This window comes from Microcaecilia unicolor, chromosome 2, assembly GCF_901765095.1.
Source record: "Microcaecilia unicolor chromosome 2, aMicUni1.1, whole genome shotgun sequence".
NCBI lineage: Eukaryota > Metazoa > Chordata > Amphibia > Gymnophiona > Siphonopidae > Microcaecilia > Microcaecilia unicolor.
In genome coordinates, this window is record NC_044032.1 from 648,778,143 (window position 1) to 648,850,231 (window position 72,089).

Below are 72,089 nucleotides of genomic sequence, written 5' to 3' on the forward strand. Positions count from 1 at the left end.
ATTTTGCAGAAACCAGCTGGAACTTGTGCTGCTTATCAGTATATTGCCTTATATGGTATATGCAATGCCAAATAACTGTGACTAGACTAGAGACCAGTGTTGGAAATAGAGGGGTGTGTGCAAAGCCAAAGATAAGTTTCGTTTCCTGGGTTCTGTGTAAGATCCTCTGTCTGTAACTGCGCATGACTACTGATAAGAGTGTATAAGAACGAGTGTCAGGTGACGCTCAGGGAGCAGTATCCTGAGATTACTTAGTACTGTTCAATTGCTAGCAATAAAGCTGTCATGCCTTTGGAACCAAATTGGCCTTTCGTCTCCTGATTTCCGAGCCTGTTTCATTGGCGAGCCCAGCCAGGAGTACAAAAGGGAAATGGATTATATTCTTTCCCCTCCCCCACTGCACGGTTGTGCCAGGGAGGTCAGCTCCCCCGAACCGGCTGGTAAGTGGCCACCACTGAGTTCAGTGTCCAACCGGACGGAGGACTGACCGACACTGGCTGGCTGGCAGTGGGGCTGTGAGGTTCCGGCAAGACACCTTTTTCTTTTTTCCTCTCTGGAGAGGCGCGCACGACGGCGCGGCCTGCAACGACGACGACAGACAGGCGAGTATACTCAGCGTAGTGACCGGCCCAGTAAGGACCGAAGAAGAGGCGTGATCACCCTCTTTTAGCCAGTGACTAATACGGACTATTGGTATACGACTAGGTCCCGAAACTCACTAGGCTCCGACGACGAAACCGAGCGGCGAACGGGAGGGTTTCTTGTGGCTCCACCACCCCACACGAGCTGCATGAGCTGTAGAATGGAATGTGTTTACATAACGTGCTTGAGAACCAGATAAACTGTTCAGCAGCTGAGGAGTGCAGGTTTTTTGTTGTCTTAGGCTGCTATAGAGTAAAAGCAGTCCGGGGTTTGGGACCCACTCATAAGACCACAGCCGGTGGTGGGAGTGGGCTCGAGGAAATAATTACTCCGGGTGCATGTTAACAGAGTGATATGAGCCTTTGAACTTAACTGTTGCCTCATGTTAGAAGTTATTATAAGATACTAGAAGAAAAAAAAAAAATGCCCGTTTCTGAGTGCAATGAAACGGACGCTAGCAAGGGGCCCCCCCCCTCCGTCCCTCGGAGCTACTTGCGTTACTTGTTCGGGGCTCGCGTTTGCCTCGTATTTCGGCCCTCGAGTGTTATAGCTCCGCCCTCGACGTCATGACGTTTTGACGTGTTGTTTTTTTACATAGAGAGATAAGATTTTGTTTCTCTGAAACAGGAGAACTATGTATTCTACAGCAGACGGTGCAAGCTTTGTTTATGCAGCACCAGGATTTCGTTGCTGGGGATAATGTTGTTTATCTTTCTTGAATCTAGTTGTTAAAAAGGGTATGACAATTCATGCTTTTCTTTAAGTCTTATGGGTATAGTATTACGGAGGTTAAATATAAAGCCTCCCTTCAGGAATGCAGCCTTGATTTTCCTCCAGCTGTTTTTGTCACGCTATGTTAACTTTCAACTTTGTGATTTACTGAAATTATAGCTCCATGCTGCACTTGGGTTCAAAGCACGGTGCATCTGTTGTAATTTACTGTGAGATTTATGGTATCGTGTTCATTTACTGACCATAGTCCCTAAAGAATGTAAAGAAAACTACAGAAGGTATCCCACACCCCAAAAGCTAAAACATTGGATTTTAAAACTCAGATTTGTAGCTTATGTCAAAGTTACCGAGAGAGCTTGTGGCAGCTTGTTTACATTCAGTTTAAACAAACCCTGCATTTGGAAAAAAAAAAAAAAAAAAAAGGGGTCCAGTTTGTGCTTTTCTTCAGGGACATATCAGCTGCCTGTAGCCATGAGCAGTTGCCTTTTATGCAAACCTTATGAGTCTCGTAGGCAGTGCAAATCACAGCTGCTTAATTGTATTGCACTAAGTTTGTTTTCCTCCACTGCAGAGGAGGGATGCAAATTCCTAAGTTATTCATGAGACTTGCAGACTATTTCTTGCCTATTCTCTGTACCTACATCAGTAGGATTTGTACAATAAATGTTTGTCTGGTGAAATATCCCACGTGTATGTTCTGTACCCCAGGTAATTGAGATTTCAGAGAGATAAGTTTTAGGTTTCATGTGGATTTTCAGTGTTCGTTATTTCAGTGTTCAGTTGTTTGCTTATGACGTCACTCTTCTTTCTTTTATTGATGACTTGCTCCCTCTGCTGATCTTTGTGTGTATTACATGCACAAGTTGCTTTGGGAAAGAAGAAAAAAAAAAAAAAAAAAGAAGACAGTCCCTGCCCAGAGGAGCTTGCGGTCTAGACTAGGGCAGATAGATAAGACTCACAATTACAGACTTTTGTTTTAATAATGTGATTTATGCAAAGAACCGTTTGTCTATTAAACTACTTAATGTGTTTAATTCATCATGCTTGTGATAAATATATCTGTGTTACTTTACCTTGGGCAATTGTGACTCCGGAGATATTGCCCCCTCCAGGGTAAAGGAATTTAGCTGAATGTTCAGATTAAGAAGTTGTTAATGTACCTTGAATGAGAATGCTTTGTGCTGCTATAGAACATTTCTAGGCACCTGCCTACGTGCTGACATCATCCTTGTTCTAACTTTTCTCCATAAATCATATGTCTCATGATTTTAGCTGGACGCTTAAACCAGGTTGTCCAGAGAGGTGAGGTGTACCATGATAAAGATCTAAATGTAAGTTTTAAATCATAGGGAATCACATTGTGAAGAAGATGGAAGCAAGTTCCCAGTCATTGAAAGGTTACTGAGATGTTTGAAGCTTGTAAAAGATATACTGCCAATGTGCAAGTTGTGTGAATAGTGTGAATAACCACATGGCAGGAGTACATGATTATGTGCTATGAAAGTACACTTGTAAGTTAGATAGAAGGGTTGTGGAAGTGGATATATGTGGGAGTGTTTCAACAGGACTATACTGTTTGGGGATAGGCCACAGAATAGCAATTCATTTTATTCTGTATTACCTATCAAAAGAAGCATGAAATTTGAGTATAGAAGTAAGCTAATGGCATTTTGTTAAGGGTTTGACCAGATATTGAGTGAATTATTATCATTTATGCCCTGAGGCCTACATAGAGGCCCTGTATCGTTTGGAGTCCTCTTTCTTGTTTTTCAGGTTCATCAAATTGTCCTCTCACCTTAGTTGGCAGGCAGGACGTGACATCATTTGACTGTGATCACTGATGGCGCCGGTCTGTGTTAAGGCCTGCTGTCCACCATTCCTGAAACAGACCTGGCCACCGCATTCTCCTCTGTTCTCAGGGTTGTTGCCTATTACTGCAATGAACTTTCTAGAATTGTAACCTTTATATCCCAAAACAACTCTGTTAAGGTTGCACCAATGCTGGAAGGGGATTTTGGTTGAACTCATTTTGTTAGATAGACTGCTAAACTCTAGGCCAGCATTTGAACTGGTGGTCCATATAGGAATATTGCTATACATTCTCCATTGTAATGATTTCTTTTTGCTTACTTGGTATAGGCATCATCACTAACGCCTCTGAAGCCACTGATTGTTTCCTGTATGATATTGTTTCAAGATCGCATGTATTGTCTCATGTTGCAAACACAAGATCCTAAAGTTCATCCAGTGCCACACACACAGTATACCCTATGTAGCTCGACATAGCAACCCGCCAGAGATCTGATGATGTGCCAGATCAAATATGAACCGGTTGTCCAGTACGTGGGTGACCTGTTGATTGTGTAGTGTTCGCCTGAAGGTTCTTGACAGCGGGCTGCAAATGCCCCTGAAATCTGCCCCTGAAATCTGTCACCTGCTTGAAGCTGTGTGGAAGCCAAGAAAAGTCGCTGTGATGCACTGTAGGGCCCACACAGGGAAGACAGATTCCATAGCCCGGGGCAACCGACGTGCGGACGAGGCAGCCAAGAAAGCCTTTCAAGAACCCTACCCTCCTGAACCTACTCTTCATCCATCTCCCTGAAGAAACCCCCGCATTTACAGAAACTCCCCCAACAGGGAGTCTTGAAATTTACCAGAAATCAGGAACCCCCGAGTACAGGCCCGTCCAAGACTTAAGGAAGGTCAACAACCAGGTGGCCGACCTAGTTGCTCTCGTACCGAACCCTTACTCCATTTTAGCCCAAGTGCCAGCCCAGAGCAAGTGGTATAGTGTCATTGATCTGAAGGACGCCTCCTTCTCCATCCCCCTTGCTGCCGACAGCCAGAAGTTGTTTGCCTTCACGTGAGAAGACTTACAGACTGGAAATAAACAGCAACTCACATGGACCCGGCTTCCCCAGGGGTTCAAGAACTCACCCACCCTCTTCGGCGACCAACTCGCCCAGGACCTGAAGACGTATCAGGACGAGTATGGGCCGGTCGTTCAATACGTGGACGACCTGTTGGTGGCCCGTGAAACGTACACGGACTGTGCAGAAGCTACCCTTCACCTCTTGACAACCCTGGAAGCCCTAGGGTACCGAGCCCGCCGACAGAAGGCACAGATATGCGACATCGAAGTTGCGTACCCGGGATTTCGCCTCCAAGAAGGAACCCGGAGGCTCGGTACACCCCGAACCCAAGCCATCCGCAACCAACCCACCCCTGCAAATAAGAAGGAATTGCGGGCACTCCTCGGAGCCGCTGGATATTGCCGCATTTGGATCATCAACTTTGCCATCCTGACCCACAGTTTGTACGCCAAACTGAAAGGACCTGAACTCGAGGGCCAAGATCTCCAGTGGGAGAAAAGCGAACTGAAAGCCCTTCAGGACCTCAAGGATGCCCTTGCGGCCCCACCAGCGCTCGGACTGCCAGATGTGACTAAGCCGTTCCACTTGTTCATCGACGAAAAGAAGGGATTGGCACTTGGAGTCCTCACCCAACTGGTCGGCACCTGGCAACGCCCTGTAGCATATCTCTCCAAGGGAATGGACAATGTGGCACGAGGATGGCCGGGCTGTCTCCGAAGCGTTGCGGCGGCCTGTCTGCTGATACACGAGGCCAATAAACTCACGTTTGGCCAAACACTTTTTGTGACTAAACCCCACACCATCCGCGGCCTACTCGAGAGCCACGGACCCAGATGGATGACCAACTCCCGATTGGTCAAATACCAAGCCCTCCTGTGCGAAAATCCGGAGGTGCGGATCCTGAACACGACCAACCTCAATCCTGCCACCCTCCTCCCGGCCCCTGAACCACCACTCCACGACTGTGAAGAGGTAATGGCCACTGTGCATTCCAGTATGGAAACCGAAGAAGGTAGCTGTAATGCACTGCAGGGCCCACACAGGCCGGATGGACCCTATCGCCTTACATTGTGCATGGAGACCCCAGAGCAGTGGAACAGTGGAGAGAGCTAACCGATCCCTCTTTAACCAACTGGCTACCGACCTCTGAGAGCCTCAAGAGTATCTTCGTCATGGGTGGCCTGTTCTTGTTGTCTTGCTTATTAATACCCTTGTCTCTCCCCTTAGTTTTCAGGTGTCTCCGCTCCACCATGGAAAGCATCGCTGACCGCCGTGCTGCTGCCCAACTTATGGCTCTCCAGATGTACTCCCCCATTCCCCAGTCTGATGAAGCTGACGATGAAGCACCTTGTGGCTGACGTGCACCTTTCACCTCCTGAGTCACTTAATGGGCCAGTACCCTTGTGTCAGCATAAGACCGGATACAAAGGGGGGGGGGATTCCACTAGGGGCCCTCCGTCTCAACCCCGGCGAAGCAACCAACGGCTGCGCAAGGGCTTAGGGCTCGCTTGTTGCCTCCCTCTCTAACTATCCTTGTCCTTTCTTTCCTTTTTCAGGGTTCATGGAAGTGATACTCTCCACCAGATGGATGTTCAAGTATCAAAAGGGGGGAATGAAGGGGTGGAACGCCGGATACTACTCGAATACTATGAATACTACTGACCACCAGAACAACCTCATGTTTTGTGCCTACTGATGGACTTATACTTATGGACTCTAACTCTGCTTTTGGCCTTTTAGCCATACTTTATTAATGCACTGGACCTTTTGTGCCTTACATATAATGAGCCTAGACTAAGACCAAAACCTGTGCAGTTTAGACTTTTACTAGTAATATGTATTTGTTAACCAGCAGCTAGATAACAAATTGTAGTAGTCAGCAATTTAGGGCAGCTGGCTCTGCCAGCGCAGTCTCGTGATCCCTGCATAGAGGCTGTATTGTAAGTTACTGTTTTGCTGCAGGTTATACTAGAAGTAAGATTTTGCAGAAACCAGCTGGAACTTGTGCTGCTTATCAGTATATTGCCTTATATGGTATATGCAATGCCAAATAACTGTGACTAGACTAGAGACCAGTGTTGGAAATAGAGGGGTGTGTGCAAAGCCAAAGATAAGTTTCGTTTCCTGGGTTCTGTGTAAGATCCTCTGTCTGTAACTGCGCATGACTACTGATAAGAGTGTATAAGAACGAGTGTCAGGTGACGCTCAGGGAGCAGTATCCTGAGATTACTTAGTACTGTTCAATTGCTAGCAATAAAGCTGTCATGCCTTTGGAACCAAATTGGCCTTTCGTCTCCTGATTTCCGAGCCTGTTTCACTACTACTACTACTTAACATTTCTAGAGCGCTACTAGGGTTACGCAGCGCTGTACAATTTAACAAAGAGAGACAGTCCCTGCTCAAAGAGCTTACAATCAAATAGTCCATCTGAAACAAGTCTAAAGCTGTTTCAGCTGGATAGACAGTGCCTTAAAAGGTGAAGGACAAAAGGTTTTTGTTTTTTGTTTCTTATTGGACAGCTTTTTAATTTATTTGAAAGCTTCCCATCTGTAGATATGAATATCCTGAAATCACAATTGAATATCACTAAAACAGCTTTAAAAATTATAATAGCTGGTAGAAACAGCAATTTTAAACTCTGTATTTTGTGCTCATTTTTCTACACTAAAAACTAAATAAATACACTGTACACAATACAGATGGCCAAATTTCAATGAGAATATCCTGTTTCCTGATGGGTTCATCTTAACTGTTCTAATCTGCCCTGGGAAGCCTGGTGTTATAACGATGATGGAATATATTGAAATTAAATGGAAGTAGAATTAAACTCTCTTTTCATTGGGGCATATGGAATCACATCTTCATCTGTTTTGTAGAACTTTACCTTTTAGATACACAAATGGATTATTCTGTTGTTTGAGCATGTAACATACATAGTAGATGACAGCAGAAAAAGACCTGCACAGTCCATCCAGTCTGCCCAACAAGATAAACTCATGTGTATCCTTACCTTGATTTGTACCTGCCTTTTTCAGGGCATAGACCGTACAAGTCTGCCCAGCAGTATTTCCCGCCTCCCAACCACCAGTCCCGCCTCCCATCACCGGCTCTGGCACAGACCGTATAAGTCTGCCCTCCACTATCCTCACCTCCCAACCACCAACCCCTCTTCCCCCACCTGCTCCACCGCCCAATTTCGGCTAAGTTGCTGAGGATCCATTCCTACTGCACAGGATTCCTTTATGCATATCCCACGCATGTTTGAATTCCGTTACCGTTTTCATCTCCACCACCTCCCGCGGGAGGGCATTCCAAGCGTCCACCACCCTCTCTGTGAAAAAATACTTCCTGACATCTTTCCTGAGTCTGCCCCCCTTCAATCTCATTTCATGTCCTCTCGTTCTACCGCCTTCCCATCTCCGGAAAAGATTCGTTTGCGGATTAATACCTTTCAAATATTTTGAACATCTGTATCATATCACCCCTGTTCCTCCTTTCCTCCAGGGTATACATGTTCAGGTCAGCAAGTCTCTCTTCATACGTCTTGGAACGCAAATCCCATACCATTCTCGTAGCTTTTCTTTGCACCGCTTCCATTTTTTTAACATCCTTCGCGAGGTACGGCCTCCAAAACTGAACACAATACTCCAGGTGGGGCCTCACCAACGACTTGTACAGGGGCATCAACACTTCCTTTCTTCTGCTGATCACACCTCTCTCTATACAGCCTAGCAACCTTATCGCTACGGCCACCGCCTTGTCACACTGTTTCGTCGCCTTCAGATCCTCGGATACTATCACCCCAAGATCCCTCTCCCCCTCAGTACCTATCAGACTCTCACCGCCTAACACATAAGTCTCTCGTGGGTTTCTACTCCCTAAATGCATCACTTTGCATTTCTTCGCATTGAATTTTAATTGCCAAACTTTAGACCATTCTTCTAGCTTCCTCACATCCTTTTTCATGCTTTCCACTCCCTCCTCCTCCTACTACTACTACTACTACTTAACATTTCTAGAGCGCTACTAGGGTTACGCAACGCTGTACAAATTAACAATTAAGGACGGTCCCTGCTCGGAAGAGCTTACAATCTAAAGGACGAAATGTCAAGTTGGGGTAGATAAGTTTTCCTGAGAAGAGGTGTAGTGGTTAGGTGCCGAAGGCGACATTGAAGAGGTGGGCTTTGAGCATTGATTTGAAGATGGGTAGGGAGGGGACACGGCGTATGGGCTCAGGGAGTTTGTTCCAGGCGTGGGGTGAGGCGAGACAGAAGGGGCGGAGCCTGGAGTTGGAGGTGGTGGAGAAGGGTACTGAAAGGAGGGATTTGTCTTGAGAGCGAAGGTTACGGGTAGGGACGTAAGGGGAGATGAGGGTAGAGAGGTACGGAGGGGCCGCAGATCGAGTGAATTTGTAGGTGAGTAAGAGAAGCTTGAACTGTATGCGGTATCCGATTGGGAGCCAGTGAAGTGACTTGAGGAGAGGGGTGACATGAGTATATCGGTTAAGGCGGAAGATAAGACGTGCGGCAGAGTTCTGGATGGACTGAAGGGGAGATAGATGGCTACGTGGGAGGCCGGTCAGAAGTAGGTTGCAGTAGTCAAGGCGAGAGGTAATGAGAGAGTGGATGAGAGTTCGGGTGGTGTGCTCGGAGAGGAAGGGGCGAATTTTGCTAATGTTATAGAGGAAGAAGCGACAGGTCTTGGCTATCTGCTGGATGTGCGCAGAAAAGGAGAGGGAGGAGTCGAAGATGACACCGAGGTTGCGGGCAGATGAGACGGGGACGATGAGGGTGTTATCAACTCCCTAAATGCATCACTTTGCATTTCTTCGCATTGAATTTTAATTGCCAAACCTTAGACCATTCTTCTAGCTTCCTCAGATCCTTTTTCATGCTTTCCACTCCCTCCCGGGTGTCCACTCTGTTGCAAATCTTAGTATCATCCGCAAATAGGCAAACTTTTCCTTCTAACCCTTCGAAGGGACAAGTGGTTTATAAGTCAAAGTAATAAAAATATTTTCTGTCAAACAGATCTCTCATTTGTGGAAACATAACTAAATGGGCTATAGGCCCCTAATGCAGCCTAGTGGTGTTCTTATATTTTGTTCTTGTGATGGCTCATACTGTGCTAAAACTGGAAATACAGTGAGACAGAATAATAGAATTCAGTAACATCCAAAACGTATTTTTTTTTAATGTGTTAATCACCTTTATTAAAATCATAACATGTTTGTTGATAAGCAGCCGGTAAAAGGGAAGTCTCGCTTTCATACAGGAAATGACCAGGCGGCAAGTAAAACATGTAGCCCCGTGCAGGACGTAAGGCGTCAGAAACAGCTGATCACACAACGAACTTTGTTGAACGAAGGCGCCGGAGTCTGCGCTGAAGAAGACTCTTCGGCTGACGGGATTTGTGGACCCCCGCCAGCAAACAAGGTACCTGATGCGGCGGCGGGGCGGGCGGCGATGGCGGGGGAGGGTTTGTGGTGGGAGGGGGGTTCAAGAGGGTCGTCTGCAGGGGGGCCAGGGCCCCCCAGACCCCACGTAGCTACACCACTGGCTCCTACCCTTCGTGCTTTATGCATGTCGGGAAAAGTGTCCAAGCCTCCTTAGGGGTATCTCCCTTTGAGCTGATGTTTGGGAGGCGACCAAGGGGGATCTTGGACCTCTTAAAGGAGCAGTCATATGCCACTACTTTTGCGTACAAAAGCACACTTCCTGAGCCCATACGCCAAGCCCCCTCCCTGCCCATCTTCAAATCCTTGCTCAAATCTCACCTCTTCAATGTCGCCTTCGGCACCTAACATTATACCTCTATTCAGGAAATCTAGACTGCCCCAATTTGTTTGACTGCACATTTTGTCCATTAGATTCTAAGCTCCTTTGAGCAGGGATTGTCCTTCTTTGTTAAACTGTACAGCGCTGCGTAACCCTAGTAGCGCTTTAGAAGTGTTAAGTAGTGTTACGTCCCTCACCTGTTCGACGCTCCTCCCGACTAAGTAATTCCGCAGCTCCATCCAAAAGGGACAAGGTTCAGTCTTAGGAGGGTCTGTTTCAGTTTCCTAAGTCTGGCAGCCGTCATCCGGCTTGAAGCAAGGGCAGCAGCCATCTTGGCTAGCTCAGGAGGGGGCAGCCATCTTGTATAAACGAGAACAGAAAGGAACTCCATATTTAGTCTTGGGAGGATCTCCTATGGGGGCAGCCACGTTGGATTCACCTGAGTTTGGTTTACTCTGATTGCTTCACTATTTAAAGCACTACCTCCAGACCTTCATTGCTTCGGCCTCAATTGTTCAGAGGAGTTGCTGTGGGAGTGCTGTACACTGACTATTCTTCTGTTCCTGTTTACCTGTGCACCGGACCTTGGCTAGTTTTCTCGGATTACGCTTGTTTGCTGCCTGCCTTGACCCTGGACTGATTTCGACTATTCTTTGCCTGTCTGGACTGTGTCTGTTCCCTGCCATCCTGGTCAGCGGCTGTGCAACCCCGCCGGTTCCAGAAGTCCTGGTGGCCGCCTGCAGCTGGGAGCTCAACTCCTGGTGAATGGTGGTCGCTTTCCAGGTGAAGCTAGGGGTTGTCTGGCTGCCTGACTGAGTGCGGTAGCACTCCATCTCTGCCGTGCTCTGTCGGGCACAAGGGCTCACTACTACTGGGTCATAACAGTAGGCCGAAGCCATGAGCTCGCCAGACGGTTCCGAGGTTTCTCAGCTGGCTCAGGCGGTACAGGAGCAGCAAGCACAAATATCACGATTATCCAGTGTGCTGCAGAGCATCTGCAATCAATTTCCAGCGGCCCAGCAGCAGGCCGCTGCGGGCCTGCCAGGATCTAGAGCGGAGGCTTCCACCGCACGTCTGCGTCTCCCGGAGCCACCGCATTTCGATGGAACCCCGGCAGCCTGCAGGGGGGTTACTTAATCAGTGTCAGATCTTGTTTGAATTACAGCCGGAGGCTTTTCCTTCTGACAGAATTAAACTCACGTATATTATTTCCTTGTTGTCCGGTGCCGCATTGGCTTGGGCGTCTCCGTTGTGGGAACAGCGAAGCCCAGTACTGACTAGCCTGGAGGAGTTCTTGCGGCAGTTCAGGATGGTGTTTGATGTACCTGGCCGACCATCTTCTGCCTCGGGAGAACTGCTGCGGATTCAGCAGGGCTCCGGGTCGGTCGGGGCGTACGCCATCCAGTTCCGCACGCTGGCCATGGAGCTCCGGTGGAACCAGGAGGCATTGACAGCCATCTTCTGGCAAGGACTGAACGAGCGAATCAAGGATGAGCTGGCCGGCCGAGAGATTCCAGCCACTTTGGACAGCCTTATTGCTCTCTGCACAAGGATTGACATCCGGTACCAGGAGCGAGCCCTGGAAAGGGGCATGTCGCGGCCGGGGCAGAGATCCAGAGGTCCGTCTCGTCATCCAGAGGTGCGTGGGCTCCACAAGGAGGGTTCGGAAGGAATCCAGGAGGAACCCATGGTAATGGGCCGACATCGCTTGTCCAGGGAAGAAAGAAATCATCGACTCCGAAATCGTCTGTGCTTATATTGTGGGGAGGCCGGCCATTTCTCAGGCAGTTGCCCAAACAAGCCTAAGGGGTCGGGAAACGCTCTGGCCCGAGCCCCATGAAGGGAGTGGCTCTGGGCCGGTTGGCCTCCCTTCCGGACCATCTGCTCTCCATTCCGGTTCTGCTCCAAGATGGGGAATGTCGAGTTCAGACTACAGCCTTGTTGGACTCCGGAGCTGGAGGGAACTTCATTGACGCGGAGTTCCTGTCCCAGCTGGGAAGTTCCACGTTATCCTGTCAGCTGGCGCTCTGTGTCACCTCCATCCAGGGGGACAGTCTTCCCCGGACTATTTCTCAGGTTACCACAGAGATCCATCTTCAGGTGGGGGCACTGCATCAAGAGAAGATCCAGTTTCTGGTGCTCGCCCGAGCCATCCATCCGGTGATTCTGGGACTACCCTGGCTCCGGCTGCCCGCTCCTGTGATTGACTGGACCACCGGTGACATTGGGCAGTGGGGTTCCCGATGCTTTGAATATTGCCTCCCGCACATCAAGGCCCCAATGCCATTCTGCTCCGTGTCACTGCAGACCCCGAAGCAGGGGTTGTCTGGTCTACCCCATGATTATCAAGACTTTCAGGATGTGTTCAGCGCCCGGGCAGCGGATACATTACCCCCGCACCGGTCGTTTGACTGTGCTATAGATCTCCTGCCAGGTACGGAGCCACCTCAGGGGCGTCTGTATACGTTATCCCGGGAGGAGTCCCGTGTTATGAGAGAGTACATTCGGGAAAATCTCATCAAGGGGTTTATCCGGCCCTCTACTTCTCCTGCAGGGGCTGGGTTCTTCTTTGTGTCCAAGAAGGACAGGTCCCTTCGCCCCTGCATAGACTATCGGGACCTGAACAAGATCACCGTTAAGAACCGGTATCCGCTTCCACTCATCCCGGAGTTGTTTGACCGCCTGCAAGGAGCCCAGATTTTCACCAAACTGGATTTGCACGGGGCCTACAATCTGGTGCGGATCCGTGAAGGGGATGAGTGGAAGACGGCTTTCAACACTCATGAGGGGCACTTCGAATATTGGGTCATGCCGTTTGGACTCTGCAATGCCCCTGCGGTGTTCCAGAACTTCGTGAACATCATTTTTCAGGATCTATTGTACACGTCTGTCATTGTGTATTTGGATGACATCCTGATTTTCTGTGCCTCACTGCCCCAGCATGTGTCGATGTCCGCCTTGTGCTTCAGTGACTCCGGGAGCATCGCTTATACGCTAAATTGGAGAAGTGTGCATTCCACCAGAAGAGTCTTCCGTTCCTGGGATATGTGGTATCCTCCACTGGGTTGCAGATGGATCCCGGGAAATTGACCGCAATCCAGGACTGGCCGGTACCCCAGGGTCTGCGGGCCTTGCAGAGGTTCCTGGGGTTCGCCAATTACTACCGGCAGTTTATCCAGGATTATTCCCTTATCACGGCTCCCCTTATGGCCCTCATTAGAACTGGCCGCCGGAGGCGGTGGCTGCTTTTTCTACTCTGAAGAAGGTGTTCCTTTCGGCACCGGTCCTCCACAGCCCAGATCCTACCCAGCCCTTCCTAGTAGAAGTTGATGCTTCAGCCTTGGGAGTAGGGGCCGTGCTCTCCCAGACGTCTGCTGCCAGAAAGAAACATCCTTGTTTCTTCTTCTCCCGCAAGTTTACCCCCGCGGAGCGGAATTATACAGTGGGGGATCGGGAGCTGTTGGCACTCAAGTTGGCGTTCGAAGAATGGCGGTACTTGTTGGAGGGGGCTGCACATTCGTTCACAGTAATCACTGACCACAAGAACTTACTGTATCTTCAGAATGCTACCAGACTAAACCCTCGCCAGGCCCGGTGGTCTCTGTTTTTCGCGAGATTCGACTTCCGTCTGATATTCAGGCTGGGTGAGAAGAACGTCCAGGCTGATGCCCTGTCTCGCAGCTTTGAGACTTCCGGGGACCAGGAGGAACCTTACCCCATGTTAAATCCAGCCTGCATTCCTTCCATGCCCGGGGCTAGTGCCAGGTGCCGGAGAGCAGTGCCCGTGGGTCTCCACAGGAAGGTGTTGCGTTGGGGGCATGCTTCCAGATTTGCGGGACACTTTGGGTTCCATAAGACCCTCCATCTAATCGCCCGATCGTACTGGTGGCCTCGGATGGCGCAGGATGTGTTACAATATGTGTCTACCTGTCTGGTGTGTGCCCGGACGAAGAGTTCACATCAGAAACCATGGGGTTTGATGCAGCCCATGCCAGTACCAGAGCAGCCCTGGGAGGACCTGTCCATGGATTTCATCACTGATCTACCGGTCTCCCAGGGCAACACCGTCATTTGGGTGGTAATTGACCGATTCTCCAGAATGGCTCACTTTGTTCCCATGAGGTCCTTGCCCACAGCAGCCAGCCTCACCTCCAGTTTCATCACCCATATATTCAGGCTCCATGGACTACCTAAAAGGATAATAAGTGACCAGGGTTCTCAATTCACCTCCCGGTTTTGGAGGGCCTTGTGTTCTGCTTTTGGGGTGGCCACTCTTTTCTCATCAGCATACCATCCGCAAACTAATAGGATGGTGGAACGGGTCAACCAGACAGTGAAGGCGTTTCTCCGGGCTTATTCGAATCAGTGCCAGGACAACTGGGCTGCTTTACTGCCTTGGGCGGAGTTCGCCTACAACAACAGCTTGCACTCAGCCTCCCGCACTACACCATTCCATCTCATCTTTGGGCAGCATCCACAACTTCCTCCGCCAATTTCTCCTGCTGAGGTCTCACCTCTGGTCCAGCCCACAGTGTGCACGATTCAGGAGGCTTGGGACAAGGTCCAGGCACAACTGCGTTGGGCGGCTGTCAAGGCCAAGGAGACGTACGACCGCAGGAGACAGGCTACTCCCATGTTCCAGCCAGGAGAGAAGGTTTGGCTAAGCACCCGGTATCTGAGGCTGCGACTCCCATCACTCAAGTTTACCCCTCGGTTCATCGGTCCTTTTTCGGTACGCTCCAGGATCGGAGCGGTGATGGACCGGTTGCATCTGCCCGGGCAGCTGAGGGTGCATAATGCCTTCCACGTGTCCCTCTTAAAACCTTTCTGCAGGTCCAAGTGGCATCCGGAATCCATAGTAATAGATGATGGCAGAAAAAAGACCTGCGCGGTCCATCCAGTCTGCCCAACAAGATAAACTCACATGTGCTACTTTTTGTGTATACCTTACCTTGATTTGTGCCTTTTCCGGACACAGACCGTATAAGTCTGTCCAGCACTATCCCCGCCTCCCAACCACCAGCCCCACCTCCCACCACCGGTTCTGGCACAGACCGTATAAGTCTGCCCAGCACCATCTCCGTCTCCCGCCACCGGCATTGCCACCCAATCTCGTCTAAGCTCCTTAGGATCCATTCCTTCTGAGCAGGATTCCTTTATGTTTATCCCACGCATGTTTGAATTCCGTTACTGTTTTCATTTCCACCACCTCCCGCGGGAGGGCATTCCAAGCATCCACTACTCCGTGAAAAAATACTTCCTGACATTTTTCTTGAGTCTGCCCCCCTTCAATCTCATTTCATGTCCTCTCGTTCTACCACCTTCCCATCTCCGGAAAAGGTTCGTTTGCGGATTAATACCTTTCAAATATTTGAACGTCTGTATCATATCACCCCTGTTTCTCCTTTCCTCCAGAGTATACATGTTTAGTTCAGCAAGTCTCTCCTCAAACGTCTTGTAACGCAAATCCCATACCATTCTCGTAGCTTTTCTTTGCACCGCTTCAATTCTTTTTACATCCTTAACAAGATACAGCCTCCAAAACTGAACACAGTACTCCAGATGGGGCCTCACCAACGACTTATACAGGGGCATCAACACCCCCTTTCTTCGGCTGGTCACACCTCTCTCTATACAGCCTAACAACCTTCTAGCTAGGGCCACCGCCTTGTCACACTGTTTCGTCGCCTTCAAATCCTCAGATACTATCACCGCAAGATCCCTCTCCCCATCCGTACCTATCAGATTCTCCCCGCCTAACACATACATCTCCCGTGGATTTCTACTCCCTAAGTGCATCACTTTGCATTTCTTCGCATTGAATTTTAATTGCCAAACCTTAGACCATTATTCTAGCTTCCGTAGGTCCTTTTTCATGTTTTCCACTCCCTCCGGGGTGTCCACTCTGTTACAGATCTTAGTATCATCCGCAAATAGGCAAACTTTACCTTCTAACTCTTCGGCAATGTCACTCACAAATATATTGAACAGAATCGGCCCCAGCACCGATCCTTGAGGCACTCCACTACTCACCTTTCGCTCCTCCGAGCGAATTTCATTCACCACCACCCTCTGGCGTCTGTCCGTCAACCAGTTCCTAATCCAGTTCACCACTTCAGGTCCTATTTTCAGCCCATCCAGTTTATTTAAGAACCTCCTGTGGGGAACCGTGTCAAAAGCTTTGCTGAAATCTAAGTAGATTATGTCCATAGCTCGTCCCTGATTCAATTCTCCTGTTACCCAATCAAAGAATTCAATGAGGTTCGTTTGGCACGATTTCCCTTTGGTAAAACCATGTTGTCTCGGATCTTGCAACTTATTGGCTTCCAGAAAATTCACTATCCTTTCCTTCAGCATCGCTTCCATTACTTTTCCAATAACCGAAGTGAGGCTTACCGGCCTGTAGTTTCCAGCTTCTTCCCTATCACCACTTTTGTGAAGGGGGACCACATCCGCTGTTCTCCAATCCCTCGGAACCTCTCCCGTCTCCAAGGATTTATTAAACAAATCTTTAAGAGGACCCGCCAGAACCTCTCTGAGCTCCCTCAATATCCTAGGGTGGATCCCATCCGGTCCCATGGCTTTGTCCACCTTTAGCTTTCCAAGTTGTTCATGCACACTCTCTTCCATGAACGGTGCTCTATCCACTTCAATCTCATTTGTACTTTTTGCAGTCCATCGCGGTCCTTCTCCAGGATTTTCAAGGTGTTAGTGCCAGAGAGTGATCCCGATCCTGAGTATGAGGTAGACCGAATCCTTGACTCTAAACGGCGAGGAGGAAGATTGTTTTACCTGCGGTCCTGGAAACATTTTGGCCCAGAAGATAGCTCCTGGGAACCAGCAACCAACGTCCATGCTCCTGATTTGGTTTGTGAGTATCACTCTCTTCATCCTAATCGCCCCGGGCCAGGGAGAAGAGGGAGGCTTTTGGGGGGGGATACTGTTACGTCCCTCACCTGTTCGACGCTCTTCCCGGCTAAGTCATTCCGCAGCTCCGTCCAAAAGGGACAAGGTTCAGTCTTAGGAGGGTCTGTTTCAGTTTCCTAAGTCTGGAAGCTGTCATCCGGCTTGGAGCAAGGGCAGCAGCCATCTTGGCTAGCTCAGGAGGGGGCAGCCATCTTGTATAAACGAGAACAGGAAGGAACTCCATATTTGGTCTTGGGAGGATCTCCTATGTGGGCAGCCATGTTGGATTCACCTGAGTTTGGTTTGCTCTGATTGCTTCACTATTTAAAGCACTACCTCCAGGCCTTCTTTGCTTCGGCCTCAATTGTTCAGAGTTGCTGTGGGAGTGCTGTTCTGACTATTCTTCTGGTCCTGTTTACCTGTGCACCGGACCTTGGCTAGTTTTCTCGGATTATGCTTGTTTGCTGCCTGCCTTGACCCTGGACTGATTTTGACTATTCTTTGCCTGTTGGAGTACTGGTTCTGGACTGTGTCTGTTCCCTGCCATCCTGGTCAGCGGCTGTGCAACTCCGCCGGTTCCAGAAGTCCTGGTGGCCGCGTGCAGCTGGGAGCTCAACTCCTGGTGAACGGTGGTCGCTTTCCAGGTGAAGCTAGGGGTTGTCTGGCTGCCTGACTGAGTGCGGTAGCACTCCATCTCTGCCGTGCTCTGTCGGGCACAAGGGCTCACTACTACCGGGTCATAACAAGTAGTAGTAGTAGAAATAAAGTAGTATTGCGTAGTTCATTGGTGACAAAGTAAATAGTAACATAGTAACATAGTAGATGACGGCAGAAAAAGACCTGCACGGTCCATCCAGTCTGCCCAAGATAAACTCATGTGTATACCTTACCTTGATTTGTACCTGTCTTTCTCAGGGCACAGACCGTAGAAGTCTGCCCAGCAGTTTTTCCTGCCTCCCAACCACCTGTCCCGCCTTCCATCACCGACTCTGGCACAGACCGTATAAAAGTCTGCCCTCCCCTATCCTCGCCTCCCAACCACCAACCCCTCTTCCCCCCACCTGCTCTGCAGTCAAGTAAAGAGAGTTCGGTATTTGTCCAGTTCTGATTTCTGATTTGTATTTGGGTTGCAACGTTGACATAATAAAATACAATCGCTTCATAGGTCAACAGTCTTTTATTCCAGTCCATAAGCCTGTTTAAATGTAGACATTCCTTTACAGAAAACTCTCCATGTGCCGCAAGGGCGAAGAAACGTTTCAGTAAAAACAGCTGTGTGGTGGGCAGACCTCATCCTGTCACACACACAGCTTGTTGCAGTAACAACAGTCATTAGTAAACTAATTATTTATTTTTTTCTCTAAGAGGCAATTAAACAGCTGTGGAGCAGAAATCTGAGAAAGTCACTACTGGCAAAATTGCTGCTTTACAGCCCATGAAGTCACGTAGGTGGTTTTCAATGCATTATTATTATTATTTTTTTATTTAAATTATTATCAGCAAACAATTACATTTTCCAAATTAGTTAATTGTAGTCGATAGTGCTAATATGTAAATTGTCCCCATTTTTGCAAGGAAAGAGAAAATGGTAATGTCGGAATACATTAAGGATCAGAGTCGGGATGCCTGTTCCAGACTCTTCAACTTCCCAGTTGACATTTGCTGTAGTCACAACAATATTTTGTGCGTTTTCACTCTCATGGTCTCTGGAACTGAAAATGTAACCGGCGTATCTAGAGCGGACTTTTTGAGACCTTTTAATAGGATGTAATAATATAGGGATGGATATCAGCATTGGTCCTAGTCAATGCCAGATTAGCCGATAAAAAAGTTCTTAGACATCCATGATGTCATCAGTGAATACCACCTAGACATCCTAGGTGAGGGGAGATATGATAGAAGTCTATAAAACAATGAGTGGGAGTTGAACGGGTAGATGTGAAGCGTCGGTTAACGCTTTCCAAAAATACTAGGACTAGGGGGGCATACAATGAAGCTACAATGTAGTAAATTTAAAACGAATCGGAGAAACGTTTTCTTCACTCAACGTGTAATTAAACTCTGGAATTCGTTGCCAGAGAATGTGGTAAAAGCGGTTAGCTTAGTGGAGTTAAAAAAAAGGTTTGGATGGCTTCCTAAAGGAAAAGTCCATAGACCATTATTAAATTGGACTTGGGGAAAATCCAGTATTTCTGGGATAAGCAGTATAAAATGTTTTGTACTTTTTTGGGCTCTTGCCAGGTATTTGTGACCTGGATTGGCCACTATTGGAAACAGGATGCTGGGCTTGATGGACCTTTGGTTTTTCACAGTATGGTAATACTTATGTACTCTGCAACCCCTCACTACCTCTCCACCCTCATCTTTCCCTACTTTCCTTCGCAGGAACTCCGTTCACTAGGCAAATCTCTCCTAATTGCACCCTTCTCCTCCATCGCTAACTCCAGACTCTGTTCCTTTTATCTTGCCGCACCTTATGCCTGGAATAGACTTCCTGAGCCATTACATCAAGCTCCATCCCTGGCCGCCTTCAAATCCGGGCTAAAGGCCTACCTGTTTGATGTTGCTTTTGATTCCTAACTTGTCACTTGCTCGTAACCTTTATTTTGTCTTCCTCTCTTCAATAATCCCCTTTCCCTATGTGTCCTATCTGACTGTCCTACCCTTATCCCTTATTTGTCCTGTCTGTCTGTCCTGATTTAGATTGTAAGCTCTTTTGGACAGGGACTGTCTTTCTTCATGTTCAATTGTGAAGCGCTGTGTACGACTGGTAGCGCTGTAGAAATGATTTGTAGTAGTAGTACTTATGTAGGAATAACGGAGGCGTGGTTGGATGAAAGCGGAGGAGACCCATTGACTGAACAATATCCTGCACCAACCAAGACAAGGGAAGTAGGGTGGACGGTAACAGTCCTGATCCGAGACAATCAAACTGTGCAGCATCTCCATCCCTCACCCGTCTGAGTCAGAGTGCCTCCTAATCCAGCTGGGAGATAAGGAACCACTGTGGCTGCTCATCATGATCTGCAGAGCACCTCACAACAACACATCATCTGTGCAAGAACTGCTGAATCTGGTGACTCAGGTTAGAGAATACACGGGGATGGGGACCCACAGTAACCATGGGGATGGGGACAGAGCTTGCAGGAACGGGGTGGGGACAGAGCCCACGAGGATGGGGACAAACTTTGTCCCTGTGTCATTTTCTACTTTGAAGCCTGTTAATGAAGTACATAAGTACATAAGTAGTGCCATACTGGGAAAGACCAAAGGTCCATCTAGCCCAGCATCCTGTCACCGACAGTGGCCAATCCAGGTCAAGGGCACCTGGCATGCTCCCCCAACGTAAAAACATTCCAGACAAGTTATACCTAAAAATGCGGAATTTTTCCAAGTCCATTTAATAGCGGTCTATGGACTTGTCCTTTAGGAATCTATCTAACCCCTTTTTAAACTCCGTCAAGCTAACCGCCCGTACCACGTTCTCCGGCAACGAATTCCAGAGTCTAATTACACGTTGGGTGAAGAAAAATTTTCTCCGATTCGTTTTAAATTTACCACACTGTAGCTTCAACTCATGCCCTCTAGTCCTAGTATTTTTGGATAGCGTGAACAGTCGCTTCACATCCACCCGATCCATTCCACTCATTATTTTATACACTTCTATCATATCTCCCCTCAGCCGTCTCTTCTCCAAGCTGAAAAGCCCTAGCCTTCTCAGCCTCTCTTCATAGGAAAGTCGTCCCATCCCCACTATCATTTTCGTCGCCCTTCGCTGTACCTTTTCCAATTCTACTATATCTTTTTTGAGATACGGAGACCAGTACTGAACACAATACTCCAGGTGCGGTCGCACCATGGAGCGATACAACGGCATTATAACATCCGCAACTGGACTGTTATTTATGTTTGAGTGAATCAGACAACGATAGTTTGATTTTTTTGGAAAAACAAGCAAACATGCTGGCCACAACTAGCAAAATTTGCATGGGGGATCCTGTAAATCCTGCCACCAGCACATCTTCTGAGAAGACATCTTCTATTGCAGGAAGGACTGTGGAAGACAGGAGAGCTAGACTGAATCTTGAGATTGTTGATGACTTCTTATTCATCCACCGTTTAAAAAATCATAACAGTGCTTCATAGGGCATATTTCTCCACTCTAGGGCATACAGAATGAGTTGTATTTTGTACCCCTGGACATTTTAACAGGGTGGATTAGGATGCCTTTCGGTAGTAGAAATCAGCTATTGTTGGAGTTGGAAGGGTAGAGGATGGTGGTGAGGAGGGTTATTATAGCTGCTTGCTGTTATTATTGTTTTCTATTTGCAACTTATACACAATAGTTGCACAGCATATTGTTCCTTTTTATACTTTAATAAAAAGATTTAAATATAAAATCATAATTGTTCTGCAGATGAGAAATGGGGATGGAGCGGGGACGGGGTGGGGATGGGGACAGAACCTGCAGGGACCGGGCAGGGATGGAGACAGGGCCTGTGGGGACGGGGTGGTGACAGAGACAAAACCCATTTGGACGGGAACAAATTTTGTCCCTGTGTCATTCTCTAACTTGAGTAACCCTGAGCTACACTAGGTTACTGATCATGGGAGACTTTAACATACACATCAAAACTCCAGACACCACCACCACTGCCTTCCTTGATATGATGGCAGCTCTACGATTCACTCAGGTGATCAAAACTCCAATCCATGAAAAGGGCCATATGCTAGACTTGGTGTTCTGCAAAGGGGTCAACATCTTTGAACATGAGGCCAAGATAACACCCCTATCATGGACAGATCATTTTCTAATCACATTTTCTATTAAGGATTACCAAAAACAGATGGGCCCAACCAAAGTTTGCAAGGAATTTCGAGACATGAAAAATCTGACTGCTGATAACTTCCTAGAGGCCTTGTCCTACCCCCATGTGCAGCACCAATGGAATGGTTTGAAAAACATAAAGCCACTTTGGCAGAATGACCATTCGAAATAACACCAAGCGGCCCAGGAGGGACACAGAGAACGAAGACCAATTGGTCAGCAAGGCTGTAGTAAAAAAAACAAGAGTGGTTTAATATTAACATCATATAACTTATCAAAGGGATCAGGTAACTGCACACCCTAATATCTAGTGGAAGGCCTGCCCACTGAAAAGGAAAGAGGTCTGCAGCAAAGCCCCCATGGCAATATTAATAAATATGGCCACCGTTTTATGGTAATTTAGTCTGAAACCTGCCTCCACTCAAACATCTTCAATAAGTTGAAGAACAGGGAGGGATGGATGATGCAAAATGCAAGTCTTCACCACCGACTCTCTAAGCTTGACCCCACAGACATCAGAGTGTTGGCGAATACTACTCAATAAAGGCTCTAAAAATAAAATAAATAATAGGGGTGAAAAAGGGTAGCCTTGATGAGTTCCCCGATGGATAACAAAGGAGGAGGAAAGCACTCCATTCACCAAGAGCGCTGCAGTAGGTTGATGGTAAAGAGCCTGAAACACCTGCAAAAAATTAGTCACAGAACCCAAACATTCGAGGACCTGAAAAACAAAAGGCCAGGAGACTAAATCAAAGGCCTTATCAGCATCACAACTCAAGGCCAAAGCCTCTAGGCCATGCATATTACAATACTCCCAAGACGAGAGAATTTTCCTAACATTATAAATTGAATGTCTAGCATGCACAAAGCCAACCTGGTCTTCATTAATGAAGCGGGGTAATATTGTACTAAGCCTCAAACCCATAAGCTTAGCTAGGATTTTATAATCAACATTCAATAACAAGACTGGCATGTATGAGGAGGCGTAATTAAAATCCTTGTTCGGCTTGGGAATCAGTAATCAACGCATGATTAACCTCTGATGGACAAGCCCCTTCTTGCAAAATATGATCCAAAAAAGATTCCAACATGAGGGCTACTTGAGCTTCCAAGAGGCGATAAAACTCCCCTGTATACCCATCAAGGCTGGCAGTCTTATGCAGGGCTAAAGAACAAATCATCACCCGGATCTCAACTTCAGTGATAGGAGCATTAAACATATCCACCTCCGCCTCTGTAAGTTTTGGATAACCCCAAAGCTTTCAACCAAAAGTGAGGGGGGTTGTTCCTGGCTGAGGATCAGAGTATAATTGCTGAAAAAGGTGTGAAAACAAGATTATTATTATTATTATTATTTGTAGCATTTGTATCCCACATTTTCCCACCAATTTGCAGGCTCAATGTGGCTTACATTTGCCTAATGGCGGTTGCCATTTCCGGGTAAAAGAATTACAAATGGTGTTGCGTTAAGGTGCATACATGCATGGTAACATAGATGGTACATAACATACATGGAACAGTTCATGGTATATATATATATATATATATATACACACACCGTGTGCATATATACATGGTAAAGCAGAATACATTATGATATTGCATGAAGGTTCCTGAGTGATAATTGAATTATAGCATACATTAGGTCATCGACTATGGAGAGACCATATTCGACATAAGGATTGAAGTGTTAGTGCTTATTCACTGATAGCAATGATGCCATGTCATTAGGAACTGTGCATAGATTGCCTGCCCCATCATAAATGGAACTAATCAGCTTAGGGTCTAACAGAGATGTATCAACCTAGACAACAGTGTACCCGCCTTATTCCCATGCACGTGGAAATAATAAATATAATAGGTCTACGCATGCTTAACACACTCATGCAATTTTGCATTTAAAGCAACCTGCGCCGCCTGAAAGCTGGTGTGATGTGGAACAGTAGGGTTAGCTATATACTGTCTCCGTTCACAAGCCAGAGTGCAGGACAGATCCAAAATAGCTTGATTAAGTTCCCTCATGCCTCCTCACCACAAAGGCGATTGCATCACCTCAACACTGCCTTAGCAGTTTGCCAAAAAAGCAGTGGGTCATCGCGATGCTCAGCATTATTGCAACAAAAATCCTCTCACTTGCCTAGCAAACATTTTTGAAAAACAGGATCTCCATGAAGATATCTGGGAAAAGTCCAACATGGTGTAAATTGAAATGCTATAGCCCCCAGACCAAAGAATGGTCCGATGTAACAGGTTGGTGGAAATGATTACATTGAAGATTATTTACTCTTATGAATAATGTTGATAGGGATTGAAGCAAGTTCTACAGAAGTACATAAGTAATGCCACACTGGGACCAAGGGTCCATCGAGCCCAGCATCCTGTCCATGACAGCAGCCAATCCAGGCCAAGGGCACCTGGCAAGCTTCCCAACGTACAAACATTCTACATAAGTACATAAGTAATGCCATACTGGGAAAAGACCAAGGGTCCATCGAGCCCAGCATCCTGTCCACGACAGCGGCCAATCCAGGCCAAGGGCACCTGGCAAGCTTCCCAAACGTACAAACATTCTATACATGTTATTCCTGGAATTGTGGATTTTTCCCAAGTCCATTTAGTAGTGGTTTATGGATTTGTCCTTTAGGAAACCATCTAACCCCTTTTTAAACTCTGCTAAGCTAAGCGCCTTCACCACGTTCTCCGGCAATGAATTCCAGAATTTAATTATGCGTTGGGTGAAAAAAACATGGACAAAACCATGAGACCATTACATATACGGGTCAATGAACACAGATCTTGCATATTCAGAAGGCTATAAAGAATCCATTTATGCGTAACAAAATATAGATTTTTTTTTTCCGGATATGTCTTCTGAGATTTAGAGGAGTCAGTAACAATTTTTGTTACTATGATCAGGAGTTATTTAGTTAGCAGCTTTGTTTTCTTAAAGCTTCCCTGTAAGTGCAAACTGTCAGTCAAATAAGTAGCATGAGTGGGAAAATGTGGGATATAAGTGAACAATAAATAAATAAATAAGTATTCTAGAAACCATCATATCTGCAAATGAACCTTTTCCGGAGATGGGAAGGCGGTAGAACTAGAGGGCACGATACGAGATTGAAAGGGGGCAGACTCAAGAAAAATGTCAGGAAGTATTTTTTCACGGAGAGAGTGGTGGATGCTTGGAATGGCCTCCCACGGGAGGTGGTGGAGAGGAAAACGGTAACGGAATTCAAACATGTGTGGGATAAACATAAAGGAATCATGTTCCGAGGGAATGGATCCTCAGAAGCTTAGCTGAGATTAGGTGGCAGAGCCGGTGGTAGGAGGAGGGGCTGGTGGTTGGGAGGCGAGGATATTGCTGGGCAGACTTATACGGTCTGTGCCCTGAAAATGACAGATACAAATCAAGGTAAGGTATACACAAAAAGTACCACATATGAGTTTATCTTGTTGGGCAGACTGGATGGACCATGCAGGTCTTTTGCTGCCGTCATCTACTATGTTACTATGAATTCCTTTTTGGTCAGTAAGCGGGCGATGAGGGGGATCCTCAGGGAGGTTCTGCTAAATGGGGGTTTATGAACGTGCTTCTTCTTACTCGTAAGTTGCATTTTTCTTTGTTTTTTTCCGAATGATGGACTTGCCTATAAGTTGACTCCTGTAATGAAATTGCATCTCCTTATTTTAAGGACGAGCTAAAATTTAAATATTTTGCCTGACAGTTTAGTTGGGAAATGAATTTTCTCTCTCCCTCCTATATTCTTGCTTTCTTTTGCTTTCTGTACAAGTGTATTTACTTGATTGTTGTATTTTTTGAAACTTAGAAATAAAAAGTTTTAAAAATATTTATTTACAAAGGAAAAATCTTTTACAAACTTAAAAACTGTACATGCTGCTGTGCGCACTACCTTTTTGAAACACTAGAGGTCACAGTTCACTAATAAGAGCAAGTTTTGTTCTGTATTTTTCAAAACTAAGGTCTCTGGCATGAGCACAGAAAAACCCAAACATGCACAATAGGAGTTAATGTGTGTGTGAGTGCATGCAAATGAAGGGATGGTGTATGCAGATTAGGCTTTAGCAGATGCAAACTAAATAGCTTGGTATTTATATATTTTGTATATATTCTGTTTGATTTATCTCCACCATTCCACACAGAATTCTCTTTTTCATAAGCTATTACAGCTTTTAATATTAATATTCATGCCTTTCATACAGATTTAGATGTTCTCTCTTCTTATACACACATTTATTCACCTTTCACAGGCATTCACATGTTCACTCACTCTTCAAGGTCACATGTTTGCTCACTTGTATCTATAACAGCAGCTCCCAAACTGTGCGCCACGGCGCCTCAGGATGCTGCAGTGAACTCATAGGGGAGCTGCAGCATATTTTAAGGTGCCCCTTCAAAATTGTGGCACTCATGGAATGACAGCGAGGATGTCCAAGCCCCGCCAGCTGAAGGCATTCCGCTGCCCGAGCCCCGAGCTCCATGCTTGATCTGGGAGTCAGCGGCATGTTTCAGCCCAGGGCTGCTGAGAGGGAAGGGCAAAATTCCCTGAGCCCAGGCCTCTAAGGGGGGGTGGGGGGCCCGGCGCCGAGGTCTCTCTCTCCTGCTCCTGATGGACCTGGGTGATTGGGTCCCGACAGGAGCGTGAGAGAGAAAACTCAGGCGCTGGGCCCCCCTTGGATGCTGGGGTGGAGCTGGAGGAGGAGATACAGAAGGCTGGCGGGGGGGGGGGGGGGGGGGGGGCTGCCAGCAGAAGAGTCTTTCTCCAGTGCTGCTCTTCTTCACAGTCTGCCACATGGCCTTCTAAGTGGCTGATTTTCCCCTCAGGCCGTGCATGCTCGGTTTTGAAACTGAGCATGTTCGACTTAAGAAAAAAAGCAGCCTCAGGGGCAGACCACGTGGCAGAGTGAAGAAAAGCAGGTGCTGGAGGAAGACTCTTCTGCTGGCAGGACCTTGGGATCCCCGCTAGCCAAAGTATTTACAGCAGCGACAATCCTTGTGGGGGGGGGGGGGGGGCGGCAGCGGTGATCCTGGGGAGGCCCCGGGCCTGGCTCAGTCTCTCAGCAGCCCTGTTTCAGCTGCTGACGTAAGCACTCCCACATGTGCTCAGTTCATGAACTGAGCATGTGTGGGGTGCTGGTGTCTGAAGCATTTGTCGACTTCTTCAGGCAGCGTGGAGTTCAGGGTTCAAGTAGTAGACCGCGTCAGCTGGTGGGGCTTGGACATCCTCATCATGAAAGGCAGGACTCCGTGTTCTTCTTGTCATCCTCACCATGGGTGGGGGGAGGAAGAAGACTTAAGAGAAAATGTGTGGCATAGGGGTGCCGTGAAAAAACAATTACTTAAACACTAAGGGTGCCATGAACCAAGGAAGTTTGGGAACCACTGACGAAGGGGGAGAGAGGGGGAGAAGACGCTGGGTAGAAGGGGGAAGGAGATGGAAAGAAACAGGATGGATTACATAGTAAACATAGTAGATGACAGCAGAAAAAGACCTGCACGGTCCACCCAGTCTGCCCAACAAGATAAACTCACATGTGCCATTTTTTGTGTGTACCTTACCTTGATTTGTACCTGTCTTTTTCAGGGCACAGACCGTATAAGTCTGCCCAGCATTATCCCCGCCTCCCAACCACCAGCCCCGCCTCCCACCATCGGCTCCGGCACAGACCGTATAAGTCTGCCCAGCACTATCCCCGCCTCCCAACCACCAGCCCCGCCTCCCACCATCGGCTCTGGCACAGACCGTATAAGTCTGCCCAGCACTATCCCCGCCTCCCAACCACCAGCCCCGCCTCCCACCATCGGCTCTGGCACAGACCGTATAAGTCTGCCCAGCACTATCCCCGCCTCCCAACCACCAGGGCCGCCTCCCACCATCGGCTCAGGCACAGACCGTATAAGTCTGCCCAGCACTATCCCCTCCTTCAAACCACCAGCCCCGCCTCCCACCATCGGCTCTGGCACAGACCGTATAAGTCTGCCCAGCACTATCCCCGCCTCCCAACCACCAGCCCCACCTCCCACCATCGGCTCTGGCACAGACCATATAAGTCTGCCCAGCACTATCCCCACCTCCCAACCACCAGCTCTGCCTCCCAGGGGAGAGAGGATGGAAGAAGGAGAGGACAGAGTTAGTGAAAGTTAGGAGAATACGTGGAAGGGGCAGAGGTGAGGGAAAGCGATGGAAACTTGTAGGTAGATGCAGTAACAAGAGGGAAATTGAAGATTTAGTGGTGGAACTAGATCTTTTTTGTGGCTAGCTTAAGTTCCAGAAACTCTGACCCTGTGCTGCCATTTTGTCTGTGCTCTTTCAGGGTTCACTAAAGTTCTTTCTATTTTGTAACAATAGCAGTAGTGGATCAACCAGCTTCCAGTAATTCTCACTCTAAATTCCAGTGCTCCCAGCTGTAAAAGATGCACCACCATAAATATCTGGTGAGATTAAGGTAGATGACCCCCAGATAACATCACACCTTCTACTTATGGACCATTTGAAGCTGTACAGCTCCTGTGATTAGCATCTCAATGAACCAGTCCAGGTACTGAAGAGTTTTGTCAAAATGGCATCAGGATGACATTTTGGTCTGGACAAATGTGCAAGGCAGTCTTCCATCACAGAGACTGAAAATATCTCTCCGACATCAGACTGTAGCACAAAAGAGTATATGGATTTAGAATAAAGAAATGTCTAGAAGCAACATTCCAGCAGGAATTATTGAGAAGAAAGATCAGCAAAGAATATTAAAGGAAATGGAAAATGAAAGTGAAAAGTGTCAGGCCAGATAGATTAGCCCCTGATATTCAGTGCTGGGTTCTGGCCGGGCACCAGCACTGAATATCGGGGGCTAATTTTGGGCAGGCTGGGGCTTATGTTGTCCTGGTCGATATTCAGCTGGGGCCCGCATAAGATAGCTATGCACGCCATGGCTGAATATTGGCTAGGGCCTGCATAACCTGTTGTACCTTCAAAAAAGTCCCCTGAGCCCCCTCCTGGCCCCCCCCCCCCCCACAAAGTCCCCCTGATTCCCATACCTACCCCCAGCCCACACCATAAAGAAGACCTCCCCACCCCCAATCTCCCGCAGTCCAGGTAGGCCCTCTGGTGGTCCAGTGGGGGTGTTGAGGGCAGGAGCAAAGTCCCCTCGCTCCTGCCACTTGGGGGTGGGGTGGGTAAGTAGTGACAGGCGATTTAAGTGGACGGCAACCTATCCTGCCCACTTAAATTGATTGAATATTGGGTTCATCTTAACTGTTGTAATCTGCCTTGGGAAGCCTGGTGTTATAAAGATGGAATATATTGAAATTAAATGGAAGTAAAATTAAACTCTCCTTTCATTGAGGCACATGGAATTACATCTTCATTTCATCTGTTTTGTAGAAGTTTACATTTTAAATACACAAATGGATTATTCACTTTTGAGCATATTTCAGGGATAAGTGGTTTTATAAGTCAAAAATAAATATTTTGTTTCATGCAGATCTCTTTTGCGGTTAGTGCAGTGGACTTTGATCCCGTGGAACTGGATTCAATTCCTATTGGAACCAGGGGCGTATCTGCGTGGGGCCACAGGGGCCTGGGCCCCCGCAGATTTCGCCATGGACCCCCCTACAACCGACCCTCTCCACCTCCCGCCCGCCCGCCACCAACCCGTCGCCAATTTTTGCTGGCGGGGGACCCCAAGCCCCCGCCAGCCGAAGTTCTCTCTTCCGTGCAGGATGCAAGTTGCAACGCTTCCTGTTCTTCTGAGTCTGACGTCCTGCACGTACAACGTGCAGGACGTCAGACTCAGAATTTGGAACTCAGTCTGACGTCCTGCGCGTTGTACGTGCAGGACGTCAGACTCAGAAGAACAGGAAGCATTGCAACTTGCAGCCTGCATGGAAGAGAGGACCTCGGCTGGTGGGGGATTGGGGTCCCCCGCCAGCAAAGGTAAGTGACAGCAGCGGGGGAGGGTTGGCGGCGGCGGGAGGGGGTGGAGAGTGTCATTGGTGGCGAGGGGGGGTCTGGCAGTGGCGGGGGGGGTCCGGAAATGGCGGGGGGGATCGGTGGTGCCGGGGGGGGGGGGGAGGGTTAAAATGTGCCCCCTCCCTCTGGCTCTGGCTCCCCCTACCGCCAGAGTCCAGATACGCCCCTGATTTGGAACTCTTTGAGACTCTGGGTAAGTCACTTGGAGGGGCATAATCGAACGTGAACGCCCATCTCCATGGGCGTCTATCTCTGAGGACGGGTACGTGAAGGAGCGGGACAGACCGTATTTTCAAAAAAAGATAGGTATCCATCTTTTTTTTCGATAATACAGTTTGTGCCGGGCAAATGCATCGGATTTGTGCGGATTCAAGCTGGGCGGTATCGTTTTTCAGCGATAATGGAAACCGGAGGTGCCCAGCTCAAAAACGAACAAATCCAAGGCATTTGGTCGTGGGAGGGGCCAGGATTCGTAGTGCACTGGTCCCCCTCACATGCCAGGACACCAACCGGGTACCCTAGGGGGCACTTTAACAATTAAAAAAAATAAAATAAAAATACCTCCCGTCCATAGCTCCCTTCCCTTGGGTGCTGAGCCCCCCAAATCCCCCCCCCCCAAAACCCACCGCCCACAACTCTACACCAGTACTATAGCACTTATGGCTGAAGGGAGGCACCTAGATGTGGGTTTTGGGGGCGGTTTGGAGGGCTCCCATTTACCACCACAAGTGTAACAGGTAGGGGGGATGGGCCTGGGTCCACCTGGCTGAAGTCCACTGCACCCACTAACAACTGCTCCAGGGACCTGCATACTGCTGTGATGGAGCTGGGTATGACATTGAGGCTGGCAGACAGGCAGGAAAAAAAAGTTTTTAGAGTTCTTTTTTTTTTGGTGGGAGGGGGTTAGTGACCACTGGGGGAGTCAGGGGAGGTGATCCCCAATTCCCTCCAGTGGTCATCTGGGCAGTTGGGGCACTTTTTGGGGACTTGTTAGTGGGGAAAAAGGGTCCAGAAAAAGTGACCCAAATTCTCGCTTCTGGCGCCCTTCTTTTTTCCATTATCGGCCGAGCGCACCCATCTCTCCTCGGCCGATAAACACGCCCCAGTCCCGCCTTCACAACGCCTCCGACACGCCCCCGTCAACTTTGTCTGTTCCCGCGACAGACTGCAGTTGGAGACGCCCAAAATCGGCTTTTGATTATACCGATTTGGGCGCCCACGGGAGAAAGACGCCCATCTCCCGATTTGGGTCGAAATATGGGCGTCTTTCGCTTTCGAAAATAAACTGGTTAGGGTCCCTTTTATTAAGGCGCGTAGCCGCCTATGCATGTACAACGTACGTCTTATTTCTAATTTTGTTATATTTTTAAGGGACTCAAATCTTTTATCTGTTTAAAAAAAAAATCTTTTTTTTTTGTAAAATGAAAAATATACCTTTCAGGAGGAACTCAAGAAACGGTGCCAGATTGTACAATCGTACTTTTTCCAGGTTGAGTTTTCTGTTCCTGCTCTCTCGCGCCAGGTTGGATGGGTCACAAATGATGTGATTTAATGGAACATGGCTGAAAAGATGCATCACAGCACGATGCCTCCATGTATGAAATGAACAGCCTGGGTTTGCAAACCATGATAAATTCTTGTTAAACAACCTATTACTTGCAAGAAGCATCAGTTCAAGTATCCCTGGGTAATGGATGGGGTTTGCCGACCTTTGAACAGTGACTATTTTTCATTGTCTGTCATTGCCCGGTGACAGGCATGAAAGCCATTCTAATGGATCGAATCCGTTTTCTACATTGTGTCGCAGGCAGGGATACACTGATAAAATCTTGTACTGGATAGAGAATACACAGCTCTTGAAAACTACTCACAAATGTACATAATCCAATACAAGGCAGCACCTACAATTTTCTTGTTGGCCCATACTTATTTTGTAAATAAATTTTAACCTGGATTGTTTGCAATTGATGTGTGTGGACGGGGGGGGGGGGGGGGTGAGGAGCGGTGGCGGTAGTGATGGGTGATTTATTCACCCCCCCCCCCCAATCGTTGCTTGCACCTTCACCTGATGAATTGCCTCTGAACAGCAAGTTTGCCTTAAGATCAATGGTCGTAAAATGGGTAATTTGTCTACTCTCAGGGCTGCTTAGGTAGGAGCAAAAAGATATTTGAAATGACCCCCAAAGAAATTACATTTGTAGTGTGCAGGATGAAATGCTGCCCCGTGTGTCTCAAAACTGAGCTTTGCCCTGTCTTTGAGCCTTCACCTCAAAGTTCTATTCACTCACGTCCTTACGGGAATCTCTTCCTCCAAACAGATTGACTTTATTTCATTGGGATTGTCGATACATTTCTCAGGTGCACCCATAATAGGCATTACTGAGACCTGGTGGAAGGAGGATAACCAGTGGGACACTGTCATACCGGGGTACAAAGTATATCGTAATGATAGGGTGGACCGGACTGGTGGAGGGATAGCATTGTATATTAACGAGAGCCTTGACTCAGATAGATTACAAATTCAGCAGGACACAAATCACACCTTTGAATCACTGTGGGTTGAAATTCCATGTATAAAAGGGGAAAAAATGGTGATAGGAGTGTACTACCGTCCGCCTCGCCAGGATGAGCAGGTAGACACAGAAATGATAAAAGAAATCAGAGACGCGAACAAAATGGGCAATGTGATAATAATGGGTGACTTCAATTATCCAAATATAGACTGGGTAAATGTAACATCGGGACACGCTATAGAGATACAATTCCTTGATGAAATCAAGGACAGCTTTATGGAGCAACTGGTGCAGGAGCCGACGAGAGAAGGAAAAATTCTAGACTTGGTCCTTAGTGGAGCGCATGATCTGCTGAGGGACGTTATGGTACTGGGGCCGCTTGATAACAGTGACCATAATATGATCAGTTTTGACATCGACCTTGAAGTAACTGTACACAGAAAGTCAAATACGTTAGCGTTTAACTTTAAAAAAGGAGACTATGATAAAATGAGAAGAACGGTAAAAAAAAAAACTTAGGGGGGCAACTGAGTAAAAACTGTACAACAGGCGTGGACGCTGTTCAAAAATACCATCCTGGAGGCCCAGGCCATACATATTCCGCAAATTAGAAAAGAAAAACGGAAGTCCAAAAGACACCCGGCCTGGTTGAAAAGTGAGGTGAAGGAAGCTATTAGGGCTAAAAGAAACGCCTTCAGAAAATGGAAGAAGGAACCGTCTGAAAATAACAAGAAACAGCATAAGGAGTGTCAAAGCAAATGCAAGGCGCAGATTAAGAAGGCCAAGAGGGAGTATGAAAAAAAGATAGCATTAGAGGCAAAAAAAACATAGTAAAAAATTTTTTTCGGTATATTAAAAGCAGGAAGCCGGCAAAAGAATCGGTTGGGCCGCTGGATGACCGAGGGGTAAAAGGGGCGATCAAGGAAGACAAAGATGTAGCGGAGAGACTGAATGAATTCTTTGCTTCGGTCTTCTCCGAGGAAGATTTGGGTGGGATACCGGTGTCGGAAATGGTATTTCAAGCGGACGAGTCGGAGAAACTTACTGACTTCACAGTAAACCTGGAGGACGTAATGGGGCAGTTCGGCAAACTGAAGAGTAGCAAATCTCCTGGACCGGATGGTATTCATCCTAGAGTACTGATAGAACTGAAAAACGAGCTTGCGGAGCTACTGCTAGTGATATGCAACTTATCCTTAAAATCGAGCGTGGTACCGGAAGATTGGAGGGTGGCCAATGTAACGCCCATTTTTAAAAAAGGCTCCAGGGGAGATCCGGGAAATTATAGACCGGTGAGTCTGACGTCGGTGCCTGGGAAAATGGTAGAGGCTATTATTAAAAACAAAATTACAGAGCACATCCGAGGACATGGATTACTGAGACCAAGTCAGCATGGCTTTTGTGTGGGGAAATCTTGCCTGACCAATTTACTTCAATTCTTTGAAGGAGTGAACAAACATGTGGACAAAGGGGAGTCGGTTGATATTGTGTATCTGGATTTTCAAAAGGCGTTTGACAAGGTACCTCATGAAAGGCTACAGAGGAAATTGGAGGGTCATGGGATAGGAGGAAATGTCCTATTGTGGATTAAAAACTGGTTGAAGGATAGGAAACAGAGAGTGGGGTTAAATGGGCAGTATTCACAATGGAGAAGGGTAGTTAGTGGGGTTCCTCAGGGGTCTGTGCTAGGACCGCTGCTTTTTAATATATTTATAAATGATTTAGAGATGGGAGTAACTAGCGAGGTAATTAAATTTGCTGATGACACAAAGTTATTCAAAGTCATTAAATCACGACAGGATTGTGAAAAATTACAAGAGGACCTTACGAGACTGGGAGACTGGGCGGCTAAATGGCAGATGATGTTTAATGTGAGCAAGTGCAAGGTGATGCATGTGGGAAAAAAGAACCCGAATTATAGCTACGTCATGCAAGGTTCCACGTTAGGAGTTACGGACCAAGAAAGGGATCTGGGTGTCGTCGTCGATAACACACTGAAACCTTCTGCTCAGTGTGCTGCTGCGGCTAAGAAAGCGAATAGAATGTTGGGTATTATTAGGAAAGGTATGGAAAACAGGTGTGAGGATGTTATAATGCCGTTGTATCGCTCCATGGTGCGACCGCACCTTGAGTATTGTGTTCAATTCTGGTCGCCGCATCTCAAGAAAGATATAGTAGAATTGGAAAAGGTGCAGCGAAGGGCGACTAAAATGATAGCGGGGATGGGACGACTTCCCTATGAAGAAAGACTAAGGAGGCTAGGGCTATACAGCTTGGAGAAGAGACGGCTGAGGGGAGACATGATAGAGGTATATAAAATAATGAGTGGAGTGGAACAGGTGGATGTGAAGCTTCTGTTCACGCTTTCCAAAAATACTAGGACTAGGGGGCATGCGATGAAACTACAGTGTAGTAAATTTAAAACAAATCGGAGAAACTTTTTCTTCACCCAACGTGTAATTAAACTCTGGAATTCGTTGCCGGAGAAAGTGGTGAAGGCGGTTAGCTTAGCAGAGTTTAAAAAGGGGTTGGACGGTTTCCTAAAGGACAAGTCCATAAACCGCTACTAAACGGACTTGGAAAAATCCAAAATTCCAGGAATAACATGTATAGAATGTTTGTACGTTTGGGAAGCTTGCCAGGTGCCCTTGGCCTGGATTGGCCGCTGTCGTGGACAGGATGCTGGGCTCGATGGACCCTTGGTCTTTTCCCAGTATGGCATGTACTTATGTACTTATTACTTTTAAAGACACAGTAGTTCATAACTTACAGATAAGCTGATATCTGCTTAAATAGTAATTCTATAAATGAGGTCATTTATGAGTCCCCTGCATATATAAATGTATAGAATACATGGGTGGATCATGGGCTCCATGTTCTTGCCAGATTTAGATGCCTGCACTTATGCCATCCAACCTGGAGTCAGAGGCTCTCAGAGTCACTGCGACCTACTGCAGGTTGGTGGTTATGATACAGCTGCTGTCTTTCATAGTAACATAGTAAGTGACGGCAGATAAAGACCTGAACGGTCCATCCAATCTGTCCAACAGTCACGTTCATTATCAAGATGAAATCAACAATGAAGGTGATATTATATTCTTGATCATGGTCTTTCTTTGGTGTTTCTGGGACGTAGACCGTAGAAGTCCGCCCGGCTCTGTACTTATGTTCCAACTACTGGAGTTACCGTCAAAAGCCCACTCCAGCCTATCCGAATCCATCTTGATCATTTGCGGGACATAGACTGTACGAGTCTTCCCAGCACTGTCCTCACGTTCCAAATTACTGCCGTTTTTGTCGACGCTCTCTTCAGCCCATCCGAAACCGGACTGCAACATGCAGGACCCAGACTGCATATAGCAATTCCTTGACCCTCAGTAGTAAGGAAGGGGGAACAAAAATATGAGAAGGTACCCAAAGAGAAAACACCCTCACAAATCACTAAAACCAAAACACATACTAGGAAATGTACATGGAAAGCAATGACCACAAATGCTCGCAGTCTAAGCAATAAAATTCATGACCTTCAAGCCCTGATTTTGGAGGCTGACTTGGACATAGTTGCAGTCACAGAGACATGGCTCAATGGTTCCCATGAATGGGATGTAAACATACCAGGCTATAATCTTTTTAGGAAGGATAGAGAGGGACGTATAGGTGGAGGAGTAGCTCTGTATGTGAGAAATGATATCGCAGCGACTGAAATGACAGGGAACTGGGGAAAGGAAGAAGCGATATGGATCACCTTAAAAAGAGAGGATAGAACCTTGGTCCACGTGGGTGTTGTCTATAGACCCCCGACACAATTGGAAGAACTAGATAAAGATCTGATCACTGATATTCAAAAGTTGGGGAAGAAAAGAGAGGTGCTGTTGTTGGGAGATTTTAATCTGCCGGATGTAGATTGGAAGGTTCCGTCTGCAAAATCGGAAAGACGTAGAGAGATTGTGGATGCTTTCCAAAGTGCTCTGCTCAGACAAATGGTGAACGAACCCACGAGGGAGGGAGCCACGTTGGATCTGGTGCTCACGAATGGGGATAGTGTGTCAAATGTCCGAGTGGCTGCACACCTGGGAAACAGTGACCATCAAACAGTTTGTTTTGATGTAACGGCTCATGTGGATGGCGGCCACTCTAAACTCAAAGTCCTGGATTTCAAGCGAGCTGACTTTAACAAAATGGGAGAATACCTGAGGAAGGAGCTGATGGGCTGGGAGGACATACGAGAAGTGGAAGGACAGTGGTCCAGGCTAAAAGAAGTAATAAACAGGGCCACAGACTTTTATGTAAGGAGAGTAAATAAAAGCAAGAGAAAAAGGAAACCGATATGGTTCTCAAAGCAAGTGGCTGAGAAAATAAAGATTAAAGAGTTAGCGTTCCAGAAATATAGAAAATCTCAAGAGGAGGAACACGGGGAGGAATACCGGATGAAACTGAAAGAAGCCAAGAGAGAGGTACGTCTGGCGAAGGCGCAAGCGGAAAGAACAAATGCCTAGAAATGTAAGGAGAGGAGACAAAAACTTCTTCAGGTATATTAGTGAAAGGAGAAAGACTATAAAGGGAATTGTGAGACTAAAAGATACAACAAAACGCTATGTAGAAAATGATGAAGAAAAAGCCAATTTGCTAAATAGATACTTCTGTTCTGTTTTCACTGAAGAAAACCCTGGGGAAGGACCGAGAGGGACTGGCAAAAGTACACCTGAAAATGAGGTGGATAGAGCGCCGTTCACAGAAGAGAGTGTGTATCAACAACTTGGAAAGCTAAAGGTGGACAAAGCCATGGGGCCAGACGGGATCCACCCCAGAATACTGAGGGAGCTCAGAGAGGTTCTGGCGGGTCCTCTTAAAGACTTGTTTAATAAATCCTTGGAGACGGGAGAGGTTCCGAGGGATTGGAGAACGGCGGAGGTGGTCCCTCTTCACAAAAGTGGTGATAGGGAAGAAGCTGGAAACTACAGGCCGGTAAGCCTCACTTCGGTTATTGGAAAAGTAATGGAAGCCATGCTGAAGGAAAGGATAGTGAATTTCCTGGAAGCCAATAAGTTGCAAGATCCGAGACAACATGGTTTCACCAAAGGGAAATCGTGCCAAACGAATCTCATTGAATTCTTTGACTGGGTGACAGGAGAATTAAATCAAGGACGTGCTATGGACGTCATCTACTTAGATTTCAGCAAGGCTTTCGACACGGTTCCCCACAGGAGGCTCTTAAATAAACTAGACAGCCTGAAGATAGGACCCGAAGTGGTGAACTGGATTAGGAACTGGTTGACGGACAGACGCCAGAGGGTGGTGGTGAATGGAGTTCGCTCGGAGGAGGGAAAGGTGAGTAGTGGAGTGCCTCAGGGATCGGTGCTGGGGCCGATTCTGTTCAATATATTTGTGAGTGACATTGCCGAAGGGTTACAAGGTAAAGTTTGCCTTTTTGCGGATGACACCAAGATTTCCAACAGAGTGGACACACCGGAGGGTGTGGAAAACATGAAAAAAGATCTGAAGAAGCTAGAAGAATGGTCTAACGTTTGGCAATTAAAATTCAATGCGAAGAAATGCAAAGTGATGCACTTAGGTAGTAGAAATCCAAGGGAGACGTATGTGTTAGGCGGGGAGAGTCTGATAGGCACGGACGGGGAGAGGGATCTTGGGGTGATAGTATCTGAGGACCTGAAGGCGACGAAACAGTGCGACAAGGCGGTGGCAGTAGCTAGAAGATTGCTAGGCTGTATAGAGAGAGGAGTGACCAGCAGAAGAAAGGAGGTTTTAATGCCCCTGTATAAGACGTTGGTGAGGCCCCACCTGGAGTATTGTGTTCAATTTTGGAGGCCGTATCTTGCAAAGGATGTTAAAAAAATGGAAGCGGTGCAAAGAAAAGCTACGAGGATGGTATGGGATTTACGTTCCAAGACGTATGAAGAGAGACTTGCTGACCTGAACATGTACACCCTGGAGGAAAGGAGGAACAGGGGTGATATGATACAGACGTTCAAATATTTGAAAGGTATTAATCCGCAAACAAATCTTTTCCGGAGATGGGAAGGCGGTAGAACGAGAGGACATGAAATGAGATTGAAGGGGGGCAGACTCAGGAAAGATATCAGGAAGTATTTTTTCACGGAGAGGGTGGTGGACGCTTGGAATGCCCTCCCGCAGGAGGTGGTGGAGATGAAAATGGTAACGGAGTTCAAACATGCGTGGGATATGCATAGAGGAATCCTGTGCAGAAGGAATGGATCCTCAGAAGCTTAGCTGTAATTGGGTGGCGGAGCAGTTGGGGGGAAGAGGGGGTGGTGGTTGGGAGGCGAGGATAGGGGAGGGCAGACTTATACGGTCTGTACCAGAGCCGGTGATGGGAGGCGGGACTGGTGGTTGGGAGGCAGGAAATACTGCTGGGCAGACTTATATGGTCTGTGCCCTGAAAAGGACAGGTACAAATTCAAGATAAGGTATATACACATATGAGTTTGTCTTGGGCAGACTGGATGGACCATGCAGGTCTTTTTGTGCCGTCATCTACTATGTTACTATGTTAGTAATCGCTGCTGGCCAGTGGTGTAGCTACCATTGAGCAAGCCCAGCAAAATACCCAGGGTTGTCCAATGGTAGGGGCCACCTACTGTTGCATCCCCACCCCCTGTAGGTCCCACCATTTCTCCCTCTCTCTCTCTATCCCCTCATGGGTCTGGTATCCCCCCCCCCCCCTACACACACACTTTGGGTCCTCGAAAATCCTCAGCGGTCATGCTCATGTTACACCTTTGTTCAATCTGGAACACTGGCTTCCAGTTTCTTTTCGAATCCCTTTGCTTTACTTACAGGACTTACAGCCCGCAAATACCAAAATAGTTCACTCCAGGTTACACAATTTAAGAGAATGAACACATCCTCCAGATAATACAAATTACAACAAATAACATCAGACTAATCCAGGAATAGAATACAAATTATAAATATCTCAAGGACCCTCTTACTAAGCGGCGTAGGTGCCTATGCGTGTGCGAATGTGTGCAAAATTGAAGTTACCACATGGCCCTTGCAGTAATTTCAATTTTGGCGTGCGTGTGCTACGTGCATCTGAAAAATATTTTTTATTTTCTGACGCATGGCAGCTACGTGCGTCAAGATCTCAGACCCAAAATGGACATGCGGCAAGTGAGCAAGTGCAAAGCATGTGGGAAAGAGGAACCCAAATTATAGCTATGTCGTGCAACGTTCCACATTAGGAGTCACAGATGATACGTTGAAACCTTCTGCTCAGTGTGCTGCTGCGGCTAAGAAAGCAAATAGAATGTTAGGTATTATTAGGAAAGGAATGGAAAACAAAAATGAGGATGTTATAATGCCTTTGTATTGCTCCATGGTGTGACCGCACCTCGAATATTGTGTTCAATTCTGGTCGCCGCATCTCAAAAAAGATATAGTGGAATTAGAAAAGGTGCAGAGAAGGGCGACGAAAATGATAAAGGGGATGGGACGACTTCCCTATGAGGAAAGGCTAAAGCAGCTGGGGCTCTTCAGCTTGGAGAAAAGGCGGCTGAGGGGAGATATGATAGAGGTCTATAAAATAATGAGTGGAGTTGAACGGGTAGATGTGAAGCGTCTGTTCACGCTTTCCAAAAATACTAGGACTAGGGGGCATGCGATGAAGCTACAATGTAGTAAATTGGCAACTTGGGCGCCCCGTTCAATTATGCCCCTCTATGTAAACTGCTTTGAATGTAGTTGCAAAAACCACAGAAAGGCAGTATATCAAGTCCCATTTTCCTTCCTATATTCTATAAAGAGAATGTGCACACATTGTAACTCCCTGCATGCAGGTGTATACATTATTGTCTGTATATATACTGTATGTGCACATACAGCCATGCAAATTCAGAAACTTCCCTTTTCTGCTTATAAAAGAGGTTTTACTTTAGGAAAAGACTTTCAAAAGAGACTTCCAGAACGAAGAGCATCAGCTAAATTTCTATTGCATAAAACATGTATAGTGAGTATTGCAGGCTCTTGATATATTACTAGAGATGATCTTCACCGGATACACGGATACTTCTGTAGCCCTGAGCAATGGAAATGATAAAAACTTGCGTAGATGGTGGTCCGTTTGTAATGACAACAAATAATTCATTGGTTTGATCTACTGGTTCGAATCAAAGGGTGGGAATCTTAGGTCTTCAGTTCAACGCTCTGCTACGCACACTGCAAGCCTTGGGCAAATCTTGTTCTCATTCTACTTTGAGCATTAATTCTGCAAAAAACGCGGCTGTGAAAATGGGCAGAAACCTTGGGACCCATGATGATCTGCTCCTGTAAGTAATAATTTTATATTGCATTTCATATGAATCCTTATATACTGTCTTCTCCACCCCCACCCCCCAAAAAAGGGGACCCAATGAGGTTTATGCCATAAAAATATGAAATGTGTTAGAAACACTGCATCAAAATAAAATGCCACAAAAATACAAATATAGTGTAGACCCCACTGGACCCCTAATAAAGAGTGTGGTTAAGTCTATGCAGTGTAGATTAGCAGAAAGTACCATCTTTGAAACTGTTCTGATTCTCCCGTGGGAGGTTGCTGCAATGGTTTTCTTCTGCTTTCATGTTGGTGTCCATGTGGGTTTTGAGCTGGATTTTGAATGAATAGGAGCATTCTGCATCCTGCTACTCAGTAGCGTAGCTATGAGTGGGCTTGGGTGGGCATGAGGAACACCCAGTCTAGTGGCCCATGAGGTCCCAAAACACCTCAGTGGCAGCACCTCACTCACCTCTCTCCATCTTCTCCGCTTGAAGCCCAGCATCTGTCCCTCTATCTCTCTGAACAACCCCCCCCCCCCCCTCCAAACCCCTGGTGTACCTCAGAGCCATCACCGGAAGCAATTCCTATAGGCAACCTGTGCTGGCCCTGCAGGCTTCCTTCTACCATGTCCTGCCTTGATGATGCCACTTCCTGTTTCTTCACTGACGGGAACACAGTAGAGGCCATTGATTGGTGGGCGGTTACTCACCTGTAACAGATAAATTTGGTGTGTGCATGTGCTGGCATACTTTGCCCTGATTTTGGACTGCTGATTGTTCATCGTTGAAGTGACCTTCGTATTTTCAAAGTTAGATTATAGAACTTTACAAATGTAATACCATTGTTAGATAAGTAGGAATGCTATGAGCCCTACAGTATGGACAAATTTTGTATTTCAGTTTCGTTCTCCTGAAGACGCCGGCAGGCGAAACATGTGACTACTTGTTGACATAGTAACATAGTAAAACATAGTAGATGACGGCAGAAAAAGACCTGCATGGTCCATCCAGTCTGCCCAAGAAGATAAATTCATATGTGCTACTTTTTTATTTGTACTGTCCTCTTCAGTGCACAGACCGTATAAGTCTGGCCAGCCCTATCCCCACCTCCCAACCACCAACCCCGCCTCCCAACCACCAGCTCTGGCACAGACCGTATAATTCTGCCCAGCACTATCCCTGCCTCCCACCACCGGCTCTGGCACAGACCCTATAACTCTGCCCAGCACTATCCCTGTCTCCCAACCACCAACCCCGCCTCCCTCCACCAGCTCTGGCACAAACCATATAAGTCTGCCCAGCACTATCCTTGCCTCCCAACTACCAGCCCCACCTCCCACCACCAGCTCTGGCACAGACCATATAAGTCTGCCCAGCACTATCCTTGCCTCCCAACTACCAGTCCCGCCTCCCACCACCAGCTCTGGCACAGACCATATAAGTCTGCCCAGCACTATCCCCGCCGCCCAACCACCAGCCCCGGCACAGACCGTATAAGTCTGCCCAGCACTATCCCCGCTGCCCAACCACCAGCCCCGGCACAGACCATATAAGTCTGCCCAGAACTATCCCTGCCTCCCACCACCGGCTCTGGCACAGACCATATAAGTCTGCCCAGCACTATCCCCGCCGCCCAATCACCGGCAGTTGAGAGCGAGTGTATGCTTGAATGAAGAAGTTATATGCAATTTTAATGGCACGTTTGCACAGCATGAGAAATGATAAAAATGAGCACCACAGGACCGGGACAAGTACCACTGTCTACTAGACTGTTTTACATACTGCGCGGCTAGCCTAAGCTAAGTACCATCTTACCTAAATATAGAGGTTTTCATAGCAATATTAACATTTTTTTTGGTAGGAAGGGAGGGCTGACGGTGCTATGATGTTGGTTGGGGTGGCAAGTGCACTGTTTGACAGCGTGACTTGTATTACCCAGTTCTGAGCACTGTTTACGCTAATTTGTTTTAATTGAATTTAGCTGCAATTTGAGTTCTCACTGTGTGTGGCTCACTTTATTTAATGTGTGCGCTGTATCGTTAATATGTGATTAGCGCAAGTGAAATATTTGTAGGTTTCCATTTTTTTTTTATATTTTATATAATAGGGGAAACCTTATAGTATATAGATTCCCAGTTTCTTTTTGTTTGGGCCTTCCCTTAGGAAACAGGAAGACTGGGCATCCATATGGCAGATGAAATTTAATGTGGACAAATGCAAAACGATGCACATTGGGAAGAATAATCCGAATCATAGTTCTCTGATGCCAGGGTCCACCTTGGGGGTCAGCACCCAAGAAAAAGACCTAGATGTCATTGTAGACAATACGCTGAAATCTTATGCCCAGTGTGTGGTGGCGGCCAAAAAAAATCAAACAGGATGCTAGGAATTATTAGGAAAGGGATGCAAAATAAGACCAAGAATACTATACTGCCTCTGCATTGCTCCATGGTGCAACCTCACCTTGAGTATTGCGTTCAATTCTGGTTGCCGTGTCTCTAAAAAGATATAACGGAATTTAAAAACTTTCAAAGAAGAGTAACCAAAAATGATAAAGGGAATGGAAACAGGATATTGGGCTAGATGGCTATTCTTATGTTCTTACTAGTAAAAAAAGCCCCGTTTCTGATGCAAATGAAACGGGGGCTAGCAAGGTTTTCTTCAGAGTATGCATGTGGGAGTGTGTGTGTCCCTGCCCTCTGCTCTCTCTCCCTTCCCCTGTGCTGTCTGTCCCCTCCCAGTCGAGTCCTTCAGTGTTAAGTTTCCTGCTGTCCTGTGTTTGTGTTACAGAGAGAGTGAGGGCGTCTCACTCCCCTCCCCCCTCTGAGTTCTTCACTGTTACAGAGAGAGCGATTTCGTGCTGTGCTGTGTTTTCCTTCACTGTTTGTGTTACAGAGATAGTGAGGGCTTCTGCCCTCTCTCCCCTCCCCCCTCTGAGTCCTTCACTGTTACAGAGAGAGCAATTTGATTTCCTGCTTTGCTGTGTTTTTCTTCACTGTTTGTGTTACAGAGAGAGCGAGGGCGGGGCAGACACTCATGGGGAAACTGGATATCTCTCCCCCTTCACACTTCCGGCTGGAGGCTTCATTTAGAACATTGGTGGTGCCTTTTATATATAGAGATATGTAACATATAACATATTTCCATGCCATGATAACATCACGACTAGACTACTGTAATGCTCTGTATACTGCTGAAACCATAAAGAGTTTGAATCAGCTCCAATTAATTCAGAAATACTGCAGCATGACTGATAGAAGGCTGCATGCAGTTTGACCACATCACACCTTTCCTGCAAAAGCTACACTGGCTACCAGTACCTTCCAGGGCTAATTTTAAATCTCTATGTTTGATTTTCAAGGTCCTCAGACAAAATAGGCCAGAGGACGTACAGAATAAGTTAGCCCTTTACACACCTTTGAGACCTCTAAGATCCTCTCAAGGAGTGTCACTATCTGTCCCCTAATCTTAAGAAATTGTACGACGCGATACCCACCAGTGAGCCTTCTCAGGAGTAGCCCCCATGCTCTGGAATTTACTCCCAGAGGGGCTACTTCTAATTCAAGACTACCTGTACTTCAGGAAGCAGGTGAAAGTCTGGCTCTTCTCCTAAGCCTTTAATACATAGGGTGACTGACTATACACCCGTTCTGCACCTGGACTAGCTTGCTATATATAACGTAACTTAAAACCAGTTCCTTATATCTTGATTAACTGTACAAAGAACTTGCCTAGAGTTTAACCACCCATCTGTTGTATCCCAACTGACTCTGTACCACCCGTCTTGTCCCCATCTGCATTTGGCCCCTCAGCTGAACAGTAGAAAAGCGTTAGTACCGTAGCAATGTTATTTGAATGTTCTAATGCGTGCTTATTAGATATTTCATTAGTATTATGCTGACGTCATATTATCTCTCTGTTATTTGAATTTCACTGCTGTTAAATGTGTATATTTATGATCCTGTTTCATGGTAGACCTATTATTAGATTTCAATATTCTGTTTTCTAATTTACTTCATTTATTGAAAGGACGAGTAGCCTAATGGTTAGGGTAGCAGACTGAGCTCCTGGGCAACTGGGTTCAGCCCCCACTGCTGCTCCTTGTGACCCTGTGCAAGTCATTTAATTCTCCATTGCCCTAGGAACACAAACTTAGATTATGAGCCCACTAGGGATCAGAGAAAGTACCTGCATATAATGTGTACAGTACTGTATACATCTAGTAGCCCTATAGAAATGTTTAGTAATGCCGATTTTTTAAAAAGAATCCAGAGGAGATCCGGGAAATTACAGACCAGTAAGTCTGACGTCAGTGCTGGGCAAAATGGTGGAGACTATTATTAAGAACAAAATTACAGAGCATATTCAAAAGAATGGATTAATGAGACAAAGTAAACATGGATTTAGTGAAGGGAAATCTTGCCTCACCAATCTACTACATTTCTTTGAAGGGCTGAACAAACATGTGGATAAAGGGGAGCCGGTTGATATTGTGTATCTGGATTTTCAAAAGGCGTTTGACAAATGACCTCATGAAAGACTCCAGAGGAAATTGGAGAGTCATGGGATAGGAGGCAGTGGTGTAGGAAGGGGGGGGGGGGGCGGTGGGGTGGTCTGCCCCGGGTGCACGCCGCTGGGGGGGTGTAGACTTCGCTGGTTCACTGCTTTCTCTGCCCCGGAACAGGTTACTTCCTGTTCCGGGGCAGAGAGAACAGGGAACCAGCAGAGCTGACACAGCTCCCAGCGACGACGTGCACTCGGGGCGGAGCGCCAGTGGTAAGAATGCGCTCCAAGGGGGGGGGGTGCACGCACCGAGGGGGGGTGCGCCGCGCTGCACCCGGGGGGGTGCGCAGCGGCGACCCGCCCCGGGTGTCAGCCGCCCTCGCTACGCCACTGGTAGGAGGTAGTGTTCTATTGTGGATTAAAGATAGAAAACAGAGAGTAGGGTTAAATGGTCAGTATTCTCAATGGAGAAGGGTAGATAGTGGGGTTCCCCAGGGGTCTGTGCTGGGACTGTTGCTTTTTAACATATTTATAAATGACTTAGAGATGGAAGTAATTAGTGAGGTAATTAAATTTGCTGATGACACAAAGTTATTCAAAGTGGTTAAATCGCGGGAGGATTGTGAAAAATTACAAGAGGACCTTATGAGACTGGGAGACAGGGCGTCTAAATGTCAGTTGATGTTTAATGTGAGCAAGTGCAAAGTGATGTATGTAGGAAAGAGGAACCCAAATTACAGCTACGTCATGCAAGGTTCCACGTTAGGAGTCACAGACCAAGAAAGGGATCTAGGTGTCGTCGTTGATACGTTGAAAGCAACTAGAATATTAGGTATTATTAGGAAAGGAATGGAAAACAAAAATGAGGATGTTATAATGCCTTTGTATGCTCCATGGTGCGACTGCACCTCGAGCATTGTGTTCAATTCTGGTCGCCGCATCTCAAAAAAGATATAGTGGAATTAGAAAAGGTGCAGAGAAGGGCAACAAAAATGATAAAGGGGATGGGAAGACTTCCTTATGAGGAAAGGCTAAAGCGGCGAGGGCTCTTCAGCTTGGAAAAAAGGTGGCTATGGGGAGATATGATAGAGGTCTATAAAATAATGAGTGGAGTTGAATGTGTAGATGTGAAGGGTCTGTTTACGCTGTCCAAAAATACTAGGACTAGGGGGCATGCGATGAAGCTACAATGTAGTAAATTTAAAACTAATCGGAGAAAATGTTTCTTCACTCAACGTGTAATTAAACTCTGGAATTCGTTGCCAGAGAATGTGGTAAAGGCGGTTAGCTTAGCGGAGTTTAAAAAAGGTTTGGACAGCTTCCTAAAGGAAAAGTCCATAGACCATTATTAAATGGACTTGGGGAAAATCCACTATTTCTGGGGTAAGCAGTATAAAATGTTTTGTACTTTTTTGGGCTCTTGTCAGGCATTTGTGACTTGGATTGGCCACTGTTGGAAACAGGATGCTGGGCTCAATGGACCTTTGGTCTTTCCCCAGTATGGCAATACTTATGTACTTACATAGTAGTCGTTTATAGTTGGTCATTTAAGTATTGTTTTGCTGTTAACAAAATTGTAAGTTTTATGTTAAACTGTACCTGACGTACCGGGTGAATCTCTTCATAAAGGTGGTTAATAAATCCCAATAAATAAGGGCTCCTTTCCCTAAGCGGGTGGTAAGCATCCCAGCGCTATTTCCCACCCCTAGTGCATCGTCATTTCTGGCGCTACAAAAATTTATTTATTTTTGTAGCGCCGGATTATACCCGGCGGCATTGCCCGGTTACCGCCAAGTTAACACGGGAGCCCTTACCACCACCTCAATGGCTGGCAGTAAGGGCTCCCCCCAGAAATGGTCGCATGGCAAGTGCTTTACTTGCCGCCCGGCCATTTCCTGTAGGAAAGCAAGACTTCCCTTTTACCAGCTGCGGTAAACGGAGGCCTCGGCGCACGTGTAAAACACATGCCGACACCAGCGCCGCCCCCCCCCTTTTGCCGCAGCTTGGTAAAAAGGACCCTCAATAAATAAAACACCCTCCAGTCAGATCTTTGGATTAATAGTCCGCTGTTCTTTCCCTAGGACTCATTCCTTTTCGCAAAGATAAATCAAGTTCTAAATTCTGAACCATGATCGGGTTCAAGTGATATTTGAAATGAGGTGAATGTTTTACCCTCCGAGCAACTTAAGCTGGCCTTGGATCTAGACGCAGGAGCCGCCCAGGCCTACATGAGTAACATAGTAGATGACGGCAGATAAAGACCTGTACATCCAGTCTGCCTAGTGCAAAGGACGGTAGCCTGTGACACGAGCACCTGGTCTCAGAAGTGCAGAGTCAGAGCTTCGGTTGGTTTTGAATGCTTTTCAGCAGTTTTCCACCTTAGTATTTTAAGGGAGAGGCTGGTCACTCCTCGTGTATCTCACAGGTGAGATTGGAGAAGAGGTTGTGCTTGTGACAATGAGATGACATGTGGTAGAGAACGCAAGCTGAGCTGAATCCTCATGAAGAAATGCATGTGATGTAAACCTCTCCCTGTCCTCTGTGTATTTTTCTGTTTCATCTGGTCTCAGCTCATCTCATTAATGGTCCTGAAAAAAATAATCTGATCTTCCCTAGCTTTTATATCTAACTAGTAAAAAGGCCCGTTTCTGTTTGAAAGGAAACGGGCGCTAGCAAGGTTTTCCTCTGCGTGTGTATGGTATGTTTGAGAGAGTGTATGTGAGAGTGACTGTGTGAGAGAGGCTTCTGTTCCTGCTGCTGTGCATTCCCCGTGTTGTGCTAATTTGCTGCTCCCTGTATTGTGGCTCCGCCCCTCTCCCTTCTACTGGCCAATCTGGTGTGGGTTGTGTGACATCACTATTATCTACTCCAACATGATCCACGGTTCCAGGCAGCCTCAGAATGTTGGAGGTGTGAATTATTATATAGGATATATGTGACAAAAAAGTGGTTGGAGGAGGGGAAGAAAAGCAGTCACACCTGCAAAGGATTTGTGGGTTCGCTCTCTTTTTTTTTTTTTCATATTTTTATTAAGGTTTTCAAAACATAATACAGAAAAGCAAACAAAAACAACAATCCATGGCAAACAAACAAAAGTAAAAATCAGAACAACATTATCCCCGTTCCATGACAATACCTTAGCGTAGCTCCATTTTAGTTTTTTAAAATTGACTAGTGAATCTGTGTTTGGCAGAAGTCACAGAAACCGATATACAAAGCAATTTAAGCAGGCAGGACCCTCTCTTGCCCACTTAAGTAGCTTCCCAGCCCCTAACCACGGATTATTTAGCGCCACTTAACCGGATAGTGCTGCTGAATATCCCCTGAGACCGCCCAAATAAAAATGGCAGGTCCAAGGGCGGCACTGGGGCGGAACCCCAGGTTATGCAGGTGCCGGCAATATTCAAAAGCTGTCCTAAATAAGGCCGCTTAGCTATACGGGTGCTGCCTCTGAATATCGGACTGGCACCCTCATAACTTTCTAAAAAATTTTTTATTTCTTTAAATTTTTTTTTTTACTAAAGCTCCTGACTCCCTCAGGACCCCCCTCCGCCAATATCCCATTCTTTCCCTCTCCCTTCCAGCCCTTTTCAAGACCCTCCTCCCCCAGAGGACCCAAAAATGAAATTACCGCAAGGATCATGCGGCAGCCGGGCAGTAACTCCAAATTTGCGCACGTTGAGCACGCGTTGACGCTTACGCAGCTTAGTAAAAGGGCCCCTCAGTATGGCTACTCTTATGTTCTAATTGTAAACCCCCCCCCCTGGTGGCAGAGCAAGGTATTACAATGATGGTACCAAATATGTCACAGGGAGTTTAACAATAAAAAAGAAAATATTTTTTTATTAGTTGAATTATATTTAAATGCTAATGAAATTTTACCAACTTGCAAATTTAACATATGTATTTCAATTACAGGTTTGCAACACAAATCAGTTTAGAAACATTGGGAGCATTTTCAGATAAGTAGAAATATTAGTACACAAATCATTTAAGTACATTCAATTTTGGAACACACTAGACTCTTCAAAGTCTCCCCTCTCCTGTCCCTCAGACCCCCGGAGACCCCCAAGGATCCCAACATGTAAGTTTTCCTCTACTTTTAGTTATCTCTCACGTATTGTTCAGGTTTCCTTTACTATTTTCTCTTATGTGCACTTTTTAAAATAGTTTCAGTCACTTAGCTGCTCTCTTTGTTTTCTCTCTCTGGCTCTCTTGAACGGTGGGCGCCTTTTCTTTCAGGTGATGATCTCCAGCATCAACTTTCTTCCAGTCTTATGCTAGTAACATGTTCTCACCAACACAGCTCCCTCCCAACTGCCAGCCTGAGCTGTTTGTCACTCTCCTGAGAGTTCCATCAGCATGCGGAACACTCAGCACGTGCACACAGACCACTTCAGTTTCACTGCACTGCTCACTGTCTCCACACCAGATCCAGAATGAGCCAGGTAATCTTTTAACATTTAATCCATAGGGTTACATAATCATCATTTACATCTTGCTTCTGCTTTTACTTTTTACTTTTAAGTGCAAGCATCAGATGTAACTGAGTGAACATAGTTTAAAAACTGGTGAAATTATTACTTCAGTAAAAGTAAAAGTAAAAGTAACAAATGCTTCCTGTACTTTTTTACAAACATAGTAACATAGTAGATGACGGCAGAAAAAGACCTGCATGGTCCATCTAGTCTGCCCAACAAGATAAACTCATATGTGCTACTTCTTGTGTACCCTTACCTTGATTTGTATCTGCCATTTTCAGGACACAGACCGTAGAAGTCTTGCCCAGAACTAGCCCCATTTTCAGGACACAGACTGTAGAAGTCTTGCCCAGAACTAGCCCCACCACCCAAACACCAGCCCCGCCTCCCAATCTCGGCTAAGCTTCTGAGGATCCATTCCTTCTGCACAGGATTCCTTTATGTTTATCCCACACATGCTTGAATTCCGCTACCGTTTTCATCTCCACCACCTCCCGTGGGAGGGCATTCCAAGTATCTACCACTCTCTCTGTGAAAAAAATACTTCCTGACATTTTTCTTGAGTCTGCCCCCCTTCAAATCTCATATCATGTCCTCTCGTTCTACCGCCCTCCCAATCTCCGGAAAAGGTTCATTTGCGGATTAATACCTTTCAAATATTTGAAACGTCTGTATCATATCACCCCTGTTTCTCCTTTCCTCCTGGGTATACATGTTCAGGTCAGCAAGTCTCTCCTCATACGTCTTGTAACGCAAATCCCATACCATTCTCGTAGCTTCCATTTTTTTTATATCCTTAGCAAGGTACGGCCTCCAGAACTGAACAAAACATTTACTTAAGTACAGTAACTAATTACATTTACTTAATTACTATACAAAACTGGTCCTCAGGGCACACCTAGGCTACTCAGGTTTTCAGGATACCCATATGTATAAGATAGATCTGTATGCAAAAGGAGGTAGCGTATGCAGATCTATCTCATGCATATTCATTGTCTGACTAGCTGTGTCCCAAGGAGTGGGTTGAGAACCCCTGGCCTAGGATGAGAGTAAGGGGCTATTTGATAAAGAAAAGTAAATGCCTATTGAAATGTTCTGTTCCCCTAGCCTTGTTTTCAGGGCACAAAGAGTTAACGGTGCTATTTTTGCCTGGCTGTCTGGGAAAACAATGTTAAATCTCATGTGTACATTTGAAATTTTTGGGCCAAAGAATGTTATAAATATTCTAAGCAAATATAAATAGCTGTCTGAAATATGTTGATATAAAAATAGGCAGCTGGGAGATATAATGCCTACTAGTAGAAGGCTCCCCCTCCCTCTCCCCCCCCCCCCCCCCCCCAGGCCATCTCAGGCTCACTGTGTTCGCGAAGTCAGGCTATACTTACTCTAAACTGAAGACAGTCTAGAGAAGCCATAGGTAGAAGGAGATCAGACAGTTTCTTTATCTTTAGAAAAAGCAATCATGCTTCTAGATTGTCCATCTAGCGAGGTTCATGATCTCAACGTATTTCAATCATTCAATGGCAAACTGGTCTGTACCTCCAAATCAGCCCCATTCTGTCCTCCTAGGATAGGGCTTCCCACTCCTATCCTGGGACTCCACAGCCAGTTGGGCTCTCATGACACCACAATGTGTAATACATAAAACAAGCTTGAATACAAGCGAGACTCGATATGTTCAAATTTACCTCGTACAGCTTCACTCTGGGATGTCAGATGTGTAGTAATGGGGTCCCCTCTGTGAACAGACTTTTGAGGGGAACTGTCCCTGATGTAAGAATTCTAACAGTGCATTGACTGGTCAACACACCAAAAGAAAAATACAGAATGTTCATTATTTCAGAAACAGGATTGCATACGAAAGGCGCAAAACCAAAGCAAACCACCCAAAGGTGGAGGTGCGCTAGTTCCCTACGTCAGAAGGATGCAGGAGCAAAAGTAGGGAGAATAGGCTCTTCTCAAACACCGGAGGAGACGTAATAATGGAAACAGAGTCTTTATTGCAAGAAAAACAGAAATGACTCAACACAGCAGCTGTGTTTCGGTGCCCAAGCGCCTCCTCAGGAGTCTTAGGATGTATGGCTGATTATGAAAAAGAGATATCTTTATTAAATCAAAACACACAAAAGATATCAATCAAGCCTGAGTTAGACAGGAAATCTCACCGAAGCTATTTTGGTAGTCCGGTGAGATTTCCTTTCTAACTTTGGGCTTGATTGATATCTTTTGTGTGTATTGATTTAATAAAGCTATCTCTTTTCATACTACTACTACTACTTATCATTTCTAAAGCGCTACTAGACGTACGCAGTGCTGTACACTTGAACATGAAGAGACAGTCCCTGCTCGACAGAGCTTACAATCTAATTAGGACAGACATAATCAGTCATACATCATAAGACTCCTGAGGAAGGCGCTTGGGCACCGAAACACAGCTGCTGTGTTGACTCTTTTCCGTTTTTCTTGCAATAAAGACTCTGTTTCCATTATTACGTCTTGAAAAGAGCCTGCCCTCCCTACTTTTTGGTTCCACATACGAAAGGTGTAACCAGATCCCCGGAGAACCCCTGTTGTAGAATCAGATTCCTGGGGCCACAGAAGTATTTATGGGCCTCAGGGGTGCAGTGGGGTAACTGTTCTCCAAGGCCTTTACACTCCTGCTCAATGTTCACTCAGCTGTCCTGTTGGGCAGTTTCAGTTCATTCTTTGCACTCTCTTCATTGGTCTGAGGAAGGTCAGTTAACCGAAAAACTAAGGGGCTCTTTAACAAAGGTGTGTAACGACCTACGTCAGTACACCATGCGTCAAATCAGCATTACCGCCTGGCTAGCACATGCACTGCTGGTAATTCCAAGCTTGTTGTGCGCCGAAAACCCACAGTAGAAAATAATTTTCTATTGTCTACTGTGGGGGCGTTCCCAGCTGTACTCAGCAGTTGGCAGGCGCTGGATGGTTACCATGAGGGTTTAGACTACTGCAATCTGCTTCTTGCTGGCCTCCCACTTAGTCACCTCTCCCCTCTCCAGTCGGTTCAAAACTCTGCTGCCCGTCTCATCTTCCGCCAGGGTCGCTTTACTCATACTACCCATCTCCTCAAGACCCTTCACTGGCTCCCTATCCGTTTTCGCATCTTGTTCAAACTTCTTCTACTAATCTATAAATGTATTCACTCTGCTGCTCCCCAGTATCTCTCCACACTCGTCCTTCCCTACACCCCTTCCCGTGCACTCCGCTCCATGGATAAATCCTTCTTATCTGTTCCCTTCTCCACTACTGCCAACTCCAGACTTCGCGCCTTCTGTCTCGCTGCACCCTACGCCTGGAATAAACTTCCTGAGCCCCTACGTCTTGCCCCATCCTTGGCCACCTTTAAATCTAGACTGAAAGCCCACCTCTTTAACATTGCTTTTGACTCGTAACCACTTGTAACCACTCGCCTCCACCTACCCTCCTCTCTTCCTTCCCGTTCACATTAATTGATTTGATTTGCTTACTTTATTTATTTTTTGTCTATTAGATTGTAAGCTCTTTGAGCAGGGACTATCTTTCTTCTATGTTTGTGCAGCGCTGCGTATGCCTTGTAGTGCTATAGAAATGCTAAATAGTAGTAGTAGTAGTAGCCCTTACCGATAAGTCAATGGGTGGCATTAAGGAGTCAGGCCGTAAATAGACGTGCACTGGTTTAAATTTTGCCGCATGTCCATTTCCCGGTCCAAAACATCTCCCTTTTTCCAGACGCGGTGGAGAAATGGTCCAGTGTGCGTCCAATACATTTGCCCACATTACCGCAGCCCACTTTTCGGCATGCCTTTGTAAAAGGACCCCTAAGTGTCCAGCACCCAGTGAGGTAGAACCAAAACTCTATCACTTTGGTTCGGTAACTTCTTTGAAGACACTCGACAAAATATTTACAATTTTAGACAAATAGTCTCCGTCTTTCCCTTTAGGTATCTCTAGATTCTCCTCTCAGTCTCCAGCACTTGATCTCTCTCTCTCCGAAGAATAATTTCTGCATCCTTTATGGAGGACTTCTGCCGTGTTAGCTCCACATAGGTTTCACCTTCCAACTCAGGGTCTGTCCAACTAGGTTTCTCATTTTAACTGGAACTTCTCTTGGGCAAAAGGTGAAGGTGAAGAAACAATGTGACAAGGCGACGGCCGTGGCCAGAAGGATGCTAGGGTGCATAGACAGGGGTATAATCAGCAGAAGAAAGGAGGTGTTGATGCCTCCTCTACAAGTCATTAGTGAGGCCCCCCTTGGAGTATTGTGTTCAGTTTGGGAGGTCGTATCTTGCTAAAGATGTAAAAAGACTGGAAGCGGTGCAAAGAAAAGCTACAAAAATGGTATGGGATTTGCGTTGCAAACTGTACGAGGAAAGACTTGCCGACCTGAACATGTATACCTTGGAGGAAAGGAGAAACAGGGGTGACATGATACAGACGTTCAAATATTTGAAAGATATTAATCCGCAAACGAACCTTTTCTGGAGACGGGAAGGTGGTAGAACTAGAGGACATGAATTGAGGTTGAAGGGGGACAGATTCAGAAGTAATGTCAGGGTGGTAGATACGTGGAATGCCTTCTTGCGGGAGGTGGTGGAGATGAAAACGGTAATGGAATTCAAACATGCATGGGACAAACACAAAGGAATCCTGTTTAGAAGGAATGGATCTACGAAATCTTAGTGGAGATTGGGTGGCAACACTGGTAATTGGGAAGCAAAACTAATGCTGGGCAGACTTCTACAGTCTACGCCCTGATCGTGACTGAATAGATAGGGATGGGCTGGAGTGTAAATTTTAAGGGGCTTCAATGTTAGCTTCAGAACTTAGTACAAGAAGAGTGCTGGGCAGACTTCTACGGTCTGTGCCCTGAGAATGGCAAGGACAAATTAAACTGAGGTATACATATAAAGTATCACATACCATGTAAAATGAGGTTATCTTGTTGGGCAGACTGGATGGACCGTCGTCGTCATTTACTATGTTTCTATGTAAAAGCCTCCCACTCTCACGTTCCTCTTGGCCCATCCACATTCCAAAAGACTTCCCTCCACCTCAAAGATCTTCTTCCACTCTGGAAATTCCTCAGGGTAGCCCTGGTTCCTAGCCCCTTCCTTCTCTGGTTTCAACAGGGTAATTCCCTTACAGACACTACGAGGGATATTTACGATACGGCGTCCAAATGGCAAAAAAAAAAAAAGTTTACCGGAAAACATTTAAAAATGTTAGTCCATAATGGAAGAAATAAATAAACGTGTTCCAATATTTCAAAATAGACCCCGAAAAAGTTTAAAAAGAGGACACATTGCAAACGTCATAGACGTTTTGAGATAAATGTTTTTGCCAATTAGAAATACACTACGTAAAACGTGAAATGACGGTACTGGTGCCCGTGTCGAGAAAACATCTGCAGCAACGGCAGCATGTTCCCTCCACGTGCAAAACGTGCAAATATTCCTCCTGCGTGTGGAGGAACATTCCTCAGTGTGGCCAGCCATGTCTCTTCAAAGGGAGCCTAATTTTACTGTGCCAGTGAGGCACATGAGAAACATTTTTAAGCTCCACCACCAACACCAGCTGAAATCCCACAATGTTTCCATGAGGGTGTGGAGATCCATTAGAGGCAGCCTGGCATGCTGAGTGTGAATCAGCCCCCCAGGATCACAGTACCACTCATGTGCAAGCATCATACATAGGCAGGGCACAGTGAGGTCCAGGGGCGTAGCCAGAGTTCGGCGGGAGGGAGGTCCAGAGCTCGAGGTGAGGGGTCACATTTTAGCCCTCCCTCCTGGCGCCGTGACCCCCCTGCCACCCGCCGCCAACACCAACTTTGACCCCCCCCCCGCCGCCGACCCTCTCGACCTCCCCTCCTGCCGCCAACCCTCCCCCCCGCCGCTGTCAGACTCAGAAACAGAACGAAGCCTTGCGCCGGAAGAAGACCTCGGCTGGCGGGGATTGGGGTCCCCCGCCAGCAAAGGTAGCCCATGGTGGCGGGGTGGAGGGTTGGCGGTGGAGGGGGGTCGAGACGGTTGTCGGTAGGGCTGCCCAGGGCCAAATCTACGGGGCCCAGGCCCCGTGGTCCCAAGTAGCTACGCCACTGGTGAGGGTCCCTTTGTTGTTAGCCAGTACATGTTATTAATTTTTCATAAGAATGAATTTAAAAACACAGAATGTGTCCAGAATATCCAATGACAAGTAATTTTGGGGCCCTCTATGCTAATCTTCAGTGCAGAAATGAGGGCCTGAATATATCGGGAACCCCCCCCCCCCACGCATGCTACCCCACACCTAAATACCAATGGGAATGTTGGCAGCAGCTCACTATAGTCCATTGAGTTGCCCAAAGGCACCCCTGCTTTACCCCACTGCCCATTCCCCACCTCCCAGAACCAGTGCCCGTGCCGATGCTCCACAGAAAGGCCACCATGCCACCCTCTGTCCCTATGGCCACCTCAGCTCACATAGCACCTGTGCCGTGTATTGCATACCCGACCAATCAGCCCCCTCCCCCCTCCTCCACATCTGGCTATAGCCACCTGTCACAGGCTATGTGAGGAGCATTGCACAACGTGTCATAAAACAAATGATGTATGTGACACCAGAAGGCCCATCAGCTGAACCCTGTCTCCACGCCAACTTTTGTTTTGTAGGAGATTCGGTATACCACAGGGACCTTGAGGTGCTCAGGCACCAGTAACCATAAGATATGGCGGGAAGATCCAGGCCTCATCCGATGAAAGAGTGAGCCTCAGGGCCCGATGGAAGGGCCACTGCAGAGCTGCCAGTTACCCATTCCAGAGGGAGACTTTTTTGGCCAGTCCTGGATTTTCTGCCAACCTCATTATGGGAATTGAAGACTGATTTAGATGATAGAATAGATAGGAGTGGCCTAGTGGTTAGAGCACCAGTCTTTCAATCCAGAGGTGGCGGTTCAAATTCCACTGCTGCTCCTTGTGATCTTGGCAAGTCACTTAACCTCCATTGCCTCAGGTACAAACTTAGATTGTGAGCCTCCTGGGACAGAGAATAATCCAGAGTACCTGAATGTAACTCATCTCGAGCAACTACTGAAAAAGGCATGAGCAAAATAAATCATGGACTACAAATACAACACTGCTTGGGATGTAAGGACTGGCCAAAAAGTCTCCCTTCTGGAATGGGAATGGGTAACTGCCTGCCATTGACATTGCACCTGAGCCCTATTTATTTTTTATTACATTTGTACCCCACACTTTCCCACTCATGGCAGGCTCAATGCAGCTTACATATTGTATACAGGTACTTATTTGTACCTGGGGCAATGGAGGGTTAAGTGACTTGCCCAGAGTCACAAGGAGCTGCCTGTGCCTGCAGTGGGAATCAAACCGAATTCCCCAGGACCAAAGTCCACCACACTAACCACTAGGCCACTCCTCCACTCTATAACAGCTCTGTCCTGGATCAAGGCCTGAGTGTACAGCTACCCTCATCACAGTGTGTCCCCCCCCAACCCCCAAATCCACTAGAATGTGCTGCAACCAAACCCAAACCTACAAGATGACATGGAAAGGAAGGGGGAGGAGGAAGGGATGTTGGAGAGCACCCTCCTGTGACCAAAACAAAAAGGGCCTGCATGTCACACACAGCTTCCTAGCCCTTTGCAGCAGCAGCTCTGGCAGGATAAATAATCCACATCCCCTGCACTGAGAGGCCACAGCCCAAACCCCTACACCACACACCTCTAGGCAAGCCCTGTGGATTGGATTTCAGCCAACAGAATTTACAGTCAGAGCTAGAGACAAAGATGACACTTGATATTGTACAATGATCAAGCCAAATTGAAAACAAGGATGAGAGAGCTGAACTGCAGTGAACTCATGCAGTTGCCAGAGAAAATTCCTTGCAAGTAAATGTCTGAAAAAGAACTGAGCAGCAGTCAGACTAACAAGAAGGAAAAGGGAGCAGAAAAGATGGTTCAACTTTGTGTCAGTTGTCAAGGTGAAGCCTAAATTTTCATGCTAGTGCAGTGACAGGTTTACGAGTACGTAAGATGAATGTGTCGTCCTCGGCATGTGCGTACCTAGAACAAAGAAGTGAGAGTGAGGACTGCTGATACTGATAGGTGTGCAGTGTGGGTGGGATTAGTGAAGGTTTATATCATAGTGCATCAGATCCCTTCTAAGATGCAAAGTTCGGTTGCAGTGTAGCAGACTAATTGCTGCAGTTGACAGCGTCTGCTTGAGATATCTTGTGGTTCGGGGGGGGGGGGGGGGATGTAATTTGAAAAGGCACATCCTATATAATAAAAACGCACCTCCAACGTTCTGAGCGAGAAAGTCGAAGCCTGCAAGCCTTGAAGCATTCCTGCAAACATTCCGGAACTAGGTCGTCAGTTGAGGAGATGGAGCCTTACAGAGCGCACGAATGCAGCAAGGCTTCAAGGCATTCACTTTCTCGGCTTCAAAACGTTGAAGGTGCGTTTTATTAAATAGGAGTTGCTCCGGTGCTTTTCTGTAGCACAATGGGGGGAATTTAAAGTGGAGGGAGTGGCTGGAGGGGGGGGCAGGGGAGATAGGACATCGCTGGTGGCTGGAGGGGGGCAGGGGAGAGATGAAAATCGCTAGGTGGCTGGAGTGGGCAGGGGAGATAGGAGAATCACCAGCAAGGTACGCAACGGACGGTGGCGGGGGAGGTTTGGCGGCGGCGGGAGAGGGGGTTGAAGGGGTTGTGGCGGGGGAGCAGGGCAAAATCTACGGGGGCCCATGCCCCCACATAGCTACGCCCCTGGTAGTGGCAAATGCCTGTGGCCTAACATCATTGTCAGAGCCTGAAAAAAGAACGCAAGGGTTAGCTGAGGGATGAAACCAAATCCCCTTGTGGGACTGATATCCCGCACTTTCCCATTGTCTCAGCTCAGTCCGGAGGGTCTGTGACTGCATTTCTTTTATGATATCTAGAGATTGTGATGGCTGGAACTGTTAACCCTTAGAGCAGGAACCCGTTCGCCCCCCCTCAATTAAATGTGAGGGCGGGAGGGAGGGCAAAGCCACCTCCGAGGATCAGGAAACACCCTGAGCCTCGGAGGAAGCCCAGCCTTTATTCCCTCCCCACTGCCCCACCCCCGGCAACCTCTCCTCCAACCGGAAGCAAGAGTCAGGCTCAAGGGCTGGCCGGCTTCTTTTAAGCCAACCAATCCTTCAGCAGCCAAATGACGTCAGTAACACTGGTCAAATGTGAGTCAGGTGTACCTTGCCTGTGAGCATACCTCTCCTTAACCACCCTTTCCAGATTCTTGGTCAGTGCCTGATGCACATATTGGAAATCAGTGTAAATTGAAGGGGTGACAAAGTGGGACATGAGGTTCCAGTGAAATAAACGACACCAAGGTTTTTTAAAAGACAAATTGGCTCTTCACAGAAAAATTGAGCAGATAGAAAACTATAATAGGTTGTTTGAACCTGCGCCTCTTGAATTGCCCAAAAGTACAGGGGTCCTTGCCTATTGACTTATTTAAAAGGTATCTGCTTGAAAATTTGAAAATACCTCAGATGCTATTCCCCAGACCAACAAGATTATATTAGGTTCCTAAAAAGCCTGGGAAAAATGAAGGGAACTTTAGAGGTGCTCCCTGTGCCTGGAAGTATACTCCCTGAGCCAGTACGTCAGGCTCAGTCTCTGGCTGTCTTCAAGTCTAGGCTTAAAGCCCACCTCTTTGGCTACTGCTTTCGACTCCTAACCATGACTCTCTTACTCAACACCCTCACTTATCACCCCTACCACTGCAATTTCCCCACCCCTAGCTGTCTGTTCGTCTGTCCAATTTAGATTGTAAGCTCTGTGAGCAGGGACTGTCTTTTCATGTTCATTTGTACAGCGCTGCGTAAGTCTAGTAGCGCTATAGAAATGTTTAGTAGTACTAGTATGAGCCCAAGTATAGGACAGTCAAGCCATTGTGACATCACTGATGAGGTTGGCTCTTAGGCATTGGTGGACTGAGGCATTATGACATCACAATGTCAGCTCTGGTTAAATCACCGCAGCTCCTCAGTACCTTTCCCATCTCTCCCTACACTCCTCCCCGTGAACTCCGTTCGCTGGGTAAATGTCTCCTGTCGTCCCCCTTCTCCCCCACCGCTAACTCCCGGCTCCGTTCCTTCTATCTCGCTGCTCCCTATGCCTGGAATAGACTCCCTGAGCCGGTACGTCAGGCTCAGTCTCTGGCTGTCGTCAAGTCTAGGCTTAAAGCCCACCTCTTTGCTACTGCTTTCGACTCCTAACCATGACTCTCTTACTCAACACCCTCACTTATCACCCCTACCACTGCAATTTCCCCACCCCTAGCTGTCTGTTCGTCTGTCCAATTTAGATTGTAAGCTCTGTTGAGCAGGGACTGTCTTTTCATGTTAATTTGTACAGTGCTGTGTAAGTCTAGTAGCGCTATAGAAATGTTTAGTAGTACTAGTATGAGCCAAGTATAGGACAGTCAAGCCATTGTGACATCACTGATGAGGTTGGCTCTTAGGCATTGGTGGACTGAGGCATTATGACATCACAAAGTCAGCTCTGGTTAAATCACCGCAGCTCCTCAGTACCTTTCCCATCTCTCCCTACACTCCTCCCCGTGAACTCCGTTCGCTGGGTAAATGTCTCCTGTCGTCCCCCTTCTCCCCCACCGCTAACTCCCGGCTCCGTTCCTTCTATCTCGCTGCTCCCTATGCCTGGAATAGACTCCCTGAGCCGGTACGTCAGGCTCAGTCTCTGGCTGTCTTCAAGTCTAGGCTTAAGCCCACCTCTTTGCTACTGCTTTCGACTCCTAACCATGACTCTCTTACTCAACACCCTCACTTATCACCCCTACCACTGCAATTTCCCCACCCTAGCTGTCTGTTCGTCTGTCCAATTTAGATTGTAAGCTCTGTTGAGCAGGGACTGTCTTTTCATGTTAATTTGTACAGCGCTGTGTAAGTCTAGTAGCGCTATAGAAATGTTTAGTAGTACTAGTATGAGCCAAGTATAGGACAGTCAAGCCATTGTGACATCACTGATGAGGTTGGCTCTTAGGCATTGGTGGACTGAGGCATTATGACATCACAATGTCAGCTCTGGTTAAATCTCCGCAGCTCCTCAGTACCTTTCCGCTCTCATCTCTCTCTACACTCCTCCCCGTGAACTCCGTTCGCTGGGTAAATGTCTCCTGTCGTCCCCCTTCTCCCCCACCGCTAACTCCCGGCTCCGTTCCTTCTATCTCGCTGCTCCCTATGCCTGGAATAGACTCCCTGAGCCAGTACGTCAGGCTCAGTCTCTGGCTGTCTTCAAGTCTAGGCTTAAAGCCCACCTCTTTGCTACTGCTTTCGACTCCTAACCATGACTCTCTTACTCAACACCCTCACTTATCACCCCTACCACTGCAATTTCCCCACCCCTAGCTGTCTGTTCGTCTGTCCAATTTAGATTGTAAGCTCTGTTGAGCAGGGACTGTCTTTTCATGTTAATTTGTACAGCGCTGTGTAAGTCTAGTAGCGCTATAGAAATGTTTAGTAGTACTAGTATGAGCCAAGTATAGGACAGTCAAGCCATTGTGACATCACTGATGAGGTTGGCTCTTAGGCATTGGTGGACTGAGGCATTATGACATCACAAAGTCAGCTCTGGTTAAATCACCGCAGCTCCTCAGTACCTTTCCCATCTCTCCCTACACTCCTCCCCGTGAACTCCGTTCGCTGGGTAAATGTCTCCTGTCGTCCCCCTTCTCCCCCACCGCTAACTCCCGGCTCCGTTCCTTCTATCTCGCTGCTCCCTATGCCTGGAATAGACTCCCTGAGCCGGTACGTCAGGCTCAGTCTCTGGCTGTCGTCAAGTCTAGGCTTAAAGCCCACCTCTTTGCTACTGCTTTCGACTCCTAACCATGACTCTCTTACTCAACACCCTCACTTATCACCCCTACCACTGCAATTTCCCCACCCCTAGCTGTCTGTTCGTCTGTCCAATTTAGATTGTAAGCTCTGTTGAGCAGGGACTGTCTTTTCATGTTAATTTGTACAGCGCTGTGTAAGTCTAGTAGCGCTATAGAAATGTTTAGTAGTACTAGTATGAGCCAAGTATAGGACAGTCAAGCCATTGTGACATCACTGATGAGGTTGGCTCTTAGGCATTGGTGGACTGAGGCATTATGACATCACAAAGTCAGCTCTGGTTAAATCACCGCAGCTCCTCAGTACCTTTCCCATCTCTCCCTACACTCCTCCCCGTGAACTCCGTTCGCTGGGTAAATGTCTCCTGTCGTCCCCCTTCTCCCCCACCGCTAACTCCCGGCTCCGTTCCTTCTATCTCGCTGCTCCCTATGCCTGGAATAGACTCCCTGAGCCGGTACGTCAGGCTCAGTCTCTGGCTGTCGTCAAGTCTAGGCTTAAAGCCCACCTCTTTGCTACTGCTTTCGACTCCTAACCATGACTCTCTTACTCAACACCCTCACTTATCACCCCTACCACTGTAATTTCCCCACCCCTAGCTGTCTGTTCGTCTGTCCAATTTAGATTGTAAGCTCTGTTGAGCAGGGACTGTCTTTTCATGTTAATTTGTACAGCGCTGTGTAAGTCTAGTAGCGCTATAGAAATGTTTAGTAGTACTACTATGAGCCAAGTATAGGACAGTCAAGCCATTGTGACATCACTGATGAGGTTGGCTCTTAGGCATTGGTGGACTGAGGCATTATGACATCACAAAGTCAGCTCTGGTTAAATCACCGCAGCTCCTCAGTACCTTTCCCATCTCTCCCTACACTCCTCCCCGTGAACTCCGTTCGCTGGGTAAATGTCTCCTGTCGTCCCCCTTCTCCCCCACCGCTAACTCCCGGCTCCGTTCCTTCTATCTCGCTGCTCCCTATGCCTGGAATAGACTCCCTGAGCCGGTACGTCAGGCTCAGTCTCTGGCTGTCTTCAAGTCTAGGCTTAAAGCCCACCTCTTTGCTACTGCTTTCGACTCCTAACCATGACTCTCTTACTCAACACCCTCACTTATCACCCCTACCACTGCAATTTCCCCACCCCTAGCTGTCTGTTCGTCTGTCCAATTTAGATTGTAAGCTCTGTTGAGCAGGGACTGTCTTTTCATGTTAATTTGTACAGCGCTGTGTAAGTCTAGTAGTGCTATAGAAATGTTTAGTAGTACTAGTATGAGCCAAGTATAGGACAGTCAAGCCATTGTGACATCACTGATGAGGTTGGCTCTTAGGCATTGGTGGACTGAGGCATTATGACATCACAAAGTCAGCTCTGGTTAAATCACCGCAGCTCCTCAGTACCTTTCCCATCTCTCCCTACACTCCTCCCCGTGAACTCCGTTCGCTGGGTAAATGTCTCCTGTCGTCCCCCTTCTCCCCCACCGCTAACTCCCGGCTCCGTTCCTTCTATCTCGCTGCTCCCTATGCCTGGAATAGACTCCCTGAGCCGGTACGTCAGGCTCAGTCTCTGGCTGTCGTCAAGTCTAGGCTTAAAGCCCACCTCTTTGCTACTGCTTTCGACTCCTAACCATGACTCTCTTACTCAACACCCTCACTTATCACCCCTACCACTGCAATTTCCCCACCCCTAGCTGTCTGTTCGTCTGTCCAATTTAGATTGTAAGCTCTGTTGAGCAGGGACTGTCTTTTCATGTAATTTGTACAGCGCTGTGTAAGTCTAGTAGCGCTATAGAAATGTTTAGTAGTACTAGTATGAGCCAAGTATAGGACAGTCAAGCCATTGTGACATCACTGATGAGGTTGGCTCTTAGGCATTGGTGGACTGAGGCATTATGACATCACAATGTCAGCTCTGGTTAAATCTCCGCAGCTCCTCAGTACCTTTCCGCTCTCATCTCTCTCTACACTCCTCCCCGTGAACTCCGTTCGCTGGGTAAATGTCTCCTGTCGTCCCCCTTCTCCCCCACTGCTAACTCCTGGCTCCATTCCTTCTATCTCGCTGCTCCCTATGCCTGGAATAGACTCCCTGAGCCAGTACGTCAGGCTCAGTCTCTGGCTTTCAAGTCTAGGCTTAAAGCCCACCTCTTTGCTACTGCTTTGGACTCCTAACCATGACTCTCTTACTCAACACCCTCACTTATCACCCCTACCACTGCAATTTCCCCACCCCTAGCTGTCTGTTCGTCTGTCCAATTTAGATTGTAAGCTCTGTTGAGCAGGGACTGTCTTTTCATGTTAATTTGTACAGCGCTGCGTAAGTCTAGTAGCGCTATAGAAATGTTTAATAGTAGTAGTAGTAGGTGGGGGAGAAATTATTGATCTGAATAATATATCTGCTATTTTGGAACAATCGACAGAAAACGCTACGAAGAGAGCCACGTTCCTAGTCTCCTTTGAATTCGAACAAGACCTTAATGCTATTTTAAGACTCTATTTTAAACACTGCAACGACCTTTTTGGAGGTGGAAAAATGTGGGTGTTTCCAGACGTTACTAAAACAACTCAAGAAAGGAGAAAGATTTTCTTGTCTATGAAGCATGAAGTATTGGAACTCGGGGGTACATTCTTCCTTGCCTATCCATGTAAATGTTTGATACGATTTGGAGAGACAAAGTATATATTTTACACACCTGAACAATTGAAAGCATTTCTAGATTTGCAAAAGTTAAAATAGTCTTGGATAAAGTAAAATTAGAGGCACCACACGTAGCCTTTAAAGCTATTTAATTTTCCTATAATACTCCTGTATTAATTTTCTGTTTCACGTCCCCCACTGTATGTGGTCTAAGAAAGCTGTTGTAACTTAATTTCTGTGATAATAATTTTTTCTTACTGATATTTTTCTACAGCTGTGTTTCTGTTAACAAGTGAATGACTTGTAAAAATGTTATACAAAACAACAATAAATAAATAATTAAAATTATATATATATATATATATATATATATATATATATATATATATATATATATATATATATATATATATATGTTAGGGATGTGCATGAAAAAATTTGTGGTTTGTTCTTGGACTTTAGGCAGACTTTTGGACTTTTCGTTCCATTCCAAATGTTAAGGTTAAAAGCTTTATAACGTGTGTGAAAATGTGATGCTCAAGAATCAGGTTAATGTGCATTAAGTCGACTTTTGTGCAGGTAAAATGAATGAATCAAATGTACACCCTTATCGTAAGCAATTGCGGTTCTATATTGCCTAAGGGGTCCTTTTACTAAGGTGCGCTGAAAAATGACTTATGGTTGCGTAGTCGCAGGTTTTGGGCGTGAACCGATCCATTTTTCAGCGCGCCTGTAAAAAAAAGCCTTTTTAAAATTTTTGCCGAAAATGGCCATGCAGCAAAATCAAAATTTGCTGGCGTCCATTTTGGGTCTGAGACCTTACCGCCAGCCATTGACCTAGCGGTAAAGACTCACACGGTAACTGGGCGGTAATGACCTACATGCGTCAAGTGCCACTTGGCCCATGTCCGATACGTGCATCCGAAAATAAAAATCATTTTTCGTATGCGCGTATCAGACAAAAATGAAATTACCACGGTAGCCATGCGGTAACTCCATTTTGGCACGCGTCATGCGCACGTAGACGCATTCGCGGCTTAGTAAAAGGGTCCGTCTGATAACAACTGTGAATGCTAATAGCATGCTTCAAAGGAGGTATTGCAAAGCAATAAACTGAAATCCTCTCTGCTGGCTAGGTGAGCTAGCCTTTTCTTGCAAACAGCTTGTAGAGCATAATTGACACATTGCAAGAAAAAGCCTAGCAGGTCTCCAAGGACATGAATTATGGATGATGGAAAAGGAGAAAAAAAAAGTTCCGAATCAGGGAAAGCAGGTCCCCTCCCCCCTCCTGCTGCTGACTGCTACAGGACCCTGAAACATGTACATTGTCACCGGACCCTTTTGAGGTTTGTTCACTGACAGTCCCGGATTGCATTGTTACCTTGGAAAACCTCTTGGCAGTTCAGATCATAAACTGCTGAACTGCTCTGTTGTTACTCTTGTGTTTAATGATGCTGTTCACGCGTGCTAATTTATGCCGCAGAGCTGCTGAACTGAACTGTTTTTTAGTGCGCGTGCTTAATATGTCATTTGAATATCTAAATAAATGCATAGGTAGGAATCAAATGAAGTGATTTCCTGAGGCCTCAAGGGACGCTGCATCGGGTTCACCAGCAGCTGGAAATCTAATTAGTTGGAATTAATTCCGATCAGTTCTGATCGTAAACAGCGTTGCCACTTGCAGGCAGATGTCAGCAATGTTTTGTAATGGGATGCAGATTAGCCAAATACCCTTAGGGAAGGGGGGAATAGACGCTGGAGGTCACAGTCCGGCTCCAAGCAGACAAGTCTTCATAATCCCGGCAGCAAGAAGCTGTAGTCACATCCCCGGAGACTTATCAGCCGCATTGGGATTATTTCTCTCTATATGCTACTATATATTCGTCCCAGAGTTGTATATTCTCTTTTCCGGAACCTTATCAGCTTCCTTGCACCTACTTTCTATTTTCCACTCTGTATATATTCCCGGAGTTGGTGCTCTCCTCTCCGGAACCTGTAAGCCACGTTGAGCCTACTGCTATGGAATGGGTTAGTTTGGTGAATGGAGTTATAGCATTAATGTTGTTTGCTTTAGAAATTAAGACCCCTGAAGACGCTTGCAAAGCGAAACACGATCGTGTAGGGTTGCATCGTGGTTTCCTCAATGAGACGAGGAGTGTGATGTGTTGTAAGGACACGAACCTATTACCTTATGAAGAGATCATTTTGAAATAAGACTTGAGGTTGTCTACTCGAAGAGGGTTGTGGCTACACAATTAAGAAGATCAAGTGGATGAACACTTTAGAGAACAGGTTACAGTGTAATAATTGCTTACATGGACTCCTGTTGATCGAATAAGCTTCTAAAGACTATGAAACCTAGAATGTGAATTTAATGGGAGAAATATCTGTGGAGTGACCTGGGACCATATATGAAAGCGAAGTTATTGACATATTTTATTTATGTATTTATTTATTGCATTTGTATCCCACGTTTTCCCACCTCTTTGCAGGCTCAATGTGGCGTACAATATATCATGGATACTGGAAATAGAAAAGGATATACATTTGGTTTTACAGAAGGATTTTGGGTTACATGGTCATGAAGTACAAGATAGTGACATTACAGAAGACATTTTCAGACATTAGAAATACAAGATAATGGTGTAGCAGAGACATTGTAAAACATTAGACGCGTTACGACGTTTCTGGGTGTATTTGGAGATTTTACATATTTTGTTCTTTGTGGTATATCTTTTCAAAGAGATGAGTCTTTAGTAGTTTACGGAAGTTGGTCAGGTCATAGGTCGCTTTCAGATAGCGTGGTAACGCGTTCCAGAGTTGCGTGCTCATGTAAGAGAAGGTGGAGACGTGTGTTAATTTGTATTTCAGACCTTTGCAGTTGGGGAAATGAAGATTAAGGAATGTTCGAGAAGATTTTTTTGCATTCCTGGGTGGCAGGTCTATTAGGTCTGACATGTAGGCTGGGGCAGCTCCATAGATCATTTTATGAACGAGGGTACATACTTTGAACGTGATTCGTTCTTTGAGTGGGAGCCAGTGCAGTTTCTCTCGTAGGGGCTTTGCACTTTCATATTTTGGTTTTCCGAATATTAGTCTGGCCGCTGTGTTCTGGGCTATCTGGAGTTTTTTTTAAGTATTTGTTCTTTACAGCCGGCGTAGAGTGAGTTGCAATAGTCCAGGTGACTGAGTACCAGTGATTGTACCAAATTGCGGAAGATTGTTAGAATCATTTAAGTGTTTAGGATTGTGTGTGTTATAATTCTTTGAAGGTGATGCGCTATAGGTGTCTGTATTTATGAGATTTTATAATAGTTTGAGTGTGAAAGAGATGAATGAGTGTGTTAGATAGTGTTTGAGGAATTGTCAAACAGCAGTGAATATATAATAATGAGACAATATCTCTCTATATAAAAGGCAGCACCAACGTTCTAATGAAGCCTCCAGCCGGAAGTGTGAAGGGGGAGAGATATCCGGTTTCCCCATGAGTGTCTGCCCCGCCCTCGCTCTCTCTGTAACACAGTGAAGGAAAACACAGCACAGCACGAAATCGCTCTCTTTGTAACAGTGAAGGACTGGAGGAGGGAGGGGAGAGAGGGCAGACGCCTTCACTCTCTCTGTAACACAAACAAACACAGCACAGCGGGAAACTTAACACTGAAGGACTGGGGGGGGGGGGGGGGAACAGAGAGCAGAGGGGACAGAGAGCAGAGGGGAAGGGAGAAAGGGCAGAAGGCAGGGACACACACACTCCCACATGCACACTCTGAAGAAAACCTTGCTAGCCCCCCGTTTCATTTGCATCAGAAACGGGGCTTTTTTACTAGTGTTTAAATAAAGATTGTTAATAAATTGGTAATGGTTCTTAATGATTAGCAGCTAGTTGTTTGCAACCATTTGATGAGAGTGAACTCAAATAAGAATTATGAATATTCATTGGGGAAATCCTGAAAACCCGACCTGGTGAGGGCCGAGATTGGACACCCCTGCTATAGATGCTCCTTCTGGCCTCTGGAGAACTGGCTGATGTATGGATCATAGGCAGCTGCCTGCTCTATGCCACTTTGAGTTTTCTGGATCCTCATGTCTCTTCCCCCTGTGCTGTTACTTACTGTGCCTTACTTCAGAAATTAGTGTTTGTCACTTTAAATACTGAGGAGGCGTGGCCTAGTGGTTAGGGTGGTGGACTTTGGTCCTGGGGAACTGAGGAACTGAGTTTGATTCCCACTTCAGGCACAGGCAGCTCCTTGTGACTCTAGGCAAGTCACTTAACCCTCTATTGCCCCATGTAAGCCGCATTGAGCCTGCCATGAGTGGGAAAGCGCAGGGTACAAATGTAACAAAAAAAAAAAAAAAAAACCAACCTCTTGGCAAGAACCCATTGCCCAGTCATGCAGCTACTATTACTCAGGTAGCCCTTCGTAGTAAGAAAGTAACCCCATTTCCTTTGCTAGTACAGAAATGGTAACGTACAGGGTTCCTCAGGGGTCTGTGCTAGGACCACTGCTTTTTAATATATTTATAAATGATTTAGAGGTGGGAGTAACTAGCGAGGTAATTAAATTTGCTGATGACACAAAGTTATTCAAAGTCGTTAACTCGCTACAGGATTGTGAAAAATTACAGAAGGACCTTACGAGACTGGGAGACTGGGCGGCTAAATGGCAGATGACGTTTAATGTGAGCAAGTGCAAGGTGATGCATGTGGGGAAAAAAGAACTCGAATTATAGCTACGTCATGCAAGGTTCCACGTTAGGAGTTACGGACCAAGGAAGGGATCTGGGTGTCGTCGTCCATAATACACTGAAACCTTCTGCTCAGTGTGCTGCTGCGGCTAGGAAAGCGAATAGAATGTTGCGTATTATTAGGAAGGGTATGGAAAACAGGTGTGAGGATGTTATAATGCTGTTGTATCGCTCCATGGTGCGACTGCACCTTGAGTATTGTGTTCAATTCTGGTCGCCGCATCTCAAGAAAGATATAGTAGAATTGGAAAAGGTGCAGCGACGGGCGCGCGAAAATGCTAGCGGGGATGGGCGACTTCCCTATGAAGAAAGACTAAGGAGGCTAGGGCTTTTCAGCTTGGAGGGGAGACATGATAGAGGTATATAAAATAATGAGTGGAGTGGAACAGGTGGATGTGAAGCGTCTGTTGCACGCTTTCCAAAAATACTAGGACTAGGGGCATGCGATGAACTACAGTGTAGTAAATTTAAAACAAATCATGAGAAACTTTTCTTCACCCAACGCGTAATTAAACTCTGGAATTCGTTTGCCGGAGAACGTAGTGAAGGCGGTTAGCTTGGCAGAGTTTAAACAGGGGTTAGACGGTTTCCTAAAGGACAAGTCCATAAACCACTACTAAATGGACTTGGGAAAAATCCACAATTCCAGGAATAACATGTATAGAATGTTGTACGTTGTGGGGAAGCTTGCCAGGTGCCCTTGGCCTGGATTGGCCGCTGTCGAGGACAGGATGCTGGGCTCGATGGACCCTTGGTCTTTTCCCAGTGTGGCATTTACTTATGTACTTATGTACACAGTAGGTCTTGTTTTGTGACAAACCTTTTTACTCTAGCCTCAGAAAAGCTGGGAAAACAGAGTTGGCCTCTCTCATTTGGTAAGTAAACTTTGTCTTGGAACGCACCGCTTCCAAGCTTTCCATATAAACTGTAGATCTGGCTCTGCCATTATTCCACCCACCGGCCATGCAAGGAGAGATAAATTAAGTTGAGGCTTGGCAGGGCAGTTGTAAAATCCTGCTCATGTTCCTCCTCTGTCCTGTGGGCGGGAAGTTGCCTTTGGCATCTTCATTTAAACTGTTCACTGTCCTGTAGACAGGAGCTTTGTTCAGAGTCTGCAAATGAAAAAAAAAAAAAAACTCATCATACATGAATCTTGTAAAGGAATAATTCTTGAGAGAGCTGATAGTTATAACTCTTCCATGGTTTTTTTTCCCCTCTGTAATACCAATGCATTATATACACAGCAGTCAACAAATGTAAATAGAAATAGAGGGTAATTCTATAAGGGTTTGTCTAGATTGCCAAGACCTGTCGTTTCTTTCTTTACAACATCCGTAAAATCCGCCCCTTTCTTTCTGAGCACTGTACCAAAACCCTCATCCACACCCTTGTCACCTCTCGTTTAGACTACTGCAATCTGCTTCTTGCTGGCCTCCCACTTAGTCACCTCTCCCCTCTCCAGTCGGTTCAAAACTCTGCTGCCCGTCTCATCTTCCGCCAGGGTCGCTTTACTCATACTACCCTCTCCTCAAGACCCGTCACTGGCTTCCCTATCCGTTTTCGCATCCTGTTCAAACTTCTTCTACTAACCTATAAATGTATTCACTCTGCTGCTCCCCAGTATCTCTCCACACTCGTCCTTCCCTACTCCCCTTCCAGTGCACGCCGCTCCATGGATAAATCCTTCTTATCTGTTCCCTTCTCCACTACTGCCAACTCCAGACTTCGCGCCTTCTGTCTCGCTGCACCCTACACCTGGAATAAACTTCCTGAGCCCCTACGTCTTACCCCATCCTTGGCCACCTTTAAATCTAGACTGAAAGCCCACCTCTTTAACATTGCTTTTGACTCGTAACCACTTGTAACCACTCGCCTCCACCTACCCTCCTTCTCTTCCTTCCCGTTCACATTAAGTGATTTGATTTGCTTACTTTATTTATTTTTTGTCTATTAGATTGTAAGCTCTTTGAGCAGGGACTGTCTTTCTCTTCTATGTTTGTGCAGCGCTGCGTACGCCTTGTAGCGCTATAGAAATGCTAATAGTAGTAGTAGAGTAGTAATTTTGATACTATGAAAGCATTTTATTTGAAGCTGATTCTATTTCTTTATAGAATACTAGTGTAAATGGATGAAAATGCCCCCATATTTAAGGTGTAAACACTTACACAGAGCTGATATAAATATTTATACCGAAGATGAGCATAGTGATATAAATTGTGGGAATCCACGCCAACCAGGGCTGCCGAGAGGGATGGGGGGTGGGGGCAAGATTCCCTGGGCCCGGTCTCCAAGTGGGACCCGGTGCCAGCAAGGCTTCCAGAGGCAGGCAGAAGGTTCTGCTCCCTTTGTCTGTCTCTCTCCTGCTGTGTGTTGGGACCTGGATGATTGCATTAGCGATAACCCAGGTCCAGGTACACAGGAGCAGGAGAGTGACAGACCGAGAGAAAAGCAGATGCTGGAAGGTAAGGGGGTGGTGGTGGCGGCTGCCCGAGTGGAGGGGGGTGGCAGTGGCTGCGGCAACCCTGCACTGGGCCCGGCTCTGTCTCTCGGAGGCCCTGTGCCCGACTTGTGTGCCAGGATTTACACCAGGTTACAGTTGGGTGTGGGAATCCCCATTAGGTGCTACTACTACTACTTATCATTTCTAAAGCGCTACTAGACGTATGCAGCGCTGTACACTTGAACATGAAGAGACAGTCCCTGCTCTACAGAGCTTACAATCTAATTAGGACAGACAAACAGGACAAACAAGAGATAAGGGAATATTAAAGTGAGGATGATAAAATAAGGGCTTTGAACAAGTGAATAAGGGTTAGGAGTTAAAAGCAGCATCAAAAAGGTGGGCTGTTAGCTTAGATTTGAAGATGGCCAGAGATGGAGCTTGACGTACCGGCTCAGGAAGTCTATTCCAGGCATATGGTGCAGCAAGATAAAAGGAACGGAGTCTGGAGTTAGCAGTGGAGGAGAAGGGTGCAGATAAGAGAGATTTACCCAGTGAACGGAGTTCCCAGGGAGGAATGTAGGGAGAGATGAGAGTGGAGAGGTACTGAGGAGCTGCAGAGTGAATGCACTTATAGGTCAATAAGAGGAGTTTGAACTGTATACGGAAATGGATAGGAAGCCAGTGAAGTGACTTGAGGAGAGGGCTAATATGAGCATAACGACACTGACGGAATATTAGTCTTGCAGCAGAAGTTTGAACAGATTGAAGAGGAGAGAGATGGCTAAGTGGGAGACCTGTGAGAAGCAAGTTGCAATAGTCTAAGCGAGAGGTGATAAGAGTTTGGATGAG